This window comes from Eumetopias jubatus, unplaced genomic scaffold (assembly GCF_037043125.1).
Source record: "Eumetopias jubatus isolate StellerSeaLion01/CBP00866 unplaced genomic scaffold, mEumJub1_p1.0 scaffold_12, whole genome shotgun sequence".
NCBI classification, from domain to species: Eukaryota; Metazoa; Chordata; class Mammalia; order Carnivora; family Otariidae; genus Eumetopias; species Eumetopias jubatus.
Genome location: NW_028274818.1, coordinates 32,865,580 through 32,937,668, shown reverse-complemented (window position 1 = coordinate 32,937,668; position 72,089 = coordinate 32,865,580). Strand labels below are relative to the sequence as shown.

Below are 72,089 nucleotides of genomic sequence, written 5' to 3'. Positions count from 1 at the left end.
TAGTCTGAGAAATGTCAAGATGAGCCTAGAGACATGAGTGAATCTCACTGTAATTTCCAAAAGCATTCAGTTTATTATAATTATATAAAGTATGTTTATATTCTTTTAATGTAATACATAAACAATTATGCTAGATTTTAAGAGTTACTCTAATTATTCTGTAACAGTCCTGTATCATTCCTTTTCTAGATAAGCTTTATACATTTTTTAAATTGAAAAAATGACATTTGAACTGATGAAATTGTTAGCAACCTTTTTTTTTTTTACAAAACTACTAGAAATAGTAAGAGCAAAAGAAAATGACTATACATGAATAATAGGTTAAAAAATAGAATGTTTTTTGATAAGTAAAGGTATGAACTTTTTTGTTTTGTAAGGAAAAATAATTTTGTTCTAAAGCAAAATTATTGTTCCTGAATTTTTTAAAAAGGACAAAGTCTAAATGGATCTTGAAAGTTTTAGAAGGTAAGAGTATTAAAAAAGGAATTTTATATGTAGTCAAGATTAGAATAGATTTAAGTTTTTTAAAAAGGTGGTTTTAACATCAAAATACACTGGTGCATAATTAGAATTTGGTTTTCTGTTAAAAGAATAAAGTTTTAGATTATTGGTCCACTCTCAAGAAATTGTAAACAAAGACATTTCTTTGCCTTTAATGTAATCTGCCTAGAAAACAAAGTTTCTATGGTTGGTCTTCATCAGATATTTGATTACTCAAGGAAACTGAGGTCTTCTGGATATTAAAAGAGGTAAGTTTTTCTTATAAGTATGTGACCATTGTATTTGACTTTGAAATCTTTGTCACTTTGATCAAATAGATAATTAAATATCACTTCATGATGGTCCATGATTCTATTCAGTCAAGTGTCCAAAACATTTGTATATATTTGAGATTTTATTTATCTTTTTTTTTTTTTTTTTAGAGACAGAGGGTGGGGAGGGAGTATGAGCAGGGGGAGGGGCAGAGGGAGAGAGAGAGAATCTCAAGCAGACTGTGCTGAATACAGAACTTCACATGGGGCTTGATCTCACGATCCTGAAATCATGACTCAAGCCAAAATCAAGAGTCAGATGCCCAAATGACTGAGCCACCCAGGCATCCCAAAAAAAACATTTGACATTTTTGACAAACTTCCCCAAATCAAATTCTAAGTCATTTTTTTTTGGACCTAAAAGTGAGAATTTCCAGAGACCCTCTAGATTTGTTCCTCTCCTTGTAAAAAGGGAGCTGTTATACCAATTAGGCTTATTTGGTATGTTAAATTATATAGGAGGCATTGTCAAATAAGTGATGCTAAAATTTCTTTGATTTGTATAGATATTTGTACAGATATTGTTAAGTGTTCTGGAAATGGTATGAAACTCTTAGAAATCTGATATGTCCTGGTATGTTACTATCTTGAAGTGTTGTCTACTACAAAATAACCCAATTTCCTTGTCAATTACATCATAATGAACTCTCATCAGATCTCTAATCATTCCTATTTTTATGACTTTGTCATTTATGGACAGTTATTGTTTAAGCACTTCATCAAAGAGATTCATGAAAAAGATTTGACAAGTAATGTAGAAACCGGTTTTGATAAATTTAAGATCATAACACTGAACTTGGTAGAATTTCCAGAACTCTAATGGAAAACTGATTGCTTTAGTATATTTTTCCAGATTTAATGGACTCCTTTTTCTTTAAGTTGCCTATAACTTAACAGCAATTTGGCAAAATATATCTTTACAACAAAGGTTAAAGTATTTATCCTTTTCTATTTGATCCCTCCAGAATTCTAAAACTCTTATTAAATATTCTTAGTTTTCATGACAATGTGTGTATTTACATAAATTCAGTAAGAATCTGTTCTCTTTGTAACAGGACACTCAATACACCTAACCCCTGCTTCTTTGACTCACAGTTTATAAAAGGAGATATACTCTAATATTGTAAAGAACTAATTGCCTCTATTAAAAATAACCACACTTTGTATAGCAATCTTTTCAGTGTACTCCCAAGGGATGAAGACCTTAAACATCATACCCCAGACAAACCTGGGGAATTCGTCTATTGAAAAAGGCAGCTCCAGAAAGAGTCTCTTCAACCCCATGAGAAAGACCCAAATCAAGTACTGTTAACCAATCCTTGTGCTGCCAAACTCCATGGAACAGACTCTTAGATTCACATCTTATAGCTAAAGAAAGCACCAATCCCTGACTGGATCTGCACCCCGACTGGTGACCTTAACGTAAAGATTTCCAGGAATTGAAGCTTTCCCAAGATGACCAGCCTAGGCCTGTATACACTTTTGTCACTGCTGCTTCTTACCTTGTTTTCTTCTTTTCCTCTTTCACAGAAACAATACTCTTCATTCCTCAGTCTTTGGCAAAAGGGGAAACCTCTCTGACTGTTGGATCTGACACCAGAAACTCTGATCTGTTCACAATATTGGAGACTTTTGGTCTTACCTGGACCTAACTTCTCTTTAGTCCTAAATGCTACCGTCAATTATACCTGCCCATCTATGGATATTACCTTCTGAGTTAAGTTGTTATGACCAGTGTTCCTATACCTTGCTTCAACCTTTCCCCAGTCATAACCTACTAACTCAACTAAACATCTCCACCTTTGTCAATTGGACAACCCTTGCTCCTGCACATTCTTTTCCTTACTACCTGTTTCCCTGCACCAAATGGGTTTATACCTCTTTGTAAGGATTTTAGAAAAGACTCCTTTAAGAAGGGGTAGCCTTTCACATAATGTCATTCCAACTCCTTCCTTAGCTGAAGTCCTCTACACTCTACCTAGTTATTTTTCTTCGAGATAGACAGTACTTTCTGTGGGCAAATGAATGTTTAGATAGCTGATGAATCAGAAGCCAATGTTTATTGGGACATTTAACTATTCCTGTTAAAATCTGTAACAAATCAGGGGCACCTGGGTGGCTCAGTCCATTAAGCATCCAACTCCTGATTTCAGCTCAGGTTTTGATCTCAGGGTCAGGAGTTCAAGCCCTGCGTTGGGCTTCACATGGGGTATGAAGCCTACTTAAAAAAAAAATCCATAACAAGTCATAAGCCTCCCACTGGTCCACCCCATTAAGCCTCCATGGCTGCCTTAAATGGGAACTTCCAGGAGGCATACATGATTCTGAGTTTGCCTCCGTAGGGAGAGACTTTCTCCCATGGATTGAAGTACATGCCAATAAATACATGATGAAAAATCTCTCCCTAATGTTAGGAGAACTAGCTGACTCCACAAGAGCCCATAGAATGATCACTTAATTCATTGAATAATTGCATAGTTCTTGTTTATCTACTCACTGAACAAAAAGGCATTTGCTCAATAGTGAATACCACCTGTTGCACATGGATAAATCTCTCTGGGGAATGTGCACATTTGTGTAGGTTAGCACTTGGAATTAATTAGATGCCATGGACCTCAACACCCTGTTCCCATGACCTAGCCCCTCTTGACATTTGCCCTGTTCCAGGTCTCTGTCTAACCTGACCTGTGTGGCCCACACTGTGTGGCAGGGTACACCCCATTTGCCAGCCTTGGGGAGCTGGGGTCCTCCAGGCCTATGGAACTCAAGCCTGTCCACAACCACCTGCATAGATGTCAGGCTCAAAGCATCCTCAAAGAGTGAAGGCAGGCAGTGGCAATCAGACTGGTTTTCCTGATTTGTAGCTTGAGTGTTTCTAGTGATCTTTTTGAGTGGCCCATAGAGCAACAGCTATGAAGACTGTCTATAATGAGCTATTATAATGATTTCTCTGAAGCTTACATAATGTCATTCATATTCAGTTTGTAGGGCTTCAGGAAAAATGGCATTTTACTTAGTAATTCTAAGTCAAATAGGTGGGAAAAAATTGGAAATGCTATTTTGGAGAGCTGTAGCCAGACGTTAGAAGGAAGTAGAAGAATTCAGGATTTAGTCTAGTTTATAGGTAGGAAACAAAACCTCAAAAACAATGAACAGAACTAGAATCTACTATCCACAAAGCTGTGTTACTGAAACATTTTTTTTCTCTGAAGTTACCCTCATTTTCAAAGTTAGCCAAGTTAGAACCAATTTATTTGTAAAATAATTTTAGTTTTTATAAACTTGGCCTGATTATTGACATAGGTGTAGTAAGAATAGTGATTAATCATATAGGTTCTTTTAAATCTGCTTTGTTGGAACTTTTTATAAAGAATCCTCAGATTGAGTTTTTAACAGCTTCTCAGGGCTAAGAAGCCAACCCAAATATTCGCCATCAGACTTTGCCTGTAATACCTATAGGTTTGGGTTACTTCTCTTCTCAAGGTCCTCAAAATATCCTGAGGTTCTGGCACCTGCCAGAAAGTGACCTTTTTTACTTACCTGGTAAGGCTTTTGGGAGCCCTGTAAGCAACATAGTAGGCTGATTTTCCAGGAGGCTTTATTAGCTCTATAAAGTCAATCTTAGTTCCTTGAAAGTATTTAGTTATATCTAAGTCTATGCATTTTTCTCTCAAATATGACATTATAGTCAAAGCCTTGGTAATATCACCTATATTTACAATTGTGTCCTGTTATAAGAAGAACAGATTCTTATGAACTTACGCAAATAGATATATTGCCAAGAAAATAAAAGAATGCTCACTGAGTGCTTCTGAATTCTGATCAGGTAAGGAGAAAAAGATAAATATTTCAATATTGCTTTAAAAGGTACAGTTCAACAATTGCTGTAAATCAGTTAGCTTAAGAGAAAATGTTTCCTTAAATCTGGGACAAAACATTAAAATCAATATTTCTAACAAACAGTCATAATATAATAATCATCTTCCTCAATATTCAGTCCCATGTAATTAATTCTTGGTTTGCTTAAATCTGGTTTTTCCATTAGTCCTGGAAATTGCTTACCCAGTTCAGTTTTTGATCTTCAAGTTACAAGAAACCTGTGTTCTAGAGTCATTTTCATGAATCTTCTTGAGGAAGAATTTTTGCAGAAACACTTTTATAAATTTTGCAGAAAGACTTTTATAAAAAACATCTGAGGGAAAGTAAAATTATTTGTAAATGATAAAAGACTTAAAAGTGGCAATGATTAAAGATCTGATTAGAGTTTATTACAATGCAGTTGAGAAGGAAATTTGGTTATTACTGTGACACACACATTTTAAGATAATAACTAGAATTACAACTGGTAAGAGGACATATCAGATTTTTAGGAATTTCATACAATTTCTAAAACACTTATTTTAACAATATATCTACAGAAATATAATCAAAGAGGGTATCACTTATTTGACAATGCTTCTCATGTTATTTAGCACACCAAATACACATAATTAGTTTAATATCTCTCTTATATTAGAAGAACAAATCCTTCCAAATGTTCCAGGGACCCTCTAGAAAGTTGGTTTGTGGTCAAAAGACTTCATTTTAGAATTTGATGTTGGGAAGTTTGTCAAAGAATATAAAAAGGATTGAACATTTGATTAATAGGATCACAAATCTTTATGAAACAATATTTATCTGTTTAAACAAAGTGACAATAAAAGATTTCAAAGGCAAATGCAGAAGGTGACATAGTTGTGAGCAAAACAATATTAAGAAGACTCAGTTTTATTCAGTAATCAAAGATCTGATGATAAAGATATCATAAAACACAGATTTTGATAAAACATAAAATCCTCTTTTCTAGGCAGGAAAGCTGAGACCTTTTATAATCTCTTACCAAGAGCAAACCAACAGTTCAAGAAAACTTTGTCCTTTTACCAATGTGAAAACCTAATTTTAATTTTGTACCAGTGTACTTTTGATACTAAAGCTCATTTACTTAATTTATTTACTTTATTTGAATCTTAGGCAGTCCTGACGTCACATACAATTCTTTTCAAAGACTCCTTTTCCATAAACCTTTACACTTTTTTTTTCTTTACATTCAGATTTTGTCCTATATTTTTCCTCTTTTCCAGCTTCTCTTTAGGACAAAATTACTTTCTTTTCCCTCAAAAACAAAAATGCATTTTTGTTCCTCATACCTTCTTTTACTGAAGGCATACGTTCTACTTTGTTTGCATATGAAAATGTTTTTCTTATTTGTAGTAGCTTTAACCACATATATTAATTAGAATTCTTAACCCATAGAAACCTAAATTTCTAATGAAATATAAGTAGTAAGCAATTGTGAACTGTTGTTACACCAGCATTTTTGTTTAGATTGATAGATCTATGAACACATTTTATAATTTCTAGAAACATGCTTCTTCATAGTGTAATCTTTCAATAAAGCATGAAACATGTTCACTAACAGACCGAAATTTTATCTTTAGTTTCTTTGAAATAGGGAAGCCAAAAGTAAATAAATCTATGTTCAGCAATTAATGTTTCATTATTTTGTCCTATTTGGAAATGATCTAGATAGTCAATGAATTTAATTTATCCCTTCAGAAAACTTAAAGGTTTCAGGTTACCAAAAACATTTTGGGAGTTAATTTTAATGATGCATGCTATAAAATATAATTATTGCTAAAACGTGGGGGGCGGAGCAAGATGGCGGAGGAGTAGGAGACCTGGATTTTGTCTGGTCTCAGGAATTCAGCTGAATAGGGATCAAACCATTCTGAACACCTCTGAACTCAACAGGAGACCGAAGAAGAGAGTAGCAACAACTCTCTGAACAGAGAAGCGACCACTTACTGGAAGGTAGGATGTGCGGAGAAGTGAATCCGAGGCGATATTCGGGAGGATAGATGGCAGGGGAGGGGGGCCTTCGTCGGCCGCTTCTGGCAAGTGCTAGAGCCGCAGAGCACAAAATTGGAACTTTTAGAAGTCGGCTCCGCTGAGGGACGTCGCTCCAGTGGCTAAGCGGGGGGTGGAACCCTCGCAGGACAGTGTGGTCTCAGGACCCTCGGGGTCACAGAAAGACCGGGGGTGCCTGAGTGCGGCAGAGCTCCCAGGTATTGGAGCAGGGAAGCTGGCTGCAGAGACGGAGCCGAGGCCCGGGCTCTCAGCTCGGGGTTGCCTAAACTGTGATCTGCGGCCCAGTCGGGCCACTGCTCCTCCAGCAGGGACCCAACAAGCGGCAGAGCTGGGGAGACTCCCCTTTGTCCCCGGGGAGAAGCGGCGCGGGAGCGCACCACAGGGACCTGCTGGGTTTGGAGACTCCACACGGGGTCGGGTGCCAGACATAGAAACGCTCGGTCACAGGCCGGGTGAGCACGGAGTGCGGCTGGAGACCAGGGAGATGGGAGTGATTCCTTTTCTCTGGGGGCGCACTGAGGAGCGGGGCCTGAGTTCTCGGCTCCTGCGGGCGGAGATTGGGAGGCCACCATTTTCACTCTGGTCCTCCAAAGCTGTACTGAGAGCTTGCAGGGAACAAAAGCCCCTGAGAGCAAACCGGAGCAGCTTGCTTAGCCCGGACGGACAAGGGCGGGGCAATTCCGCCTCGGCAAAGACATTTGGGAACCACAGCAACAGGCCCCTCCCCCAGAAGATCAGCACGAACAGCCAGCCAAGACCAAGTTTACCGATCAATGAGAACGGGAGAACTCCAGAGCTAGGGGAATACTGCACATAGAATTCATGGCTTTTTTACCATGATTCTTTAGTTTTTCAAAGTTAATTTTTTAAATTTTTTTAATTTTTCTTTTTCCCTTATTCAAGCAACATCTTATCAATCCCTTTTTTAAAAAAACATTTTTTATTTTTCATTTTCAGAGTCATATTTTATCCCTTCATAGTAGTTACCCTTATTTTGGGCATATATATATATATATATATATATATATATATATATATATATATATAAGTTGTTCTCTCTTTAAAATTTTGAGATACAGTTTCTTCTAACAGATCAAAATATACCCTAAATCACTAGTGTATGGCTTTGTTCTAGTCTCCAGCCTGATCACATTCTCTCCCTTTTTTTCTCTTTTCTCTTTTTTTTAATCTTCTTTCTTTTTTCAAACAACCTCTTATCAATTCCTTTTATAAAATCTTTTATAATTTTCATCTTTATGGTCATCTTCCATCCCTTCATTGTATCAACCCTTATTTTGTACATATATAAATCTTTCTTCCTTTAAAATTTTAGGAGGCACTTTCTTCTAACAGACTAAAATACGCCCAAAATCTAGTGTGTGGCACTGACCTATGCACTAGCCTGATCATATTTAACCATATTCTGTTTTTTTCTTGTTCTGTTTTTGTTTGTTTTTATCTTTTTCTTTTTTTTCCCCCCTCTTTCTTCTTTCTTTCTTTCCCTTTCTTTTCCCCTAGTTTCAGGTCTCTTCTGATTTGTGTAGAGTATATTTGCTGGGGACGTTGTTAACCTGTCAGCATTTTGTTCTCTCATCTATTCTCCTCTGGACAAAATGACAAGATGAAAAAAATCACCTCAGCAAAAAGAACAAGAGGTAGTACCGTCTGCCAGGGACCTACTCAATACGGATATTACTACGATGTCAGACCTAGAGTTCAGAATCATGACTTTAAGATACTAGCTGGGCTTGAAAAAAGCGTGGAAGTTATTAAAGACACCCTTCCTGGAGAAATAAAAGAACTAAAATCTAACCAAGTTGAAATCAAAAAGGCTATTAATGAGCTGCAATCAAAAATGGGGGTACTAACTGCTAGGATAAATGAGGCAGAAGAGAGAATCAGTGATATAGAAGACCAAATGATGGAAAATAAAGAGGCTGAGAAAAAGAGAGATAAACAACTACAGGATCACGAGGGCAGAATTCGAGAGATAAGCGATACGATAAGACAAAACAACATTAGAATAATTGGGATCCCAGAAGAAGAAGAAAGAGAGAGAGGGGCAGAAGGTATATTGGAGCAAATTATAGCAGAGAACTTCCCTAATGTGGGGAAGGAAACAGGCATCAAAATCCAGGAGGCACAGAGAACCCCTCTCAAAATCAGTAAAAATAGGTCAACACTCCAACATCTAATAGTAAAACTTACGAGTCTCAGAGACAAAGAGAAAATCCTGAAAGCAGCTCGGGAGAAAAGATCTGTAACCTACAATGGTAGAAACATTACACTGGCAACAGACCTATCCACAGAGACCTGGCAGCCCAGAAAGGACTGGCATGATATCTTCAGAGCACTAAACGAGAAAAATAGGCAGCCAAGAATACTATATCCAGCTAGGCTGTCATTGAAAATAGAAGGAGAGACAAAAAGCTTCCAGGACAAACAAAAACGAAAGGAATTTGCAAACACGAAACCAGCCCTCCAAGAAATATTGAAAGGGGTCCTCTAGGCAAAGAGAGAGCCTACAAGCAGCATAGACCAGAAAGGAACACAGACAATATACAGTCACAGTCACCTTACAGGCAATACAGTGGCACTAAATTCATAACTTTCAATAGTTACCCTGAATATAAATGGGCTAAATGCCCCAATTAAAAGACACAGGCTATCAGATTGGATTAAAAAACAAGACCCATCGATATGCTGTCTGCAAGAGACTCATTTTAGACCCAAAGACACTCCCAGATTGAAAGTGAGGGGGTGGAAAACCATTTACCATGCTAATGGATACCAAAAGAAAGCTGGGGTGGCAATCCTTATATCAGACAAATTAGATTTTAAAACAAAGACCGTAATAAGAGATGAGGAAGGACACTATATCCTACTTAAAGGGTCTATCCACCAAGAAGATCCAACAATTTTAAATATCTATGCCCCTAACACGGGAGCAGCCAATTATATAAGGCAATTAATAACAAAAGCAAAGGAACACATTGACAACAATACAATAATAGTGGAGAACTTTAACACCCCCCTGACTGAAATGGACAGATCATCTAAGCAAAAGATCAACAAGGAAATAAAGACTTTAAATGACACACTGGACCAAATGGACTTCACAGACATATCCAGAACATTCCATCCCAAAGCAACGGAATACACATTCTTCTCTAGTGCCCATGGAACATTCTCCAGAATTGATCACATCCTAGGTCACAAATCAGGTCTCAACCGGTACCAAAAGATTGGGATTATTCCCTGAATATTTTCAGACCACAATGCTTTGAAACTAGAACTCAATCACAAGAGGAAAGTCGGAAGGAACTCAAATACATGGAGGCTAAAGAGCATCCTACTAAAGAATGAATGGGCCAACCAGGAAATTAAAGAAGAATTAAAAAAATTCATGGAAACCAATGAAAATGAAAACACAACTGTTCAAAATCTTTGGGATACAGCAAAGGCAGTCCTGAGAGGAAAGTCTATAGCAGTACAAGCCTTTCTCAAGAAACAAGAAAGGTCTCAAATACACAACCTAACCCTACACCTAAAGGAGCTAGAGAAAAAACAGCAGATAAAGCCTAAACCCAGCAGGAGAAGAGAAATAATAAAGATCAGAGCAGAAATCAATGAAATAGAAACCAAAAGAACAGTAGAACAGATCAACGAAACTAGGAGCTGGTTCTTTGAAAGAATTAACAAGATTGAGAAACCCCTGGCCAGACTTATCAAAAAGAAAAGAGAAATGACCCAAATCCACAAAATCATGAATGAAAGAGGAGAGATCACAACCAACACCAAAGACATACAAACAAGTATAAGAACATATTATGAGCAACTCTATGCCAGCAAATTTGATAACCTGGAAGAAATGGATGCATTCCTAGCGATGTATCAACTACCAAAATTGAACCAGGAAGAAATAGAAAACCTAAACAGACCTATAACCACTAAGGAAATTGAAGCAGTCAACAAAAATCTCCCAACAAACAAAAGCCCAGGGCCAGATGGCTTTCCAGGGGAATTCTAGAAAACAGTTAAAGAAGAATTAATACCTATTCTCCTGAAACTGTTCCAAAAAATAGAAATGGAAGGAAAACTTCCAAACTCATTTTATGAGGCCACCATTACCTTGATCCCCAAACCAGACAAAGACCCCATCAAAAAGGAGAATTACAGACCGATATCCTTGATGAACATGAATGCAAAAATTCCCACCAAAATACTAGCCAACAGGTTCCAACAGTACATTAAAAGGATTATTCCCCATGATCAAGTGGGATTTATCCCTGGGCTGCAACGTTGGTTCAACATCCGCAAATCAATCAACGTGATACAACAGAAGAAAGAACAAGAATCATATGATCCTCTCAATAGATGCAGAAAAAGCATTTGACAAAGTGCAGCATCCTTTCTTGATCAAAACTCTTCAGAGTATAGGGATAGAGAGTACCAACCTCAATATCATAAAAGCCATCTATGAAAAACCTACAGCGAATATCATTCTCAATGGGGAGAAGCTGAGAGCTTTCCCCCTAAGGTCAGGAATGCGGCAGGGATGTCCACTATCACCACTGCTATTCAACATAGTATTCGGAGTCCTAGCCACAGCCATCAGACAACAAAAAGATATCAAAGGCATCCAAATCGGCAAAGAGGAAGTCAAACTCTCACTCTTTGCAGATGATATGATACTGTATGTGGAAAACCCAAAAGACTCCACCCCAAAACTGCTAGAACTCATACAGGAATTCAGTAAAGTGGCAGGATATAAAATCAATGCCCAGAAATCAGTGGCATTCCTATACACCAACAACAAGACAGAAGACAGAGAAATTAAGGAGTCGATCCCATTTACAATTGCACCCCAAACCATAAGATACCTAGGAATAAATCTAACCAAAGAGGCAAGAGATCTGTACTTAGAAAACTATTAAATAGTCATGAAAGAAAGTGAGGAAGACACAAAGAAATGGGAAAACATTCCATGCTCATGGATTGGAAGAACAAACATTGTGAAGATGTCAATGTTTCCTAGAGCAATCTACACATTCAGTGCAATCCCCATCAAAATACCATCCACTTTTTTCAAAGAAATGAAACAAATATTCCTAAAATTTGTATGGAACCAGAAGAGACCCCGAATAGCCAGAGGAATGTTGAAAAAGAAAAGCAAAGCTGGCGGCATCACAATTCCGGACTTCCAGCTCTATTACAAAACTGTCATCATCAAGACAGTATGGTAGTGGCACAAAAACAGTCACATAGATCAAAGGAACAGAATAGAGAGCCCAGAAATGGACCCTCAACTCTATGGTCAACTAATCTTTGACAAAGCAGGAAACAATGTCCAATGGAAAAAAGACAGTCTCTTCAACAAATGGTGTTGGGAAAATTGGACAGCCACATGCAGAAGAATGAAACTGGACCATTTCCTTACACCACACACAAAAATAGACTCAAAATGGTTGAAAGACCTAAACGTGAGACAGGAGTCCATCAAAATCCTAAAGGAGAACACAGGCAGCAACCTCTTCGACCTCAGCCGCAGCAACTTATTCCTAGAAACATCGCCAAAGGCAAGGGAAGCAAGGACAAAAATGAACTATTGGGATTTCCTCAAGATAAAAAGCTTTTGCACAGCAAAAGAAACAGTCCACAAAACCAAAAGACAACCGACAGAATGGGAGAAAATATTTGCAAATGACATATCAGATAAAGGGCTAGTATCCAAAATCTATAAACAACATATCAAACTCAACACCCAAAGAACAAATAATCCAATCAAGAAATGGGCAGAAGACATGAACACACATTTTTCCAAAGAAGACATCCAAATGGCCAACAGACACATGAAAAAGGGCTCAACATCGCTCGGCATCAGGGAAATCCAAATCAAAACCTCAATGAGATACCACCTCACACCAGTCAGAATGGCTAAAATTAACAAGTCAGGAAACGACAGATGTTGGCGGGGATGCGGAGAAAGGGGAACCCTCCTACACTGTTGGTGGGAATGCAAGCTGGTGCAGCCACTCTGGAAAACAGTATGCAGGTTCCTCAAACAGTTGAAAATAGAGCTACCATACGATCCAGCAACTGCACTACTGGGTATTTACCCCAAAGATACAAATGTAGGGATCCGAAGGGGTACGTGCACCCTGATGTTTATAGCAGCAATGTCCACAATAGCCAAACTGTGGAAAGAGTCAAGATGTCCATCGACAGATGAATGGATAAAGAAGTGGTATATATACACAATGGAATATTATGCAGCCATCTAAAGGAATGAGATCTTGCCATTTGCAACGACGTGGATGGAACTGGAGGGTGTTATGCTGAGTGAAGTAAGTCAATCAGAGAAAGACTTGTATCATAGGACCTCACTGATATGAAGAATTCTTAATCTCAGGAAACAAACTGAGGGTTGCTGGAGTGGTGGGGGGAGTGGGAGGGAGGGGGTGGCTGGGTGATAGACATTGGGGAGGGTATGTGCTATGGTGAGCGCTGTGAATTGTGCAAGACTGTTGAATCACAGAGCTGTACTTCTGAAACAAATAATGCAATATATGTTAAGAAAAAAGAAAAAGAAGAAGATAGCAGGAGGGGAAGAATGAAGGGGAGTAAGTCGGAGGGGGAGACAAACCATGAGAGACGATGGACTCTGAAAAACAAACTGAGGGTTCTAGAGGGGAGGGGGCTGGGGGGATGTGTTAGCCTGGTGATGGGTATTAAAGAGGGCACATTCTGCGTGGAGCACTGGGTGTTATGCACAAACAATGCATCATGGAACACTACATCAAAAGCTAATGATGTAATGTATGGTGATTAACATAACAATAAAAAATTAAAAAAATATTTATTGCTAAAACGTTTATGTATAAACTCTTATTCCTCTTACATATATGTAAACCATTTGCTCCCAAGGGTTATGTTTAGATTACCAATGAACATTTCATGAGATATTAGTCAGTTATCATTTCTAAGTTATTTTTACTGACAAATTTTGTAACAGGGATAACATGAAGTTATTTGATTAGTGAAGTCATGTAGGATAAAAGCATTATATTGAATGCTGTCAACTCTAAAGACATGCCTATTTTAATTAAACAGTAACCTTAAATTAACTCTAATACTGTGAAAATTAATAAACGGAAACCTCACTAAACTGGAATTGGGAGGTTCAGCAGGAGACACTCTCACGCTATTCCAGTGCAAGGAAGAAAGCCTTTGCCCCTCCCCCACCAACAGCCCATCCAATGAGAGACAGGCACAACTTGGCAAATGAGAAGCCACTATACTTCAAACTCCCAGTTTGCTCCAATAGACTTTGTTTATAATGGCCTTCCTGACTTCCCCTTTCCTCTATAAAAGAGCATACCCCTCCTTTGTTCTCCAGATTTGCCTATGGTTTTGCCAGTGCTTGCTTGTTCTGGATTGCAATTCTCTGCTATTTCCAATAAACCTATATTTTCCTGGCAAAATAACTAGCAGTTTAATTTTAAGTTTAACATTACTTGGTGATCAGAAGTGGGATCCAGAGACGACCCCCCAAGAACTCCAAGGCTAGTGAGCAAACAGGTGCAGGTACACACAGAGCTGATTGGGCTCACCACTTTCTCCCTGACCTTAAGAGTTTGAGGGTAAGTTTTCTAGATTTTGAGCTCTATACTTTCTGTTCAATCTCTCCAGGCTTTATTTGGGATATGTTTTCAGCCCTGCCTCCCCGCTTCTAAAAACATCTCTGAGAGTAGTCTTTTGGCCTTTGGTCCAACTCTTTTTCAGAATTGGACTGTTCCTAATGGAACTGTTCTGGCCTTTGGTCTGACTCCTCTTTGAGATTGGACTGTTCCAGTTGGAATGGTGCCTGTTGGAACTGTGCTGGCCTTTGGTTTGACTCCTGTTTGCAACCAAGCTGTTCTTACTGGAACTGTGCTGGACTTTGTTCTGATTCTTTCTGGAACCAGGCTGTTCCTGTCAAAACAGTGGTCTTTAGAAATGTTCTTTTTGCTCTAGAGAAAAACAAAACCAAACCTCTAAGAAATGGGATCCCAGTCATCCAAACACTTTGAAGGTGCCCACCCCAACTTCTGGGACTTTGGTCAGTTTTATGATTAAAAACTATCATCCCTCTGCATGGACATTTATAACTAAGTGGACTGACTTAACCAAAAGTAATTTAGAACTTCAGTAGCCATTATGGGGAACTTACAGTCTCTCCAAACTTAATTTTCTCAAAACTGAGTTGGACAGCCATGATCTAAAATTGACAAAGCTGAATGAGTTTCCCATTTGAATTGGTATTTTGAAGCTTCCAAACCTCATTAGGAATCTAAAATCACCTCTGCAAAATACAATCTATTAACGGAGGCAAAAAATTTTTAAAAAGGGGGGGGAAGTCTTCTGAGGCTTCTTTTTTTCCCTTCCTCATCTTCTTAACATGACAGGTGTCTTATGCTCAGGCTCCACCTCTGGTATTACCTTCCTCTATTCTCTCTGCACCTTTCACATCTCCTCTATACCCTCTAATCCCTCATTCTAATCTTTTTTGCTGAATTTCTGTTTTCCTTCGAAACTTCCTCCACCCCCTCCTCTCCTGAGCCTATTAAAACCTGCCCCTTTAAAGTCTTCTGAGGATCTAAATAAATCCCAAGTTTCTTGTGTTCCTGGACTAAGGATGAATTGTGAGCCATAAAGAGATTCCTATAGTGACTGAAGACCCTCGTATGTTTGCTGAAGAGTTTAACATAGTTTTTCAAACTTGCCAACCTGATTTCTCAGATTTATATCAATTAGTCCACATGCTTGTTGAGGAGGATCAGTTCAAATGTTAGATGAAACTAGCCTGATGAGAACATCTTGAAAGGGATTTAGAGAAACAGAGCCCTAACTTTTGGCAAGATGCTAGAACTCTTGCTGGAGATCTCTACTGAGGAATTATAGTAGATTTTTATTTTATTTTTTCAAAGATTTTACTTATTTGAGAGAGCACAAGCAGGGGGAGCAGAAGGCAGAGGGAGTGAGAGAAGCAGGCTTCCCGCTGAGCAGGAAACCCAGATGCCAGGCTCCATCCCAGGACCCCGGGATCATGACCTGACTGAACGCAGATTCTTAATTGACTGAGCCACCCAGGCACCTCTATAGTAGCTTTTAAAAAAAGCCTGTTGATTGGAAGAAAATTCAGGCTTGAACACAAAAGCCTGATGAATCTGTTCATGATTATTACACTTGATTCCAAACTATCTTTAAAAAAGAAAAATCCTGATCCTCTGTTAGATGTTGAATCCCCTTGGGTAGCATTTAACACTTTATTAATGGGCAGATCTGAGATCTTTCCCTTTTAGTTAAAAAGACCATGATGGAATGGGAAATTATATTCACTCCAGATTTAGTTAATTTGGCAAACCAGCTCTTTTGAACCCTAGATGAATTATTTAAAGGAAAGACTACTAAAATCTTCAATGTTCAATCCAGGGAATGAAGGCCTCTAAACAAAACTGGAAGCTTAGTTTCTGCTATTACTGCAAAGAACTAGGACATTGGAAGAAAAGATTGTTACAAATTTAAGTGCTTCAGGTGCCTTCAACCCTCTGGCCAACCTTTTTAATGTCCTCCTAATTTCCACTGATGGGGCTCCAAGGAGCTACAGGGGCTCTTCCCAACCCTCTCTCTCAATCAGATCAGAGAAACCACTCTTCAGATTGGGAATGAATCTCTCCCTGCTCCTACTGACACCAGAGTTACATTCTTGGTGCTCAACCCCATTGCTATAAAGCAGCCCCTGTCTTGGAGTACTAAACCAGTTCAAACAGTGAGGGGCTCTAATAAACCCCAACAAGTTCCTGTCTCTGAACCTATTCCCTTTGGTCTAGGCCCTTTGAGAGATACACATTCTTTTCTCTTTAGTTCCTCCACCCGTATTTATTTCGAGATTTCTTAGAAAAATACCATGCAGGAGTTTCTTTCTCTCTAAAGGAAAATACTTCTAGAATTTGACAGTAGTAACTAAAAGAGTCAAGCAGGGAAAATAAATGATGCTTTGGCATCTTTTCTATCCTTAGTCTCTGATGGCGCTATAGCTGAGTCTGAGGACACTGATCATTTGTTCCTATTAGATCAACTACCATCCTCCTTATGGGCAAAATCTTCAATGATATCGGCAGAGTCCACAGTGTACCTCCCATCAAGATTCAAATAGATCACTCCAAACCTGTCCCTAGAATTAATTCCCTATAAATGGAGAACCCCTTCAAAGTATCAAGCCCATTACAGGAGATTACAAGGCTCAGGGTCTCCTTATCTGCTACACTAGTCCCTGTAACACTCCTTTTTCACTTGTGGAAAAACCTAATGGCTGAGGATGGAGATTTGCATTTTTTGACTCCTTGTGACAATTTACAGGAAACGCCTCTAACCAACCCCACTAACCAATGCATTTTCATGGTTTACTGATGGTTATTAAAGAATAAAAATGGTAAATATTATGCCAGGCATGCCATTACAAATCCTTTTGAATTCATTGAGGCAGCACCTTTATCTTTGGCTACTTCAGCCCAAGAGGCTGAGTTACATGCCCTTATCTGAGTGTGTACTTTAGCCAAGGGTAAACTAAAAATATTTATACTGATGCCTTTGGGGTCTCTAATAATTTTGGAATGCTATGGAAACAATGAGGTCTCCTTACCTCCAATGGGAATACATTTAAAAATGGCTCCTATGTCCAAAATGATATTAGATACCATACTTTTGCCAGGGGCTCTAGCTATTATTAAGCTTCTCGGACATTCCAGACTTGACTCCCAGCATGTTAAAAGAAACTACCTTGCTGATATTTCCAAATATGCAGCTCTCACAGAGACCAATAGTTAAACCAGTGTCATGTTTCAAAGGGATATTCTCTCAAATGACAATTGAGAAAAACTGATTAGAAATGCCCGACAATTGGCCCCAGAAAAGAAGAAACAATATTAGAAATGTGATAATTGTTGGTTTGATAAAAATAACTCTGAAAAAAAATAACTCTGGTTTGGACCAAATAACTATCCAACTGTTCCAGAAATTCTAAAATTCCTACTACTTTCAACTGTATACGCATTAAACTACTATTCTACTGATAAAATGGTAGTGTTCATGAACCAGTATTGGTGGGGAAATATTAACCATACCACAAAAAGTGCCTCCCTTGGTTGTTCCTCTTGTCCAAATTACAATACTGGGAAACCTATCCATACTGGCCCTGGGCATGTTAAATTGCCAAATGAACAATTTCAGCCTTGGCAAGTGGATTTCATACAGCTCCCTCCATCTCATGGGTAAAATGTTCTAGTAATGGTTTGTATGTTTTCTCACTGGACTGAAGCTTTCCAATGTCTCTTCTGTGGCTAAAATTATGTTAGAAAAGATTATCCCTACTTGGGATACCTCTCTAAAACTTCATAGTGATTAAGAAACCCACTGTACTGGTCAGGTGCTTTGACACATCTGTGCTGTTTGGCTGATTTTACAACATTTTCATTGTGAACATCATCCTCAGTCCTCAGGGTTAGTTGTTTGCACTGACAACACTATTAAGACTAAACTGGACAAAATAGACTTTAAAACAAAGACTATAACAAGAGACAAGGAATAACACTTAAATAATCATAAAAGGAACAATCCAACAAGAAATACAACAATTGTAAATATTTATATACCCAACATGGGAGTACCCCAATACATAAAGCAGCTACTAACAAACAAAGGAAGCAATTTATAGTAATACAATAATAGTAGTGGACTGTAACACCCCCTTTATATCAATGGAAAGATCATCCAGACAGAAAGTCAACAAGGAAACAGTGACTTTGAGTGACATATTGGACCAGATACATCTAAAAGATATTTTCAGAACATTCCATACTAGAAGACCAGCATACACATTCTTTTCAAGTGCACATGGCACATTCTCCAGAATAGATCACATATGAAGCCATAAAACAAGTCTTGACAGATTCAAAAATATCAAAGTCATACCGTGCATCTTTTCTGACCACAATGCTATGAAATTAGAAATCAATGACAAGAAAAAATCTGGAAAGAATGCAGTTACATGTAGATTAAATAACATGCTACTAAACAATGAATGGGTCAACCAAGAAATCAAAGAGGAAATAAATAGAGACAAATGAAAACACAGTCATCCAAAATCTTTGGGATGCAGCAAAAGCAGATCTAAGAGGGAAATTTATAGCAATACCAGCATACCTCAAGAAGCAAGAAAAATCTCAGAGAAACTTACCTTACACTTAAAGGAGCTAGAAAAGAACAAACAACCTAAAACCAGCAGAAGGATGGAAATAATAAAGATCAGAGCAGAAATAAACAAAATAGAAACTAAAAAAACAGAATAGATTAATGAAACCAGGAGTTGGTTCTTTGAGAACATCAACAAAATGGATAAACCTCTAGCCAGACTCCTAAAAAATAAAAATAAAAAAAAAAAATGACCTGGGAGCAAGATGGCGGAGGAGTAGGAGACCTGGATTTTGTCTGGTCTCAGGAATTCAGCTGAATAGGGATCAAACCATTCTGAACACCTACGAACTCAACAGGAGATCAAAGAGAAGAATAGCAACAACTCTCTGAACAGAAAAGCGACCACTTACTGGAAGGTAGGACATGCGGAGAAGTGAATCCGAGGCAATATTCGGGAGGATAGACGGCGGGGGAGGGGCCTCCGCTGGCCGCTTCTGGCAAGTGCTAGAGCCGCGGAGCACAAAATCGGAACTTTTAGAAGTCGGCTCCGCTGAGGGACGTCGCTCCAGTGGCTAAGCGGGGGGTGGAACCCTCACGGGACAGTGTGGTCTCAGGACCCTCGGGGTCACAGAAAGACTGGGGGTGCCTGAGTGCGGCAGAGCTCCCAGGTACTGGAGCGGGGAAGCCTGCTGCAGAGACGGAGCCAAGGCGTGGGCTCTCAGCTCGGGGTGGCCATAAACTGTGATCGGCGACACAGTCGGGCCACTGCTCCTCCAGCAGGGACCCAACAAGCGGCAGAGCTGGGGAGACTCCCCTTCCTCCCCCAGGAGGAGCGGCGCGGGAGCGCACCGCAGGGATCTGCTGGGTTTGGAGACTCCACACAGGGTCGGGTGCCAGAGATAGAAACGCTCGGTCACAGGCCAGGTGAGCACGGAGTGCGGCCGGAGACTGGGGACACGGGAGTGACTCACTGCTTTTCTCTGGGGGCGCACTGAGGAGCGGGGCCCCAAGTTCTCGGCTCCTCCGGGTGGAGATTGGGAGGCCACCATTTTCACTCTCATCCTCCAAAGCTGTACTGAGAGCTTGCAGGGAACAAAAGCTACCAAGAGCAAACCCGAGCAGATTGCTTAGCCCAGACCGGCAAGGGTGGGGCAATTCTGCCTCCAGCAAAGACTCTTGGGAACCACGGCAACAGGCCCCTCCCCCAGAAGATCAGCAAGAACAGCCAGCCCAGACCAAGGTTACCGATCAAGGAGAACGGGAGAACTCCAGCTCTAGGGGAATACTGCACATGGAATTCATGGCTTTTTTACCATGATTCTTTAGTTTTTCAAAGTTAATTTTTTTAACTGTTTTTTTAATTTTTCTTTTTCCCTTTTACAACCAACATCTTATCAATCCCTTTTTGAAAAAAAGCATTGTTATTTTTCATTTTTAGAGTCATATTCTATCCCTTCATAGTAGATACCCTTATTTTTGGCATATATTAAGTTGTTCTCTCTTTAAAATTTTGAGATACAGTTTCTTCTAACAGATCAAACTATACCCTAAATCACTAGTGTATGTCTTTGTTCTAGTCTCCTGCCTGATCACATTCTCTCCCCTTTTTTTTCTTTTTAAATCTTCTTTTTTCAAACAACTTCTTATCTTATCAATTCCTTTTATAAAATCTTTTATAATTTTCATCTTTACAGTCATCTTCCATCCCTTCATTGTATCAACCCTTATTTTGTACATATATAAGTCATTCTTTAAAATTTTAGGAGGCACTTTCTTCTAACAGACCAAAATACACCCAAACTCTAGTGTGTGGCACTGACCTATGGACTAGCCTGATCATATTTGATCATATTCTGTTTCTTTTTGTTTTGTCCTGTTTTTGTTTGTTTTTATCTTTTTCTTTTTTTTTCCTCTTTCTTTTTTCTTTCTTTCCCTTTATTTTCCCCTCATTTCAGGCTTTTCTGATTTGTTTAGAGTATATTTGCTGGGGACGTTGTTAACCTGTTAGAATTTTGTTCTCTCATTCATCTATTCTTCTCTGGACAAAATGACAAGACAAAAAAAAAAAAAATCACCTCAGCAAAAAGAACAAGAGGTAGTACCATCTGCCAGGGACCTACTCAATATGGACATTAGTACAATGTTCGACCTAGAGTTCAGAATCATGATTTTAAAGATCCTAGCTGGGCTTGAAAAAAGCATGGAAGTTATTAGAGACACCCTTCCTGGAGAAATAAAAGAACTAATATCTAACCAAATCTAAATCAAAAAGGATATTAATGAAGTGCAATAAAAAATGGGGGCACTAACTGCTAGGATAAATGAGGCAGAAGAGAGAATCAGCGATATAGAAGACCAAATGATGCAAAATAAAGAGGCTGAGAAAAAGAGAGATAAACAACTACTGGATAATGAGGGCAGAATTCGAGAGATAAGCGATATGATAAGACAAAACAACATTAGAATAATTGGGATCCCAGAAGAAGAAGAAAGAGAGAGAGGGGCAGAAGGTATATTGGAGCAAATTATAGCAGAGAACTTCCCTAATGTGGGGAAGGAAACAGGCATCAAAATCCAGGAGGCACAGAGAACCCCTCTCAAAATCAATAAAAATTGGTCGACACCCCGATATCTAATAGTAAAACTTACGAGTCTCAGAGACAAAGAGAAAATCCTGAAAGCAGCTCGGGAGAAAAGATCTGTAACCTACAATGATAGAAACATTAGATTGGCAACAGACCTATCCACAGAGACCTGGCAGCCCAGAAAGGACTGGCATGATATCTTCAGAGCACTAAACGAGAAAAATAGGCAGCCAAGAATACTATATCCAGCTAGGCTGTCATTGAAAATAGAAGGAGAGACAAAAAGCTTCCAGGACAAACAAAAACTAAAGGAATTTGCAAACACGAAACCAGCCCTCCAAGAAATATTGAAAGGGGTCCTCTAGGCAAAGAGAGAGCCTACAAGCAGCATAGACCAGAAAGGAACACAGACAATATACAGTCACAGTCACCTTACAGGCAATACAGTGGCACTAAATTCATAACTTTCAATAGTTACCCTGAATGTAAATGGGCTAAATGCCCCAATTAAAAGACACAGGCTATCAGATTGGATTAAAAAACAAGACCCATCGATATGCTGTCTGCAAGAGACTCATTTTAGACCCAAAGACACTCCCAGATTGAAAGTGAGGGGGTGGAAAACCATTTACCATGCTAATGGATACCAAAAGAAAGCTGGGGTGGCAATCCTTATATCAGACAAATTAGATTTTAAAACAAAGACCGTAATAAGAGATGAGGAAGGACACTATATCCTACTTAAAGGGTCTATCCACCAAGAAGATCCAACAATTTTAAATATCTATGCCCCTAACACGGGAGCAGCCAATTATATAAGGCAATTAATAACAAAAGCAAAGGAACACATTGACAACAATACAATAATAGTGGAGAACTTTAACACCCCCCTGACTGAAATGGACAGATCATCTAAGCAAAAGATCAACAAGGAAATAAAGACTTTAAATGACACACTGGACCAAATGGACTTCACAGACATATCCAGAACATTCCATCCCAAAGCAACGGAATACATATTCTTCTCTAGTGCCCATGGAACATTCTCCAGAATTGATCACATCCTAGGTCACAAATCAGATCTCAACCGGTACCAAAAGATTGGGATTATTCCCTGAATATTTTCAGACCACAATGCTTTGAAACTAGAACTCAATCACAAGAGGAAAGTCGGAAGGAACTCAAATACATGGAGGCTAAAGAGCATCCTACTAAAGAATGAATGGGCCAACCAGGAAATTAAAGAAGAATTAAAAAAATTCATGGAAACCAATGAAAATGAAAACACAACTGTTCAAAATCTTTGGGATACAGCAAAGGCAGTCCTGAGAGGAAAGTCTATAGCAGTACAAGCCTTTCTCAAGAAACAAGAAAGGTCTCAAATACACAACCTAACCCTACACCTAAAGGAGCTAGAGAAAAAACAGCAGATAAAGCCTAAACCCAGCAGGAGAAGAGAAATAATAAAGATCAGAGCAGAAATCAATGAAATAGAAACCAAAAGAACAGTAGAACAGATCAACGAAACTAGGAGCTGGTTCTTTGAAAGAATTAACAAGATTGAGAAACCCCTGGCCAGATTTATCAAAAAGAAAAGAGAAATGAGCCAAATCCACAAAATCATGAATGAAAGAGGAGAGATCACAACCAACACCAAAGACATACAAACAAGTATAAGAACATATTATGAGCAACTCTATGCCAGCAAATTTGATAACCTGGAAGAAATGGATGCATTCCTAGCGATGTATCAACTACCAAAATTGAACCAGGAAGAAATAGAAAACCTAAACAGACCTATAACCACTAAGGAAATTGAAGCAGTCAACAAAAATCTCCCAACAAACAAAAGCCCAGGGCCAGATGGCTTTCCAGGGGAATTCTAGAAAACAGTTAAAGAAGAATTAATACCTATTCTCCTGAAACTGTTCCAAAAAATAGAAATGGAAGGAAAACTTCCAAACTCATTTTATGAGGCCACCATTACCTTGATCCCCAAACCAGACAAAGACCCCATCAAAAAGGAGAATTACAGACCGATATCCTTGATGAACATGAATGCAAAAATTCCCACCAAAATACTAGCCAACAGGTTCCAACAGTACATTAAAAGGATTATTCCCCATGATCAAGTGGGATTTATCCCTGGGCTGCAACGTTGGTTCAACATCCGCAAATCAATCAACGTGATACAACAGAAGAAAGAACAAGAATCATATGATCCTCTCAATAGATGCAGAAAAAGCATTTGACAAAGTGCAGCATCCTTTCTTGATCAAAACTCTTCAGAGTATAGGGATAGAGAGTACCAACCTCAATATCATAAAAGCCATCTATGAAAAACCTACAGCGAATATCATTCTCAATGGGGAGAAGCTGAGAGCTTTCCCCCTAAGGTCAGGAATGCGGCAGGGATGTCCACTATCACCACTGCTATTCAACATAGTATTCGGAGTCCTAGCCACAGCCATCAGACAACAAAAAGATATCAAAGGCATCCAAATCGGCAAAGAGGAAGTCAAACTCTCACTCTTTGCAGATGATATGATACTGTATGTGGAAAACCCAAAAGACTCCACCCCAAAACTGCTAGAACTCATACAGGAATTCAGTAAAGTGGCAGGATATAAAATCAAGACATAACAATAAAAACATTAAAAAAAAAACAAATGACCTGAATAAACAAAATCACCCTTGTAAGAGGAGAAATACCAACTAACATCAAGGAAACACAAACAATTGTCAGAAAAAATTATGAAAAACTATATGCCAACAAACTAAACAACCTAGAATAAATGGATGAGTTCCTAGAAACATAAATTACCAAAACTGGCAGGAAGAAATAAAAAAATTTGAGCAGACCAATTACCAGCAAGGAGATTGAATCAATAGTGAAAAAACTCTCAACAAGCAGAAGTCCAGGACCAAACAGTTTTACAGGCAAATTCTACCAAACATATAAAGAAGACTTAGTATCTATTGTTCTCAAACTATTCCCAACAATGGAAGGAAACTCCCAAATTCATTTTGAGGTCAGCATTACCCTGATACCAAAACCAGATAAAGACCACAAAAAAGGAGAACTATAGGCCAGCAACTCTGATGAACATAGAAGCAAAAATCCTCAACAAAATACTAGCAAATACAATCCAACAATACAATGAAAAAAAATCAATAAAATGGTATTTATTCCTGGGATACAAGGTGGTTCGATGTTTGCAAATCAATCAATGTGATACATCACATCAATAAGAAAAAGGATAAAAACCCATATGATCAGCTCAATAGATGCAGAAAAAGCATTTGACAAAATACAACATCCATTCATGATAAAACCCTTGACAAAGTAGGTTTAGAGGGATTACACCCCAACATAAGAAAGGTCATCTATGAAAAAGCCACAGCAAACATCATACTCAATGGAGAAAAATTGAGAGCTTTCCCCCTAAAGTCAGGAGCAAGACAAGGACGGTCTCACCACTTTTATTCAACATAGTACTGGAAGTCCTAGTTATAGCAATCAGATAAGAAATAAAATACATATAAATTGTTAAGGAGGAAGTAAAACTTTTATTTACAGATGACATGATACTATATACAGAAAACCCAGAAGACTCCACCAAAAAACTACTGAAACTAATAAATGAGTTCCATGACGTCACAGGATACAAAAATCAATGTGCAGAAATCCGTTGTATTTCTATACACTAAAAATGAAGCAGCAGAAAGAGAAATTAAGGAAAAAATCCCATTTACAATTGCACCAAAAATAATAAGATACCTAGGAATAAACTAACAAAAGAGGTAAAAGAGCTGTACTCTGAACTATAAAACATTGGTGAAAGAAAGTGAAGATGACACAAAGAAATGGAAAAACACTCCATGCTCATGGATTGGAAAAATATTGTTAAAATGTCTACACTAGCCAAAGCAATCTACATATTCAATGCAATCCCTATCAAAATACCAACAGCATTTTTCACAGAACTAGAACAAACAATCCTAAAATTTATATGGAACCACAAAAGACCTCGAATTGCCAAAGTGATCTTTGAAAAGAAAAGCAAAGCTGGAGGTATCATAATTCCAGACTTTAAGTTATATTACAAAGCTGTAGTAATCAAAACAGTATGGTACTGGCATAAAAATAGAAACATAGATCAATGGAACAGGATAGAAGACTCAGAAATAAACCCCCAAATATATAATCTAGTTGACAAAGGAGGCAAAAATATGCAATAGGAAAAGTCTCTTCAACAAATGCTGTTGGGAAAACTGGAGAGCTACATGGAAAAGAATGAAACTAGACCACTTTCTAACATCATACACGAACAAACTCAAAATGGATTAAGGACCTAAATATGAGATCTGGAACCATAAAAATCCTAGAAGAGAGCACAGGCAGTAATTTCGCTGATATTGGTCATAGCAACATTTTTCTAGATATGTCTAGATATGAAGGCAAGGGAAATAAAAGCAAAAGTAAACTACTGGGACTACATCAAAATAAAAAGCTTCTGCACAGCAAAGGAAACAACAAAACTAAAAGGCAACCTATGGAATGGGAGAAGATATTTGCAAATGACATATCTGATAAAGGGTATCCAAAATATACAAAGAACTTCTATAACTCAACACCCAAAAACCAAATGACCCAATTAAAAATAGCCAGAAAACATGTACAGACATTTCTCCTAAGAAGACATCCAGATGGCCAACAGACACATGAAAAGATGTTCAACATCATCATGGAAATGCAAATCAAAACTACAATGAGATATTACCTTATACCTGTCAGAATGTCTAAAATCACAAACACAAGAAACAACAAGTGTTGCTGAGGATATGAAGAAAAAAGAACCTTTGTGCACTGTTGGTAGGATGTAGGAGTACACTTACCTTGAAGGGCACTGAGTAATATATGGAACTGTTGAATCACTATATTGTACACCTGAATCTAATGTAACATTGTATGTTAACTACACTGGAATTAAAATTTTAATTAATTAATTGAAAAAAGAGAGACTGGAGCCACTCTCCAGGTTTAGACCATGGACACAAGAAGCGTCCCTGGAGAGGGCATAGATAACACAGCCCCCATGATCCAAAAGTCTTTCTTAGACTCCCAAAAATAGTCTAAGAAAGCAAAGATCTTCACTCCACAGGTAGCAAAACCAAAACCCTGAATTAACAAATGCTTGACTGTTCTACCCTAAGGAAACTCTAGTTAACCTGATTGACTTATGAGCTTATTTTGCAGAAGTTGACTGACCACCAGCAAGACTAGCTGAGACTGGAGCAAATGAGGAAGAATTCTTGCAGTTGCACAGAAGGGACCAAGAGTGAATAAAAGTAACTTCTGTGATGACATACCCTGAGATCTCCCCCATCATCATGCTTATCCTGCCATTTAATAAACATGTGTCCCATGAAAAGACAGGATTCCTGAATTCCCATACTCAGAGAGGAGCACACCTCTCTTTCCCCCTATATCTAATCAGCATAGTCCATTCAACCCACATGCCTGTGACATCCTGACCCCTTATCCTTAAATACACCCAACTGCAACCCTTTGCAGAGGCAGATTTGAGAAATTTTCTCCCATTTCCTCGCTTGGTGCCCTGCAATAAAACCCTTTTTCTCTACCACAAAACCAGCATCAATGTTATTTGCCTTGCTGAGCACTGAGCAATGGACTCATGTTCAGTAACAAAACTGGTGACCAAGAAGGGACTCTGAGTCCTCTCTGCACACCTGTCTATGGTTCGCTGCCCCTTGCTTGCCCAGGATTCTGCGAAAGGGTCCAGCAGCTGCCTGGACCATTGATCCAGGGAGGTGTCTAGGGATTCCCGCATGGTGGGATTGTGTCACCCTTCTGCATTTTAGTTTCATTTCTGTGGTGGAAAAACAGGACTTGATTTGGAAAAAGTCTGTTGTTGAATACTTCATGTGTGACAGCACAGGACAAGTTTTTCTTCTCCTTGATCCTCTTCTAGGGGCCAACTTGATAGAGTTCCACAAGGAAGCTTTGACTTCTGAAAGGAAGCCTTTGTTGGGGGAAACCCTGGCATCAAGGAAGAGTTAGGGACCCTACCCATAGAAGTTCTCTTGTTTTCTTGTTTCTTGAATTTTTGATAATGTGCATCTAGTTTTGCTAGGATTGTATTAGGCAATATCTTGATTAGGATAGAGGAAGTAAATTAAAGCCAAAGCATGGGTAATAGTAATTTGATCTCTTCATGCAGCCCTTTGATATGCATACTTAAAAACTGGGCAGCTAGTAGTTATGATAACATGAAAAACAAGATGATATTTTTCTGTAATATTGCTTGGCCGCAATGCTCCCTGGACTTAGGAGAAATATGACATGAAAATGGGCCTTTGGATTATAATACTATTCTCCAGTTAGAATTGCTCTGTAAAAGAGAGGAGAAACAAGATGGATGACATTCTGTATGTACTATCTTTCATGCTGTTATAGCAGAACAAGCTGGTACAGAAGAAACTATGGTCCAAAAGGGGAATAAACCCCCAAAGGTTTTACCAGAGTCTAATGAGTGACAGGATGACACCTCAACTAATATAGCTGAATTTACCAAAGGCTCCAGTTTGACCTCTATAGGGAGGTGCAGCAGGGCCTTCAGCTGTGCAAACCTCAGAGCCATGGGCTCTAGGGTCCCAGGCTCATGAGGAATCAGAACAAAAAGGAATAGTCTCTCCTTCTCATACCCAACAGGGCAGGGAGCAAAATTTGGCCAGGGAGCCACTCAAATTCAGGCAGGGCAATTCCCTTTAAGGCAAGTGCCCATTGGGGAAACAAATAATGGTGATCAACCGACTGAAATGATTTGGGTACATTCCCTTTTTCTCTACTTCCAACTTGCTTAATTGGAAAAATAATATGCCAACATATAGAGATGACCCCAAAGGAATGGAAAACTTGTTCTCCCCAATTTTGCCACCCATAACCTCATCCAGGCAAATGTACACAGTTTACTCACCACTCCCCTTATGTCAGAAGAGTGGAGAATGATGTTAGAAGAAGCTGATAAGCTCCAGGCTGAGGCTCCAGGCAATTTGGTAAGGGCTGCAGCTGCCATGGTGGTGCTGGCGGCTGACCCCAACTGAGTTGCAAATGATAGGGGGAAATTATGCTGGTGTCCTAGATATTCACAAGAAACGACAGAGTTTGGAAGGGGCCATAGAGATGTATATGTCACAACTGGGTGAAATTGCCTTTAAGGTTTTTAAAGGCAGAGATCACGAACAGGAGAAAAAGGAGCAATGCAAGATGAAGCACATAACCTTGCTTGCTACTGCCCTCACACGGGAAGGACAAAGAAGAGGTAACAGACCCAGGGTAAGAATTCTTGGCAAGCAGAATTAGAAGGGGCACACTACAATAGGGCCTTGGCAATGTGCCTATTGTAAACAAGAAAGCCATTGGAAAAAAGAATTGCCCCTAGATTAAATAACGCTCCTGGGGAAAAAGGGGAGCAAGATCTCATTACTCTTGAAATGTCCCAGCTTACTGAGACGGATCAAGAGTGATGAAGCCCTCACTCCATTACAACCCACAGGCTCCACTAACCTTTCTCACAAGGAGCCTTGGCACAATTGAAAGTGGGAAAATGGATGACTGAGTTTTTGATCGACATAGGCACCACCTATTCTGTATTAAATACTTGCTTAATAAAATTATCCTCCATGAAAGTAACAGGAGTATCAGGAGAACCTTTGCAAAGACTGTTCTTCTAACCCCTAGGTTGTCAAATTGGAAAAACTTCTTTGAAACATAGTTTTTTGTATACACCTGAGTGCCCCACTCCACTCTTCAGAAGGGACTTGCGGAATAAGCTCAATACACAAGTCACTTTTTTGTCTGGGCAAATAGATACCAAAGTACGACCAGAGAAACTTGTGTATTCCAGGCAATATTGCAATGAGGAGAGGAACAGCTGAAGGACTTGTCAGAAGAGTCTACAAAAGGTAAACCCCAACATTTGGACAGATGGGAGGACTGGATGGGCAAAAACCGTAGCACCTATCCAGGTGAGGTTTTGTCCTAAGGCAAGGATTCCAAACCTAAAATTGTGTTCCCTAAGGGAATGTCTTAAGTGAGGTTTGCAGCCTCTGGTGATTGCCTTTTTGGAAGGCAGCTATGCTCACCACTATACCACCAATGCTGGTGATTGCCTTTTTGGAATAGGACTAATTCAGTCCTGCCACTCTCACCTCCAACACTCCAATCTTGCTGGTTCAGAAGACTGCACAAAAGAATATCACTTTGTCCAAGACCTCAGAGCAATCAAACAAATAATGGAGTATGGTCTCCTGGTGGTACCTAGTCCTTATACCTTGCTTAACACCTTGTGTGGAGATTTTCACTGGTTCACTGTGCTCAACTTAAAGGACGTGTTTCTCTGTGTGCCTCTAAGTCCAGAATCTCAAGAGCTATTTGCCTCTGAATGGGAAGACTTGAACACTAAGTTTAAGCAGCAATATTGCTGGACTGTATTCCCCCAAAGATTTAGGAATGCCCTATTGTTGGTGAGGTTCTGGCTAAAGATCTTAGAGAACTTCAGCTCACAGAGGGTGCCTTGCTTCAATATGTCGATGACATTTTGATAGCCAGTAAGACCAGAGACTAAAGACTATTTTGACTCAGAAATTTCTAGCTGAGATCATATGTATCATATGTACCATATGGTACATTGGGGAGGGTATGTGCTATGGTGAGTGCTGTGAATTGTATAAGACTGATGAATCACAGACCTGTACCTCCGAAACAAATAATACATTATATGTTTAAAAAAAAAAAGGAAGATAGTAGGAAGAGAGAAATGAAGGCAGGGAAATCGGAGGGGGAGACGAGCCATGAGAGACTATGGACTCTGAGAAACAAACTGAGGGTTCTAGAAGGGAGGGGGTTGGGGGGATGGGTTAGCCTGGTGATGGGTATTAAAAAGGGCACGTATTGAATGGAGCACTGGGTGTTATACACAAACAATGAATCATGGAACCCTACATCAAAAACTATTGATGTATTCCAGAGTGTAATAAAAAAAAAACTAATGATGTAATGTATGGTGATTAACATAACATAATAAAAAAAATTCTAGCTGACTGGGGATGAGGTATACAAAAAAGAGGGACAAGTTTCTCAACCCTCTGTGAAATATTTGCTGTTTGGTCTCAGAGGCAAAGAAGTTTCCTCCCTGATAGGGAAGAGACATTAGCCAGGGTGGTGGTACCCACTACCTAAAGGCAACTGTGGAGATTGGCAGAATTCTGCCATATCTAGATTCCCAACTTTGGATTCACAGCTACGCCCTTCCATGAAGCCCTCAACTGAGGAAACAATAAACTCTGTAATTAGACAGGAGAATGTCACAAATGTCACCAGGCATTTGTTATTAAAAAAAATTTGTTAAAGGCACCAGCATTGGGACTTCCAGATATAAGAAAGTCCTTTGATTCGTCCATTCATGAAAGACAGAGGGTGAGTCTTAAGAGTGTTAACATAGACTCTTGGTAACATGAGAAGACCAATTGCCTATGTTTCAAAAAAATTGGATATAGTGACATGGGGATTCTGGGATCAGACTGGTTTTCAGGTTTATTTTCATGGATCCTCTAAGGCATTGATGTTACAGGGACTAATAACAATGGACATGTCCATATGCATCATACTAATTCATCTGGAATGACAAAATGTGTGCATGGTGTTGTTCCAAGATGGTCAAAGAAGGAACTAATATCCGAGTTATGCAAAATGTACATGCAGAGCCAGGAATAAGAAAATACTTCCAAGTAAGTGCAAAATAATTTCATTCCTCAAGCCCAAAACTGTGCCCCTAAAACCAGCAGGAAGTAGCCAGAGCGGTCATCATCCCATTCCCTCAAGACTGGGGAATGATCTAATGATAGAGGGGACTAAAACCAATATGCTGAGTGAAAAAAATGCTTGGCTGTTCTACTCTAGGGAAACTCTGGCTAACCTGATTGATTTATGAGCTTGTTTTGCAAAAGTTGACTGACCACCAGCAAGACTAGCTGAGACTGGAGCAAACCAGGAAGAATTCTTGCAGTTGCACAGAAGGGACCAAGAGTGAATGAAAGTAACTTCCATTATGACACACTCTGAGATACCCCCCAGTTGTCATGCTTACCCTGCTATTTCATGAACATGTGTCCCATGAAAAGACAGGATTCCTGAATTCCCATGCTCAGAGAGGAGCACACCTCCCTTTTCCCATATAACCAATCAGCATATTCCATTCAACCTACATACCCTGTCATCCTGACCCCTTATCCTTAAATACACTCAACTTAAACCCTTTGGGGAGGTAGATTTGAGAAATTTTCTCCCATCTTCTTGCTTGGCACCCTGCAATAAAACCCTTTCTCTCTACCACAAAGCCAGCATCAGTGTTTGGCTTGCTGTACATTGAGCAATGGGCCCTTGTCCAATAACAAAAAGGACGGTGTAGTGAAGACAGTGTCTCTGGTCCCCCATGGAAATGTAAGATGTTTCCAGTCTCAGACTAAGCTATTTGATCAGGCAGGTACTACTGGAATGGGACTTTTCCAGGGCTACGAAGCAACAAAGTTCAAGATGACAAAGGTCCCTTTGGGCGGCAACCTCTTATGACAAACCCCTGGCATTACTGGACAGAGTGCTGCTTATGACCTTATATAACCAGTCTATTCAACTGACTACCAAGGTGTACCCTCTGAATGGTGGAGACAAACAGAATATTCTTGTTGGTCACTAAGTCAAGCACTCAGAATGTAGAACAAGATGAAAGGAAAAACTTCATCTGGTTTTTACAAAGGGAGCCCACAGCAAAGTTTGTCCAAACAGATACCAATCTGGGGAGAACTGTGAACACACCAGTCTATGAGCCCAATTTGAACAGCAGGCTGATAGAGCCCATGCCCGCATTCTTTCCCCATAGTAATTCCTATTTATGACAGATGACACAAAGATAAGGGAAAACTGACCACCTCAGGGAGGAAATGATCAGTCAAATCAAGACTATTCTACCAAATTTACTAGATTTGCCAATTGCCAAGCAACTGATTCCACAAATATTTTCTCCAGCTGATCTAAATTTAGAAAGAGAGAGAAAAAGGACTCTCACCACTTGCAGGTATATTAGACCCCCCCCCGCCCCAGGCAGAGAGCCAGGGGCTGATGTGGCAAAAATTCCTAACTACTTCGTGCTTTTGTCAGGTGTCTCAGGATCTCTCAGCTGCAGTTGTGTTCAGCCAGGGAAGTTTTTCCTGCTGATTACACCAAGTGTTGCGGAGGCAAAATATTTCTGTACTCTTCAACATTCTTCTAGCTGGCCTAAGAATTAAATTGATGTAAGATAGATTAACAGGAGAAAAAAAGCAAAATTTATTTCCTGCTTTCTGGAGACAAAGGGGGGCAGTCTGGGTGTCTTTCTTGCACTGTTTCTTACATAACTTTAAATCAAAATTATTAATATGCCAAAGTGGCACATTTTGGGTGGCCTGCCTTGGCCCTCATATGTGCATTTGGGTTGGTTAGGACTTGGAATAAAGAGGATGCCATGGAACCCCAAAAGACTACTCTTGAGACCTGGATTCTCCATACATTGCAGGTTCTAGGTCTCTGGCTTTCCAAATCTACATGGCCAGCAAATGTGCAGTATGCACCCTAATAGCTGAACTTGGCAGCCAATGACCTTTAGGCATGTGGAGCTGGGCTGGTCCATAATTACTGGCAGAGCTTCCAGGATGAAGGGAGCTCACCCCCGAAATCCTTCTGAGGTATCACCTTTAAACTTGAAACAGTCCCCATTTGACTGCCTGCCTGCCGGATGGTGTCCTGAACTTCTCTAGCAATCAAGACTCCCAGGTCTCTCTTATTAAAGGATACTCCAATCAGACTGCCCAGCCTCACCCTGGCAAGGTATCCAGTTTCCCCAGGTCTTACCTTTGGAGGCAATAGTTGCATTTATGAAGGTTAGGGTTTAGGATTAGGGAGATGTCTTTGACCCACAAAAGGTCACCATTCCAGGTTCCTGTCTACCTGACCTTCACAGCCAAGAGATATGCTGTATGCACCACATCATGTGGCCATGGGCCCTCCAGCTCAAGATGGTCCCTAACCACCTACATAGCCTCTTGGGTAGAGGGATCCCTTCCCTGAAAATCTTTCTTACGTGACAGCTTTAAATGGGTGAGAGGCAATCCTTACTTGGACTGGCTGCCTAATGAGGTCGCAAATCTTCTCCTGAAATCAAGCCTCTGAGGTGTCTTATTGGAGGATGCCCGGGCCATTCTGCCCAGCAACACCCTGCCCAGTCCAACTTCTTCCTGATCTGCCTTCAGGGGAAATAAGTGCATTTGTTTAGGTTAGGGCTTGAAACAAGGCAGGTGACTTGTAACCCCAAGAGCCTGATCCTATAACAGATCTTTGGCTACCCTGGCCTGTGCATACTGCACATGCACAGAATATACCTGTAAGCTGGTCTTGGGCAAACCTGGCTCTCCAGTCAGGCCACCACCCACCTCCATAGCCTCTGACATGGAGAGAGCCCATCTTCTGAAAAATGCTCTGAAGTGGCAGCTGCAAATGGGCAACAGTCGGTCCCCATGTGGACCTGCTGCCTGATGGGGTCCAGGGCTGTTTTATGAATCAAGACTCCCAGGTGTCTCCTAATGGAAGATACCTTGTCCTACATACCCTGCCCATCCCTGGCAAAGCAGTTGGAAAATGTCCAGTTCTGTCTTCAGGGGGAGTATTATATGATGGATGAGTAGCCTTACAATTAAGCTGACGCCTTGCACCACCGAGTCCACACCTGTGACACGGCTTCTCCTGACACTTGCCCTGTTCCAGGTTCCTGGCTAACCCGACCTCTTTTCTTGGCCCACGCATGTACAGTAAGTACCACTTCAGCCTTGTGGGGTTGCTGGGGCCCTGCAGCCAAACACCTGCATAGGTTCAGTGTGGATGGGACCAGCCCCAAACATCACCGTGATGTAGCAGGTACAACCTGGGGGCAGTCCGTCCACATTTAAACTTGCTGCCCAAGTGGGTCCAGGGCTTTTCCTTCCCACAAGGCTCTCAAGAGTCTCTTATTAGATGATACCTGGAAAGAGCTCCTGGCCCTGTACAACCATAGCAGTCCAGTAACCTCTGAGCTCTGCCTCAGGGGATAGTGCCTGTGGGGAAAGATAGGGATTGCAAGTACCCATACATCTTGTCCCTAAGAGCCACTCCTCTAATCCAGCCTCCCAAGACCAGTGCTCTGTTCCAGGTCCCCGGCTCCCCTGAACAGTGCTACACATGCAGTTCATCCCCCTGAGACAGCTGGGAACCTCCAAGGACTGGAAGTTTTACCAGACACCAATACCTGCATAGGCTACAGTGTGGAGTCGTGCCCACCACCAAATATCACCCCGGGGGCTGCAGCGGCAAATTGGCCACTAACAGTCTCCATTTGGACTTCCTGCCTGAAGGGGTCCTGGGCTTCTTCATCAACCAGGATTCCAGGTGTCTCTTACTAGATAATACCCCAATGAGAAAGCCCAGCCCTCCCCAGACAAGGCAGACCAGAATCCTTCAGCTCTGTCTTCAAAGGAAGCCTGTATATTTGCATAGGTTACAGTTTGAGTTGAGGCACATGCCTTTTGTCCATACCATCCTATTCCTTGACATGACCTACCTGGATCCATACCCTTTACAGCTGCCTGCCTACCTTGAACTGCTTTGATCATGCACGGGCTGTTCATGCCCCTTCAGATGGCCTGAGGCAGCTGGGCGCCTCCAGGCTAACGGGGCAGGACCCAGCCCCTAAATCACCTGGAGGCAGAAGCCGCAAATTGGCCACTGTCAGTCTTGATTTGAACTTGCTGACGTGACGGTAAGGGTTCCAGGGTTTGTCATCAAGCAGGACTCCCGGGTATCTCTTATTAGATGATAGATACCCAAGCTGGCCTGCTCAGCCTTGCCCTAAGAAAGGAGGGTAGTATCCTCCAGATTTACTTGCAGGGGGAATATGCCCTAGGCAGGTGTCATGGACACCCTAGAGTTCATTCTTGAAACCAGGCCTCTCCAGACACTTGTCCTGCTGCAGGTCCCCAGCTTCCCTGACTTGTGTGACTTGCACTGTGCAGTATGCACTCGGGTAGTCAGTTTGAGGGCAGCATAGGCCCACCAGGCAGCATAGGTCCTCCAGCTGGGGCCAGTATCCAACCACCTGCATAGCCTCCAGGACAAAGGAATCCAACCCTGAAAATCTTTCTAAGGCAGCAGCTTTAAATTGGTAATGGCCCCCATTTGGATTGGCTTCCTGATGGGGTATCTGGCTTCTCCAACAATCAAGGCTCCCAGGTGTCTCTTATTGGAGGGTGTACTGGCCATCAGGCATAGCCCAGGCAAGGCCAACCAGATTTCCCCAGCTCTGCCTTCCAGGGGAATGTGCACATTTGTGTAGGTTAAGTCTTGGAAACAGGTAGATGCCAGGTACTTCTGATAGCCTGCTCTTGTGCCTCAACAGTGGGGGACACCAAACCCACCTCCCGAAAATTGCTCTGTAACGGCCATAGAAAAGGGCAACAGTCAGTCCTCACGTTGACTTACTGCGTGCTGAAGTCCTGGGCTTCTGCGTCCATCAAAGTTCCCAGGAGTCTCCTATTGCAGGATACCCTACCCCTACCATCCCATTGATCTAGCCCTGCAAGGGAGTCCAGACTACTCAAAGTCTGCCTTCACCTGGAATATGCACGTTCGTATCCCAATCACTACCTGAAAATCGGAAATCACTCTGAGCTGCTGAAATGAGTGACGGTCAATCCCATGTGGCCTTACTGTCCTGAGGTCTGGGCTTCTGCCTCAAGCACCCTTCCCAGGTGTCTCTTACTGGGGGAAACTCCAGATTTCTCAAGGACTGCCTTCAGTGAGAATATGTACAATTCTGTAGGGTAGGGCTTGGAATTAGGCAGATGCTTTGAAACTTCAAGAGCCTGCTCCCCTGACCTGGCATCTCCAGATGCTTGCCCTGTTCCAGGTCCCTGGCTCCCCTGACCTACACCCCCATGCAGGCACATGCATATCCTGTAAGCCAATCTTGGGCAGACCCAACCCTCAGAGCCTGTGAAACCCTGGCTAGGCCCTCACCAATTACATAGCGTCCCGCAAGAAGGGAGCCTACCTTAGGAAAATCACTTCTAGTTGACCCCTACTAATGGGAGACGATCCCCATGTGGACATGCTTCTGCATGGGGTCTCGGGCTTCTTTCGGAACCAGGACCCCCTGATGTCTCCAAATGGAAGATACCCCGTCCTGTGGGCCTGGTCCTTCCCCAGAGAGGCTGTTGAAAATCCTCCAGTTCTGCCCTGTTCCAGATCCCAGGCCAAATTAACCTGGCAGACCAGCGTATGCGCTGTTGGCACACTACAGATGGCCTTGGGCTGCAGGGGGCACTCCAGGCCTGTGGAACTCCAGCCCGAACCCAGGCACCTGAATGACCTCAGGGTGGAGGGAGCCCCACCCCCTGAAAATCCTTCTGAGGCCCAGTTTAAAACAGTCCGCATTGCTTCCATTTGCATTGGCTTCCTGATGGGGTATCAGGCTGCTCTAGCCATCAGGGCTCATCAGGTGTTTCTTATTGGAGCATCCTCCGGTCATCTAGCCTAGCCTTGCCCAGGCAAGGCCAACCTTATTTCTGCAGCTCCGCCTTCAGGGGGAATATATGCATTTGTGGAGGCTAAGCCTTGGAATTAGGTGGATGCCAGGTTCCCTAATAGCCCCCTCCTGTGACCCGCCACATCTGCCATCACCCATCTCAGGGTCCCTTACCACCCTGACCTGCAATGTCAGCCGACCCTTGGCTTTTGGGGCCCTCACAGGCTGGTGGGGCTCGAGCCAGTCCTCAAATACCCACTAGCTGCCAGCATGGGGAGAGCTTGAAATTCTTTCTGAGGCTTCAGCTTTAACTGCTGACTGTTCGTCCCCATTGGAAGCGGCTGCCCAATGGCTTCTCCAGCAATTAAGGATCCCAGGTGTCTCTTATTACAGGGTTCCTCGACCACCCCTTCTTGCCCCACTGAGGCAGGGCAGTGCAGATTCTTCCAGCTCTGCCTTCAGGGAGAATGTGTGCCTTTTTGTCTGTGAAGCCTTGGTATCGGGCAGAGGCCGGGTACCCCAGTTGCCCCCTCCTGTGACCCAACCTCAGCCAACATCGCCCAGTTCCAGGTCCCTGGTTACCCTGGCTACTTGGACTTGCGTGGGTTGTGCTTGAGTGGTCCATAGTCTGTCAGTTGGTTTCTGGCTGTCGGGGCCCTCTCTGCCTGTGGAGGTTAGGCGGGTCCTGAAACACCGGCTGGCCTGCAGGGTGGAGACAGCCACCCCTACTAAAATCATCCTGAGGCTCCAGCTTAAACTAGAGACAATGAGTCCCCACTTGGACTAGCTGCCTGATGGGGTATTTGGCTTCTCTAGCAACCAGGGCTCCCAAGGCGGGGGGTCTCTTACTGGAGGAAGCATGACCTTTATATGGTCCATGCAGGGCAAGGCAATCCAGAACACTTTAGCTATGCCTTCAGAGGGAATATTTACGTTTGCATAGGTTGGGGCTTAGAATTAGGCAGACTCTTTGTACCCCAAGAGCATGCTCCTGGAACTTGGGATCTCTGGACGCTTGCCTTCTTTTCCGTCCCTGACTACCCTTACCTGGGAGGCCTGCACATGGGCAGTATGTACCCCAAAAGCTGGCTTTGGGCAGACCCTGCCCTCCAAGCCTGTGGAATTCAGACCTCCACTACCAGCATCACCCCTGGTGTGGAGGGAGCCCACCTTTTGAAAATCGCTCTGAGCCAAGAGGTGCGAAAGGGCAACAGGCAGTCAGCATGCAGACTTACTGCCTGCCAGGCTCTAGGGCTTCTGTAGGAATCAGGACTCCCCTGTGTCCCCATACGGCGGATACCCTATCCTGCCAGGGAGGCCACTTCCTAGTAAGGCAGTTGAAAAACCTCCAGCTCTTCTTTTGGGGGGAATGTTCCATAATGTGTAGGTAGGCCTTGTTCATTAGGCTGCTACCCCGTACCCCCACTAGCTCTCCCCTGTGATACGCCTCGTCCACCAATGCCTGTTGCAGATCTCCTTCCGGCCTCAACTTCCAGGCCTGCTCATGTGTACTTGTATCCTGTAACCCGGCCTTGGGCTGCAGGGGCACACCAATGACCTCAGTGCCCTCCGAGTAGAAGGAGCCCACCCACGGTAAGTCTTTCTGAGACACCAGCTCTAACCTGACAACAGTGTCCCCATTTGGACTGGCTGTCTGATGGGGTCCTGATGTTCATCAGCAACCAGGGGCCCCCAGGTATCTGAGAGTGCCCTGGTCAGCGCTCCTGGCCCCACTCTGCCCAAACAGTCCTGATGCCCCCAGCTTTGCCCCTAATGGGAATATGCACATTTGTGTCGGTTAAGCCTTGGAATTAGTCAACCCCCATAATGGGTCAAAGGTTATGCTTAAACACATCGACTCACTAAACATCCTACCTTTTGTCTCTGAAACTGTTATGTGGGTTAGGAAATGCTTTCAATGTTCAGGGAGTGTACAAGTCTGCTCCACATTTAACCAGGAACTAGTGGCTCACAGGGCCCTCTCTGGTTTCTCTGGGCACAGTTGTTCTATGTCCAGCGACTTCTGGACCACCAGCAGTACGTATTATCTTAGTGGGGCCCTTTTTGGCTTTTTCCTCCAAATTTCCCTGTTAAATTTCTGGCTAGCCTGCCATTTTGTTACTTGCCCCAACAGTATCATGTAGACATTAGCCTTCCTGGATTGTTTCCCACTGTAATATCTATTGTGTTCAACAGTGTCATTGGGTGTGGATGTTTTCCAAGATCCACTACAAAGTCATCCGGCCCGAGAAGGGCAGCAAAGCCGCCAGTCACGATGCCTGCCCGCCCATCTGAGTTAAACGTGTGAGCCGCAGGTTGGGAGCAGCCACTCTTTTTTTAGTGAGACTTACGGAGATTTTCTTTAATAAACATTTCTCAACAGTATGCTCTTTGGCCAATTTACAGAAACTATAACTGGTTATTCTTTTTTATAATTTTGTCCAGTTTTATTTCTGCCTTTTGGAAAGGGAATCTACCACACTCCAGTTCTAGCCATTCTTGCCAGTCCCACCTAAAGGAGTTTGAAATATACTTTGTTCAAAAAATTTCAGGAAGTGTTATTTGACAAAATTATTCTTGACTACATTTAAAAAAATAACTACAAACGTATAACAATTATTAAGAGGGAGCCTGATTCCTAGTGCCAGTTTGAAGAGGAATTTATAATAACTAAAGATGGACATGGCATTAGAATGACCTACACTTGGTTGCCTTCTGAAATGCTTACCTCATGGCTGGCAAGAAAAGAGGCAAGGGAGAGCTTCATTTCCCCCCCTGGGAGGTCCATTTCCGAATGCTTCAAACTTAGAAACTTTGTAACTGCAGCCAGGAAGTTGCCCAGCTATTTAGAGTCTTGACGTGAAAACAGAATAAGACATTATTTAGTTTTTTCACACTACCCTCTGTGAACTTTGATATTTACCGAAAGTATTTCACTACACCAGCTTCCCGGTACTGAATGCATTGAAATTCAAAAGTCATGCATATCACCCCAAATGAAAGCAAGATTTGGAGCAACACCGCCATTGTTGGACCATTTCTAAGTATATGTGCTTGGGAGAATCTAGCATGCTGCTTTTAATTAATGCCATTCCAATCTTCTGGATTTCTACTGTTGGGGTGCAAGGTAAGTTGAAAACACAAAAGCAGACCTGAATATTTAGTTCCTCTCTCATATGTGTGTGTTGGGTGTGTATTAGTGTGTAAGTCTGTTTTAAAATGAATAAATAGGTAAGAACATTTTGAATAAAGGCTTATAATTTAATCTATTTTATCAAAATGTTTTCTAATATGAAATTAAGAGAAAATAGAATGAAATTATTTTCTCTGTCCTCTAAGTTCCCATGTGAATAGCCACCAAATACAACATTTGGAGAGGAATTACAGGATGAAAAAGCTGCATATCATAAAGTCGAAAGGGTCAAGTACCAGTGTAATTCTCCATAAGCTCTGCAATGCCACTGGCCAGAAAAAGCATCCCAAGAAAATCTGGACACCTTCAAAATATTTGTATTTTCATAGATTTGTTAATTTAAGATTTAAATATTATTAAACCAGGAACTTCCTTTTTCAATCTAATTATCATTCAACTAAGGGGAATCTCTTTTAGTAAAACAGTGCAGTATGTCCTAATTTTTGTGTGTAATAAGCCAGTGAAATGTCAATGAGTTGTTTTCTTTTTTTTTTTTTTTTTGGTTGTTATTTGCTTTTCTGAGCTCTTCAACAAATGTTAAAAGTGAAAAGAAATTGTCCATCCTTTCTTTATTCAAACTATAAACCACATCTTACAATATTTTAAAAACTGTCTCATCTTATTTCATGTTGAAATAAAAGTCATCATATCCAAATAATTGCAAACGGAACCTCTTTAACAAGATTCAGGACCGCTGATTAGACCACATGTGCAAGTGGACTTTCAGTCCTACCTTTTATTGTTTGATTACCAGAAGGGATTTATTTTGCTAGTTTGTTGCTTGCTAATTTTTGCATATAATAGATGTTCTTTGGGGAAAGTTTCTCCTTAATCCTAACTTAAGAGGAAAAATAGGAACAATAAAAATGCTTTAAGAGCCACCCTCATAAAAGTTATAAAACCTTATTTCTATAGACTTGAAACTCCTTTTGTTTGTTACTACTTTTAGCATTGAGATAGAATCACAGGACAATCATTAGCTGATGGGGGTAAAAGTGCAACAGGCATTGCTTAGTCTCAATTAAAAATACCAAATTCTCTGATTAGACATACAACAGCCTCATTGAAGAACTGTATAGATAGGTGTCTTTGATTTTTTTTTTTTTTACCCGTGGGTCTGATAAATACTGTTTTAAACATGTTAGTGATGGCATTGAGAGGATTTCTAAATGGGCAAAAAGCAGAGGAAAAGAAGTGTAAAATATGAGAATAATATGTAGAATTTTTACAACCCAGAACCCGGAAAAAGATATTCAAACTTCAAACTAGTCTCCGGAGAACCTTCAGTGAAGCTCTATCCAGAATTTGTGTCGCTGTTAAATGGCTTCTAATTTTGTGTTGCGGTTAGGCTGAGGTGCGTGTTGAGGTGCTCTGGTCCCAGAGCAAAAGCAGTGTGTTAAAGTCACGCTTATATAAAAACCCTGCCTGTGTTCCGTAGTGAAATATTGATCGAGCACTGTATTATGCTGCATGTTGCAGCAAAGAAGCTCAAAAGAAAATGAAAACTCTGTGCCTCACTACAGCTACAAGTGTCCTTGGAGGAAAGCAAAACGTGTCAATAAGTAGATAGATTGCAAGACTATGTGTGTCTATGTAGATACGTGTGATATATGTGTGTATATATATGAGTGTGTGTCTCAATTTCATTGGAAATGTAGTCATGAGCTTTTATCAGAGTGTAGAGACAGCACACATCTCCTACTTTTGGGAGAGGGTGACTGGCTAAGGGAGGTCTGCCAAGAGAAGTTAACTTTCAGAACTATCACACTGCTGTGCGCACAATGAATATTTTTGCTAAATGTTGCAGAATGAGTGTTGAAGGATAGGTAGAACGGGGAGGATCGGAGAACGGAAGGGACATTATTCTGGATAGTGAAGTATACATAGGTAGAAATGCATGGAAATCAAACGCTGTACTTTGAGGGGAGCGCAAAGCATATCTGGAAAAATAATTATGGGAGGTGTGACTGTCAATGTTTAACGGAGGGTCTTTTCCTCCACCTCGTATCAAATTGTAAACAGATAAGTAACCCCGGGTTACGCAGGTTAAAAACCACAGGCATCACTAGTGTGAAATATTGTGCCACACGGAAAGTCACCTCTAGACAAATGCAAAAGAGAATTTCCTGAGGTAACTGGTTGGTGAGCTGAGTTTCTGGAAGTTGTTTTCTTTATTCACATAAGGAGAAAACAAAACCGCTTCATCCTCCCAGCACCAGGAAAAACCAGACAGCACAGAGACTGAATCAGAGTAGAAAAAGGAAAGGCCCGGGGAGCCCACACGACTCTGTCCCTGCCTGTCAGCTCGCGGTGTGGACTCGTGACCTGCTCCCCTCGGCCGCCGCTCATAGACCGCTGTGTGGGATTTTCTTCTCGGAGTTACTGCGGAAGAGTTTATTCCACATGACTCCAAACATAAATTTCATGTTCATTGACAACAGACTTTTCAAATACTCTTGTGCTCTTAATTAGAGATTGTTTTTTTGTTCTCGACTGATTAGAACACTGCAAGGCATGTAAGGTAGAGGAACTTGAGCTGGATGAAAGAAAAAAAAATCAAAGAGATGATTAAAAGATGACTTAATGAATTACTAATGTAGATTAATTCTTCAGTTTTATTTTTCCCAGCGTTTTCCTATTGTGATTTCCCAAAAATAAACCATGGAATTATATATGGCAAAGAGTCCGATGAGGAGCCTTCCCTAAGTACTGTTGGGGAAATTTATTATTATTCTTGTGAATATAATTTTGCATCTCCTTCACGATCCTTTTGGACTCGCATAATCTGCACGGAGGAAGGATGGTCACCAACACCCAAGTGTCTCAGTGAGTAAATGCCCTGATCAGTAGATGTGGATGCATCATTCAGTAAATAGAGATGTTCCAGATGTGACATCAGGCCCTTGGCAGACAATCACACGGATCAGCACTAGCCAGCGAAGATGAGAAATGTAGTCCTTTCTTGAGAAGGCTTTTATGAAAACCAAATGAAGAATAAATATGTGAACTTTCTCGTGTTACCTAGAAGTGCTTTACACATTTTAATTTTAAACTGATGATTTATATATTTGACTATTAATATGTATTTCCTAATATTTGTTTGGTATTAGCCTGGGCATATTTTTCCTTTAAAACAAATCTTTTTACATACACATTCTGTTTTGAAACTTACCATTCTCTTGAGTATTGAAAAGATTGTGTAAGTGTAAATATTTTCACTTTCATATTTTCCATAAAACACGTCTTTTGTTCTTATAGTGATATCTATATTAATCCTTAGGTGAATGTGACGAGCAGACTCAAGAGAGAATAGGTATATTAAGCAAAAAGCAATGGGGGGTGCCTGGCTGGCTCAGTTGGTTAAGTATCTGATGCTTGATTTTGGCTCGGATCATGATCTTAGGGTCATGAGCTCAAGCGCCGCGCTGGGCTCTGTGCTCATCGAGGAGTCTGCTTGTCCCTCTCCCTCTGCCCTCCCTTCTCTCTCTATCTCAAATAAATAAATAAAATCTAAAAAAAAAAAAAGAAAAAAGAAAAAAACAATGGCAGGCAGAAAATATGAGCCAACAAAGGAGACAGTAATGGTCTTTCTCCTTCTGTAAGAAACATTTATGAGAATTAAGAGAGAAATGGATATATTAAAATCTAATTTTGTACCTAGAAAAGTTTATAAAAATCAAATATTTTTTTGTAAAAACCATTGAACGGAATGAAATGTTAATTTACTTCTGTAAATTAAATATCTTCTTCTAAATTACTTCTGTAAAGTAATATCATGTATATAGTAGCATGATCAGAATTCTTTAGAAATTTTGTTTTCATACCTGATTTCAGTTTTGAAAGTTTGCCATTCTTCTTAAAATATTGTAAAAAGGAAATTTAGGTGGTTTTTTTTTTTTTTACCACTTCCATCTTGTACATTAAACAATTTTTGGTTCTTAGGACTGTGTTTCTTTCCTTCTGTGGAAAATGGTCATTCTGCATCTTCAGGACAAACACACCTGGAAGGTGACACTGTGCAAATTATCTGTGATGTCGGCTACAGCCTTCCTAATAATGGTGACACCATTTCATGTTTGGAAGATGGCTGGTCTTCTCCTCCCAAATGCAGCTCCACCAGTAAGTAAAATGCTGTCCTTTCACATCCTGACATGTGATGCAATTTTTTAAAAAAATATATCTATTGTCAGGGGCTAAATGTAGGTTTCACCACTGGCTTTTATCATTATGCATTTGTTTTTCAGTTCCAGTTGAGTCTGATAGATATACAAATAGCATAGTTTGCCTGCCTACATGAATCTGGTGCATGCAATAAATAAAAATAGTAGAAGGCAGTCCCTTTATGTTAAAGGAACACCCATTTGTTGCTTACATGAAAATTATCAAGTTAGTTGGAAATCAACTTTATTTAAAACTGGAGTATTAAACTGAAAATAGACTATTTAAGTGAACGTAAGTCCAATGCTAGTTAAAATGTCTTATGAATAAGATAGTTTTTTATAGTTATTTTATGTGTGTTTATTAAATTCACAGGCTTAATTCAATAAACCATCAGTTTCTATGTTTAAAATATTTTGTACCTGTGAGCATTATGCTTATTTGTCAGTGGCTTTGGAAAACAACTCCTTAAGAAACTGTATAATATGAAGGCTTCTCCCAGACCTGTGTGAACACTTGCAATTCTTCATCTTTACAGCTCTCTGGCAATCATTCTTAAGATAGTTCATGGAATTCCAGCCTATGCTTGCACAGCTTAGTACTCAACCAAAGACTCAAGAACACTCTTCAGAAAACTTCTCTAGCTCTTTCTCCTCATAATACCCTCTCTCTGTTATTCTGCCCTATAAATTCTAGCCATTCTAGCCGCCATAGTCTCCAATACTGTGATCTTGCCCTCCTCAGTTCAGGAAGACCCCTGGACTCTGCATGGCTTCCCCCTACCCCTTGCCCCCACAACACAGTCTGGAAAGTGCTCTCCTAGTAGAAAGCTGAAACAGTCATAGACAGTGCTTTTGGGTTTGGGTGTTCCCCCCCCCCTTTTTTTTTATCATCACAGACTTGCACTGCGTAGTTTCCAGTCTTTTAGAGATATGTTTTGTACAGTCTTCTAATGTTTTTTTTCTGATAGGAGGGTATGCTGATGCCAGCTAATCTATCTTATCAGGAAATGAAGTCTAATGATATGCTTTTTTTTTAAATGTTATTCCAGAACTTCATTATTTAAATTTAAACTTCTAGAAAATAGAGTCTTTTTAAAGCAGCTTGAATTAAAATACTCAGTTACCAGTTAGGCCACAATCTCTTTCAATTACAAGGGGCTTACAAGTGACTAATACTTACAGAAAAATAATAAAAGAACACATTTATTGACTTCCTACTTGAAATGTCCAGTGGTTGAACAGGGTTCATGATTTATAAGCCTTCAGTTATGGTATAAATATTTCATTGTCATCTCCATCTCGAGAACCATCTCTCTCCATTTTGTGGGATAATGGCAACTGTCAGCCCAACAATTGTATTTTAGAGGCCTGACAACTCAGTTTGACCAGTAGCAACCCACACAAGCTGGCTCCTGAGTACATTTTGTGAGACTTCATTAGCCTTTGAAAAATTCTGTGTATCCAAGGTTGGGTGTTGGATCAAGAACACCATGGAAAGTCAATGACATTTCAGGCAACTGGATTCCAACATGGGTTCTGAGAAAAATCACCTCTGTGTCCATGAGTAAATGATCACCTATTTGAGCTAAGGTTACTGATCCACAAAATGAGTATGTTAAACTATCTAGGTAACAATGATTAAAACATAACAATTTTTCTTTAAATCCATAAATTGTTTCCACCTGTGGTGGAAGCTCTTATTTTCTACTGACTGTGTTATATTTATGGACAAATATTTAGTGAGAAATGGCTTTTAACAAGAATTAGAGTGACAAAGGAAGAAATAAAGACTGGATAATGAAATGGTGGAGAGAGATTCAGAAAGATGAAAAAATAGGAGTACAGAAAAAAATAGAGAAAAATAAATATCTAGAACAAGAGTTCTAAACTTTTTCAGAAGCTTGCGCACCTTTTGCTCCCCAAAATAAGCTGCGGGAATGCTCATAAAATCATTAATCACTTCATTAAATCAATCATGATATACATATGCTTTTAAATTTTGTGGGAGTGTTAACAACATTGTAAATCACCCGTTTTAAAAAAATATATTGGCTTTACTCTTAATGCTACAGTCTTAAAAAGAAGTCATCCATATTATTCATATTTAAGCAACTTCATGTCTTTAGGAAAGTAATATGCAAGTAAATTAAATTTTAAATTTTAGTAATTCTATCAGAAGGATGTTGCCACTGACTTGTCCTTTTAGATGATTTTAGAATATGTACTTAACCTTTAAAAATTTGATCTATTTAAATAATGAAATACTGTGATAAACTACAGCTAATCACAAAAACAAATCTGACATTCACCAATATGAAAATAAGATTTAAAAAATTCCATAAATTTTAAAACAGGCAAAATTATTCTGTGGTGTTTGCAGGAAAGAGAGTGTTAGTGGTTAGGTCATGAGGAACTTCGAACACGTGTCATAATTCTGTTGTTTTAGCTGGATGGCAGTCACAGCAGTGTGCTTATTTTGTAAAAACTTACTGAACTTCTGATTTTTATACTCATCTACGTGCATTTTATGCTTTAATAAGTTCATTACCACCCATTATCAGGAGACAGTTCCTATGAGGTTTTCACATTTCTGCATGGTCCAGGCTTTCTGAAGGAAGAGTGCTAGCAAACTTGGCCAGAAAATGATTCGCAAACAAGCCTTGGACCTTAGAGTATATGCTCCTCAAGTGAGACTGAGAGACATCTTTCTGGAGCCATTTGCTTACGTTTCAGAGGAGTAAAAACCTTCCTCTCTCTCCCCACAAATTTGTCTCTGTTCCAGAGCAAAAGTCTCCTTCCCTTTCTCTCTTGTGGGGAGGATGGGCCAATGGGCCAGCACCCTGTAAAAGTTCCAAGTCTCTTACTTCAGAGGTTCCTTTCCTATGGCGCAAAGCCACTCCCTGAGCATGACGATCACCTTGGGCCGTCACTGCATCTGATCAGTTGGAGCCTGCCGGGTCAGAGACTGGAGCTCAGAGAACTGGGAATATAGCTCTTTGTGAGTAATAACCTATTTAGTCTCTGATCTAGAGAACTAATGTTTCCTGGAAGGAGGATACATTTCCATATGCACGTACATATACACACACACACACACACACATCAGGCACTTATATAGAATATATAATATACTATACATGGTAGATATATACACAGACATATATATATTTATATGGTGAATACACATGTATTCATATATGAATATATAATATACTACCACCAATAGAATATAGAATATATAATATAGAATATTATATAGAATACATAGAATAGAATATATAATATACTATACATGGTAGATATATACACAGACATATATATATTTATATGGTGAATACATATGTATATTTAAAAATAGTATAATTTATTTAGGAGTTGATATATAAGGAAAATGTGCATAAATCAATTTTTACTAAATTATTCATAATAAAATTTCCTAAAAGATCACTTATCCACTAGTACATAATGATTAAAGGTTTTTGTCCGCTTGTTGTGTGCTTGGGATAACATTAGAAATAAGACCATGATTTTTAATATGCCTTGAGTCTTATGATATGACAGTATTCGTGAATGCCAGAAACAAAGGTAAGGGTGTATGGTTTAAACTCAGTGACAAGTTGGACTGTAATGCCATGATGGATCTAAGACAGAGATGGAAGTATCACAGGTTCCATAAGATGTGGTGAAGATGGTAAGTCCTTTTTCTTCTAGGAAATAAAAAGCAGTTCTGAATGTATTTCTCTTTAGTAGACTCTATTGAAAGATGTTTCCTAATGAACAATCATCAACATTTAAGGTGACTCCACATAGCTTTAAGAGACCGATGTTAAATTTTGATTTAATAACAGATCTTTGAAAAGCACTTAGCTCATCCAAAATAAGGTTGTTTATATGCCACATGCATTGTAATATTTACGACCAAGATGAATGCTGTTTTGAAGGTACCTCAAATTCAAATTGCCAAATAATTCAAAATGAGGCAAACGTTACCCAAGTTATAGTCTGCTATGCATGCTACAACAACTTTAGATGTTTTACTCCTTGATTTTCATCCTTTTCCTTGTCATTTGATTATAAACTCATAATTTATGGTCAAGACTTGGGGCTCCTGGGTGGCTCAGTCATTTAAGTGTCTGCCTTCAGCTCAGGTCATGGTCTCGGGGTCCTGGGATTGAATCCCACATCAGGCTCCCTGCTCAGTGGGGAGTCTGCTTCTCCCTCTGCCTTTCCTTCTGTGTGTGTTTGTCTCTCTCAAATAAATAAAATCTTAAAAAGAAATCTATAGTCAGAGACTTGGCTTTTTGTTTATTTTAGAGCATTTTTGGGTTTCACAGCACAATTGAGAGGGAGGTACAGAGACATACCCTTTGCCCCACACATGCAATATAATCTGTCCCATTATCAACTTGACTGATCAGCACACTATATTTGTACAATTGATGAACAATTTGACACACCATAATCCCCAAGGTCCATAGTTTATATTACAGTTCAATCTTGGTGTTGCACAGTCTTTGACTTAAATGCAGGACAGAATGCCTTCAGGTCATGCCAAATCACACCCTTCCTTAAATATGGCTGTACATTTTTTTCCCATATATATTAGTTTTCTCCTGCTGCTGTAGCAAATTACCACAAACCTAATTACTTAAAACAATGCAAACTTATTATCTTACAGTTCTGGAGGTCAAAAGTCCTGAAATCAAGGATGTTGAATCACAGTTCCTTCTGGAGGTCCTAGGAAAGAATTTGTTTTCTGCCTTTTACGGCTTCTCGAAGCCCTTTGCATTTCTTGGCTCACCGCCCTTCCTCATATCACTTCAACTTCTGTTTCTGTTGCTACAACTCCTACTTTGATTCTGACAACTCTGCTTCCTTTTGTAAGAACCCTTCTGATTACATTGGGTCCACTACCATACAAATAATTCAAAATAATCTCTCTATCTCAAGGTCTTTAACTTAATTGTATCTACAAAGTCTGTTTTGCCAAGGAAGGTAATATATTTGCAGGTTTTAGGGATTAGCACGTGGACATTTTGGGGAGGCCATGGTTCTGTCTATAATACCATGTAATAACCATACTTGAATAAATCAGCTGAAAAATCCTACATCAGCCAAGATCAGTTATTTTCAATAGTTTTTTTTTTTGCAACTGGGTTAGAAAGGGAATATAAACAACCAAAAAAGAATTGTCATACAAAATTAATGGAATAAAATACAAAGATACAGGGGTGCAACTTTTCATAAAAGTGAGTGAGTCACATTTCAGGGGGATATGAACAAACCGTTATTAAAGTATTAAATTGCCAATAACAATGCATAAAACTGGCTAGTTTAAATAATATTTCTGAGATTTAGTTAGAAAATATTTCATCATATTTTTGTGATATATGCTTGATTTATTGAGAGTATTTGTCTTGAATGTCATTTATATTTTCTTCTTTAAAATAGATTTTATTTATTTATTTGAGAGGGAGAGAATGAGCAGGGGGGAGGGGCTGAGGGAGAGGGAGAAGCAGACTCCCCACTGAGGGGGGAGCCTGATGTGGGGCTCCATCCCAGGACTCTGAGATCATGACCTGAGCCAAAGGCAGACGCTTTACCAACTGAAGCCACCTAGTTGCCCCTGTCATTTATATTTTCACATGTGAATTTCAATATCTAATTTTAAGAAATGAACCATGAATAACAGATTAAAAGAGAAAAATACACATATATATTCATCTATCTATCTATCTATCTATCTATCCATTTTTACTTGAATCAGAAGGTATTCATAATGTGTTCGTTTTTAGAAAGATATTAAAGATGTGGTTGGGTATAATGGAAAGATTCCAAACACCTAGAAGCAACTTGGCCGTGTGTTTTTTAAAAAGTCCATATACTAAATACAGTTCCCCATTTGTAAAGTTAGGAATTATTTGCTTTTTAATGTTCCCTCCTACTTAAAATGTACTAGACATAATTCTCGTTTGGACCATTCCAGGTACTAACTTTTTAAACATACCTATCATTTAATTAAATATGTTGCACTTTAATTGTTACTACTTGAAAAACTGATTTTCATGTGACCTGTGAAAACTATTCATATGCCATTTTATAGGACAAATAAAAGTTATTAAACTTTTATTGTTAAATAAATAAATGAAATAATTTACTTTATATGATTGCTCGGGACTCCTCAGTCCTGAGGAGATTGTCATACACAATTTTAGCTTGCTGTTCAACCCTAATTTCTCTAAAGGGGTTTACACACATTTGTTGGGTGTAAATAGGTAGGGGTATTCTTGAAGGTAAGAATGTAAGTGCCTCCTTGTATGAAGCCCCCTGCTATTTAATAGCATGTATTAAATTTAATATTGCAGTGATTATTTCACATATATTTATTTACTTTTATTTTATTTTCAATATAGAATGTCTTCTTCCAGTTTTAAAAGCAAATCTAGATGTTTATCCAAGAAAAGTAAAATACAATGCTGGAGATGTGTTGGAATTTTCCTGTGGACAAAGACTTAAAAGAGTTGGACCAGATTCAGTTCAATGCTATTACTTTGGATGGTCACCTAATTTTCCAACATGCAAAGGTCAGTATTTATTTTAGAACTGATGAAACAACTTACATCAATTTATATTAATGTCTATGTATTTTCTTGGTCTTATATATATAATCTGACAAACTGCAAAAAAATGGCAAAGGTAGTATTTTAACTGAGAAGGAGAGGAGGTGCTGGGCCGTAGATTATTTATGTTTCCTTTATCAAGAGGTAATTCTTCTTCTGTTTTGAAATGTATAATGGAATTTTATAGATGAAAATATAATTGCCAGAACGGGGAAGTGTTAGGGATTTTCCCCCAAACTCGATAAAAAATTATACTTTAAAAAATATTGTATGGGTCTTGTTATATTTTATTAAGTAATCAAGAAGTAATCAAATAAACATATGAATTATTCACTATAAACCAATGATTTGTTACTTGCTTCAGATGACATTACTTTTTAAAAATATTTGATAAAATTATTTTATATATTTATACATATTAATAAAAACATGTAATAAGTATAATTTGCATATATATATCATACCACATATTCAATAACTACTTACTTTTATATGATATCCAGATTATTGAACTACTTTAAAATCTTCAGGGCACAGTTAATATCCTGGCATAATAACCTGCAAAATACTGGGGGTTGGGACAATCAGAATAGTTACATATAGAAAAAAATGTAAGATGGCACTAAAAATTATTGTTAATTTAAAGAAATGCAACAAGGTGTTTTGTATATGCAGGTCAATGTCCTTATTTCTTAGATAGGCCTTCTGAAGAATTTAGAAGAAAAATTTTACTATGTCTATCATTTACTTTAAATTACTTTGGGACACCTGGGTGGCTCAGTCGGTTAAGTGTCTCCATTCAGGTCATGATCCCAGGGTCCTGGGATCAAGCCTGGCATCAGACTCCCTGCTCAATGGAGAGTCTGCTTCTCCCTCTGCCCCTCCCCCTGCTTGTGCCCTCTCTCTCTCTCTCTCACCCTGTGCTCTCTCTCTCTCTCTCTCAAATAAGTAAAATCTTAAATAAATAAATTACTTCGCTAAAAAAATTAAATTGGGCAAAAGGTAACATTAATATATATCTAGGTGATCAGTATATGTGTTCATTTTTCTTTAATTTGTTCAGAATTGTTTATAATAAAAAGTCAATATTTGAGAAAAAGAATACTTAGTACACTATGTACACGGTAAAAAGCAAACCTGAAAAAAAATAGGAATTTAGCATAAATGTAATTTAGTTCTAAGTCAACCAAAACAGTGATTCCACATTTTGCCAGATTCATTAGACTCTTTAAGCATTATTTAAATATTTTTTTTTTTATGATAGGGAAAGTACAGTCATGTGGTCAACCTCCTCAACTCCCCAATGGTAAAATAAAACAGAGAAGGAAAGAAGAATATGGACACGGTGAGATGGTGGAATATGAGTGCCCTCCCCATTTTCTAATGACAGGGCCAAAGAAAATACAGTGCATCGATGGAGAATGGACAGATTTGCCCACTTGCGTTGGTAAATAGATGTTAATATTTAAACAGAACAGTTTAAACTTTGCACTTATATATAAATACATATATAAAAAGATTTAAAATATTTTAAAAGCAAGATCTTTTATTACATTTTCTTAGGACAAGTTAAAGCATGTGGCTCCATACCTCACCTCAACAATGGCTATGCCCAGTTCTCTATTCTTCCTGTTCAACATGGTGTTTCTGTGGAGCTGAATTGCAGAGATACATATACAATGATTGGAAATAATGTAATTACCTGTACTGATGGAACATGGACTGAACTTCCTAAGTGTGTTGGTGAGAATACATTTCTTACTTTTGTATTTGATTGTTTATAATTTTTTAAATCAATAAATATATTTAGACCAGCACATGCTGGTGCCCATAAGGTATTAAATAATTAGGATATAAGATGTTAAATTCTTTGCTCCTAATTATTTAAAAAATGAATTGTTAAAGATTTTCTTTGACCTGTGTACACTGTGCAAAATTACTGAGATGCTAAGGGCTCTGTGAACCAAGAGAGTTTGAGACTTCTGCTTCAGAATAATATCAAATTGCTTTTTTCTAGGTATTTACTGTTGCGTCTCATCTTCACCATGCAAAACTGATTTTCCTTAGCTTCTGGATAAGCCATGTTCTTTTAAATCTCCATGCTATTCCTCATTTGTGCCTTTGCTTTCTTCCTGAAATATCTTTCTCCATTTTTTTAAGGATTTGAATATGTATTTCTCCAAAGAAGACATAATAAAAATTATAACAAACACATAAAAAGATTCTCAACATTATTAGTCATTAGGAAAATACAAATCAAAACCACAGTGAGAGATCACTTCCCGCCCACTAGGATACCTAGTAGAAACCTCATAAATTTCTGGTGGGGATGTATAATGGTACAGCTGCTTTTTTTTTTCTTTTATTATGTTATGTTAATCACCATACATTACATCATTAGTTTTTGATGTAGGGTTCCATGATTCATTGTTTGTATATAACACCCAGTGCGCCATTCAGTACGTGCCCTCTTTAATACCCATCACCAGGCTAACCCATCCCCCCACACCCCTCCCCTCTAGAACTCTCACTTTGTTTCTCAGAGTCCATAGTCTCTCATGGTTCGTCTTCCCCTCTGATTTCCCCCCTTCATTCTTCCCTTCCTGCTATCTTCTTCTTCTTCTTCTTCTTCTTCTTCTTCTTCTTCTTCTTCTTCTTCTTCTTCTTCTTCTTCTTCTTCTTCTTTTAACATATAATGTATTGTTTCAGAGGTACAGGTCTGTGATTCAACAGTCTTACACAATTCACAGCGCTCACCATAGCACATACCCTCCCCAATGTCTATCATCCAGCCACCCCATCCCTCCCACCCCCCACCACTCCAGCAACACTCAGTTTGTTTCCTGAGATTAAGAATTCCTCATATCAGTGAGATCATATGATACATGTCTTTCTCTGATTGACTTACTTCACTCAGCATAACACCCTCCAGTTCCATCGATGTCGTTGCAAATGGCAAGATCTCATTCCTTTTGATGGCTGCATAATATTCCATTGTATATATCTACCACATCTTCTTTATCCATTTATCTGTTGGTGGACATCTTGGCTCTTTCCACAGTTTGGCTATTGTGGACATTGCTGCTATAAACATCGGGGTACACATACCCCTTTGGATCCCTACATTTGTATCTTTGGGGTAAATACCCAGTAGTGCAATTGCTGGGTCATATGGTAGCTCTATTTTGAACTTTTTGAGGAACCTCCATACTGTTTTCCAGAGTGGCTGCACCAGCTTGCATTCCCACCAACAGTGAGGAAGACACAAAGAAATGGAAAAACGTCCCATGCTCATGGATTGGAAGAACAAATATTGTGAAGATGTCAATGCTACCTAGAGCAATCTACACATTTAAAGCAATCCCTATAAAAATACCATCTACTTTTTTCAAAGAAATGGAACAAATAATTCTAAAATTTGTATGGAACCAGAAAAGACCCCATATAGCCAGAGGAATGTTGAAAAAGAAAAGCAAAGCTGGTGGCATCACAATTCCAGACTTCAAGCTCTATTACAAAGCTATAATCATCAAGACAGAAATAGACCCTCAACTCTATGGTCAGATGGTCTAATCTTTGACAAAGCAGGAAAGAATGTCCAATGGCAAAAAGACAGTCTCTTCAACAAATGGTGTTGGGAAAATTGGAAGCCACATGCAGAAGAATGAAACTGGACCATTTCCTTACACCACACACAAAAATAGACTCAAAATGGTTGAAAGACCTTAATGTGAGACAGGAGTCTATCAAAATCCTAAAGGAGAACACAGGCAGCAACCTCTTCGACATCAGCCGCAGCAACTTCTTCCTAGAAACATCGCCAAAGGCAAGGGAAGCAAGGACAAAAATGAACTATTGGGATTTCCTCACGATAAAAAGCTTTTGCATAGCAAAAGAAACAGTCCACAAAACCAAAAGACAACCGACAGAATGGGAGAAAATATTTGCAAATGACATATCAGATAAAGGGCTAGTATCCAAAATCTATAAAGAACTTATCAAACTCAACACCCAAAGAACAAATGATCCAATCAAGAAATGGGCAGAAGACATGAACAGACATTTTTCCAAAGAAGACATCCAAATGGCCAACAGACGCATGAAAAAGGGCTCAACATCGCTCGGCATCAGGGAAATCCAAATCAAAACCTCAATGAGATACCACCTCACACCCGTCAGAATGGCTAAAATTAACAAGTCAGGAAACGACAGATGTTGGCGGGGATGCGGAGAAAGGGGAACCCTCCTACACTGTTGGTGGGAATGCAAGCTGGTGCAGCCACTCTGGAAAACAGTATGCAGGTTCCTCAAACAGTTGAAAATAGAGCCACCATACGATCCAGCAATTGCACTACTGGGTATTTACCCCAAAGATACAAATGTAGGGATCCGAAGGGGTACGTGCACCCTGATGTTTATAGCAGCAATGTCCACAATAGCCAAACTGTGGAAAGAGCCAAGATGTCCACCGACAGATGAATGGATAAAGAAAAAGTATATATACACAATGGAATATTATGCAGCCATCAAAAGGAATGAGATCTTGCCATTTGCAATGACATGGATGGAACTGGAGGGTGTTATGCTGAGTGAAGTAAGTCAATCAGAGAAAGACATGTATCATATGACCTCACTGATATGGGGAATTCTTAATCTCAGGAAACAAACTGAGTGTTGCTGGAGTGGTGGGGGGTGGGAGGGATGGGGTGGCTGGGTGATAGACATTGGGTAGGTATGTGCTATGGTGAGCGTTGTGAATTGTGCAAGACTGTTGAATCACAGATCTGTACCTCTGAAACAAATAATGCAACTTATGTTAAGAAAAAAGAAAAAGAAGAAGATAACAGGAGGGGAAGAATGAAGAGGAGTAAGTCGGAGGGGGAGACGAACCATGAGAGACGATGGACTCTGAAAAACAAACTGAGGGTTCTAGAGGGGAGGTGGGTGGGGGGATGGGTTAGCCTGGTGATGCGTATTAAAGAGGGCACATTCTGCGTGGAGCACTGGGTGTTATGCACAAACAATGAGTCATGGAACACTACATCAAAAACTAATGATGTAATATATGGTGATTAACATAACAATAAAAAATTAAAAAAAAAGATAAAAAGCTTTTGCACAGCAAAAGAAACAGTCAACAAAACCTAAAGACAACCGACAGAATGGGAAAAGATATTTGCAAATGACAGACATATCAGATAAAGAGCAAGTATCCAAAATCTATAAAGAAAAAAAAAAAGCAAAAAAACAAAATCCCTAAAGAACTTACCAAACTCAACACCCAAAGGACAAATGATCCAATCAAGAAATGGGCAGAAGACATGAACAGACATCTTTTCAAAGAAGACATCCAAATGGCCAACAGACACATGAAAAAGTGCTCAACATCGCTCGGCATCAGGGAAATCCAAATCAAAACCTCAATGAGATACCACCTCACACCAGTCAGAATGGCTAAAATTAACAAGTCAGGAAATGACAAATGTTGGCGGGGATGCGGAGAAAGGGGAACCCTCCTATCTTTCTCCAGTTTAATCACATGTAAAACTATTCACCTTCAAGATTCAACTCAAAATTTACTCACTTCTGAAACCTCTCCGGGTTCATTTTCCACTACCCACTCTCTGATCTCAAAACTCTAGTAGAATGAGATAGTCTATCGACAGGGCTGACTGTACATTTATCACGTCACATTGTTTTGTACCTGTTAGATACTTGTCTTCCCAATTTGATTGTATAGTGTCAGAACGGCAGGGCCCGTCTGTAGGGACCCAATCTCTAATTCACTGCCTTAGTACTCATTCACTTAGGTTTACATAAAGTATTAAGATTCTGTGTCAGTAACTTATTTCACAATTATTTTGGGTTTTTATTCCGTAGGTTCCTCCTCTGGGGCATGGTCCATTTGGTATCAGCTTTCTTTTCCGTCTCACATACCTACACTCTACTTTCTGTTGGTCTAGACTTTGTCATACACATAGGAAGTCCCTATAGGTTTTATTTGACATTTTTAATGTCTCAAAACCCGTCCTGATCTCTCTCCTCCTCAGCCTACGCAAGTTGTAGACCCAGAGGGGTTCTAGATGAGAAGACATAGCTGAGGTACTTTGATTCAATTTTTGCTTAAAGTTGAAAAAAATGGGGAAAAAACAAAGAGAAAAATTCATGTTCCACTATTCAGAATTTACATTTTTGACATTATTTGCTTCAAATACTTGGTAATAGAATAAATCATTTAAATAAAATCATTGAAGAAAAAGGGAAGTATCCATTATCCTATCGTCCTCCCGAAGGAAATCCCAATTGAGTAGAATTTGTACTTATTTATAAATTATATAAGTAATATATATATTATTTTTTAAAACCTGTAGGATGAGATTTTTGTGTTTTTTTCCTAAACTTACACAATTACTGTCTACTTGCAAAATGCTCTTTCCTTCAACATTGTAATTTTACTGTGTCTTCATCTACCTTAAGAATGTACCTTGTTTTATTACTTCATTACCCTACTGGAAATGGAAATTATTTATTTTTGTCCTGGTATAAAAGACATGCTTCAATATTTCCTTAAGTATACACGTACAAGTGGAGCTAATGGATTCGGGTTGTAGATACTTTTGACTTTACAAGGTACTGCCAAATATATACAGAGACCTTACTCCTCTTTGTCACCACTTGATATTTTAATATTTTTGAATTGTTTCCAGGTCGATGGGTCAAAATCATTATCTCATATTTAATTTTATTTTTCTGAATAATAGTAATATTGAGCATCAGTACAAGTATCTGTAGGAGGCTAGGATTTTCTCTTCTGTGCAATGAGCGTTTTTCTTTTATTTTGTACTTTCTTACTGATTTAAGATTTATTTGAGTTCTGAACTGAATATTCTCATAATTATATTGTAAATGTTCTAAAGTATTTTTGTTTTATTGTAATGTTTCTATGATGTCTTTTTCATTGGAAGGTTTTGTTTAAACTCATTTATCAATCTTCCTTTCTTCAATTGTATATGTATATGTATCTTGTTGAAGAATCACTTACTTTTTTAGGGCATAAAGATACTCCCTTTTTTTCTAAGCATTATGATCTCATGACTAAGATTTATTTCTTTAATCTATCTGATATATTTACATTATATCAGAGTGCTTTCGTTTGTCTCTATATGGAAAACTATATCAATACTAAGTGAATTGTCTGTTCTATTTTCTACTAATATTTATTTCTCCATATGCCATTTACTAGTACCCTATTTATAAATATATCTATTTCTAGATTATCTATTCTGCTCCCTTAACCTGTTTGTCTATTCTTATGCTAATATGGAAGTCATTATTATTATAACAACCTTTATCACTTAATTATTAGAATCATCTTGGCTATTCTTTAAAATGTCCCAATCCATCTGTATTTCAAAAACAAGTTCTCTGATAATTCTGGTTTAATTTTGTTTGGGGTTGTATGAAATTTATAAATTCAGCTAACTGTAATCAATTTTATTTATTATCGATTCTTCCTCTCATGAATATAATGCTTTAATCTATTTATTCAGGTCTTATATCAAACCTCATGAAAATTATTTCTAAATAAATTTTTTCCCTAAGTCCTTTGGGATTCTATTGATAAAACAAATGAGATTTTCTACTAATTTATATATATGGAGAGTTATACTTTCTACATGCAAGATTATAATTTAATTTTGTATATTGGTCCAATTCTTGCTGGATTGCCATATTAGTTCTAATAATTAATTTGGATATTTTATTTTTATAAATAATTACAGTTTAATCTCTTTTATTTTATTGCTTTAGCTCATAAAAATACCTCTCCTTGTATGAGGAAAACTGCTGCATCCTCGAGACGGACTGGGAAACAAGGGTTTTGGGTGAATGTGTTAACCTACCTCTAGACTTCAGCCTCCTACCTCCGGGACCCAGCCCAGCCGTCCCTGGTGCAGACGAGCTGTCCCCACAGCCCACGTCTTCTGTCCTGCCCGTTTCTCCTGCCTAGTGGGCATTTGTACAAATCGGGACTTTTATTTCCATAAACTGACCCAGTAGTCTTGATTTAAGGACCTTCCTTCAGCTCTGAACAACTTTTTCCCCTCAATTCCAATCCAAAGCTAATGAATCTTTCCAGTTTACTCATTTGTGGGTGGCTCCTTTTGCTCTTGACATTCAGTCCTGTTGTAATTACGTCTCAAATGGTGAAAATCAGTCAAGTCAGTCCCAATAAAATACGAACTAAGTAAAAAAAAAAAAAAATACCTCTGCCTTGTCCAGAAATAACAACCAAAACAATAGCCTAAGTCCCATTAAGTTCTGGGGTGTTTGGAGTCTCCTCTTAGAGAAAGAGTTGGATACATGATCTAGGAACTAGATCTGATCCCTGCTCTTCCCGTACCTCTAATTCTTTTAACTCTATTCTAGACTTTCTTGTCTACATGATTGTCTACATGATTCTTCCACAGACGTAGTAAAATCCATTTCAGGTTTTTCTTTCAGTCCACCAGCCTGTGCGATCTGCTCTTTCACCCCGCATTCTAGCAGTCCTTGGGCTTTCAGACATAATGCATAAGTGTGTGCAAGTTTTCTCCTGATGTCCTCAGCTACTGTTCTCCTTTGTCTGATGTCCGGCAATCCCAATATATTCAAGCCTTTAATTTTAAGCTTTAAAGACTAGCAGACCCTGGGATGTCTGAGTGGCTCAGTCAGTTAAGCGACAGCCTTCAGCTCAGGTCATGATCCCAGGGTCCTGGGATCGAGTCCCACATCAGGCTCCCTGCTCAGCAGAGGAGCCTGCATCTCCCCCTCCCCCTGCTCATGCTTTCTCTCTCACTCTGTCTCTTTCAAATAAAGAAATAAAATCTTAAAAAAAAAAAAAAAAGACTAGCAGACCCTGTTGCTATTCTTCAAGATTCTAAAGTAGAAAACCCAGGACCACTCTCTTCCTTCATCATCTAGATTTTTGGATTATCAACCAGCCTCCCCACTCCAGGGGATGAAAACTGTAGCTGTTGCAGATACCTGGTCACTGTCCACTCATGATGACCAGCAGGGAATGTTCTCCAACCCCAAGAACCTGGACTCTGTTATAAGAAGGTGTAAATTAGATATGTTCATGGTCAACAATTCTTATATAAGGGGAATACAGACATCCAATCACTAGCATCACACAGGGTAAATGTAAAAATAGGGATTACCGGAGAAAAACACATAAATGGGGAGAAGTAGCAGAGCAATCTATGTCTCATTATCCCATCCTTTGACACCCTCAGGAAAGGTTCCATTAACGATCTATATATTTTGGACAATAGGGAAGAATTATGGCAATAAAAACTACCTAGACAAGCAAGTGGCCCATTGTAAAGGCTTGTTCTGAGTGTTGTCATCAGGGTGGTCTTCCTTTGAGCTTACTCTGCCTTATTAAGTCAGGGTCTTTACTAAGCTTCTGAAATGTGGGAGTAATTGAACCTCAAGTGACATCCAGATTTCTCTCTCCTAAGACTGTACTTCCCACAGACTTACTCATGCATCACCTCTTTTTATTATTGAAACGCTTTGAGAATATTTATTTAACATAGTTTAGTGGAAAACAATCACGTATGTATGCCTTTTCATGGCCTTTAAAAATTAGGCTGAATGAAGTTTATAAGGACTGTCCTCTAGTCAAGACCCTGGACCAGACTAATCCATCTTGCACTCACATTTCCCAAAAAGACTTCGACATATTTTTCTGTCATTCAAAGATGGAATACAGATTTTTGTTTCCTTTTTCCTGTTTCAACAGCATAGTCCATGCACTGAAATTAAGAACAGCTTTATGTGATATTGCTTGAAGGCATCAAACGTAATTTAATTGTACCATTAATATTTTAGATGTTTTATTGAAATAATTGCTAGTTTCTGCTCAATATTCTTATATGAATTTTTTATAGCAACAAACCAACTTAAGAGTTGCGAAAGACCAATGCTTCATACAAGAGTACTGATGAAGCCATATATGAGGGAATATAATCATAGTGCCAGAATAAATTACAGATGTTTGTGGGAGGTCAAATACATGCAATCAGTCTGCATAAATGGGAAATGGTATCCTGAACCAGACTGCAGAGGTAAGGTTTGTTTTAAAGATTTTGTAGACCTTGTTACATCTTTATCAGAAAATTTCTCTTGTAATCAGTATGTTTTTAAATTAAATTATTTATTGTGATGTGTAATTTTTTTAAAGATTTTATATATTTATTTGAGAGAGAGAGAGCACAAGTAGGAGGGGGAGGCAGAGGGAGAGGGAGAGGGAGAAGCAGACTCTCCGCCGAGCAGGGAGACTGATGCGGGGCTCGATCCCAGGACCCCGAGATCATGACCTGAGCTGAAGGCAGACGCTCAACTGACTTAGCCACCCAAGTGCTCCAATATGTAATTTTTAAGTGATGAAGTTCGAGACAACTCATAACACTATTTTCAGACAAATATTATCATTTAAAAACCCTTGCCTTCTGGTAAAGATGATAGAGTAAGCCCATTTTTACTCTATTACAAACTCTTGAAATCATAAAAGAAAAAAAAAGAACTGTAACAATCGAACAAAACTCGACCTTCAATGACATTAGGAAACAACTAAAACCCAATGACATTGTGAAGGACCAAAAGTAGAAAATCGGGAAGAAAAATGATCTGATTAAGAAATTATTTTCATAAGATTAAATCTCACATTCCTCAAAGGCTTATTTTCAAATTATTTGAGTAACAGGATTATATATTACAAACAATTATAAAATGGGCACCGTGTTAAATTAAATAAACCAGTTATAGAGAAGATATGAGTGCTTACAGAGAAATGACAATAAAATAGAAAAAATAGAGTAGACTTCAGACTTCTCACCAGCAATATAAGAAGTCAGAATAAACACAGTAATATCTCTAAAGTGCTTAGAGAAAGTAATTGGCAACCAAATGTTCTCTATACCAAATTATTTATGATTACATGTGATTATGATGATTGTAAAGTAAAGAAATTTTTAAACATAGGAAAGACCAAGAGAATTTACCACTTGAAATCATCCTTTGAAAGAAATCCTATAAAATATATACCAATCAGCTAGATGAAGTATTAATTCTTAACAAAAGAGCGTGATGTCATTAGAAATTGTGAGTGAAAAGTAGAATATGTTAAATTTAAATAGGCAATAATTTCAAGAAGGTAACTGATTTGTTTAAAACAAGTAAAATGTTTTAATTTTTACTAAATTTCTTTATTGAATATATTTTTATTTTTATGTAAGGAAGAAATATTGTTCTGAGAGTTTCAAGAATTTTAAAACCTTTTCTATGCTTCTGGAATGTTTACTTAAATTAACCACTTATTGTGCATTAAATAATTCTCACATGTTTCAAATATTAATACCCTATAGATCACTTTCTATAACCACAAAGAAATAATATTTAAAATAATAACATTTATCTACTCCTCTACCCTTCAATTTGTGAAATAATGCACTTCCAAATGACTTGATAATATAGCCTTTACAATACTAAGAACTATATGATAATTGTAAGAACATATAGTAAAACCTATGAGATGCAACCTAACCAAAATTTGGAGTGACATTCATAGCCTTAAAAAAATAAGCTTGGAGATATCTATCTATCTCCCCAAAAGTTAGGAACAGTTAACTCCAGATATTAGGAGGTAAGATAATAAAAGTAAAAGCAGTGTGAATGAAAGAGGATATTTTACTTACAGCTGATCCATGAAATAATACTAATTTTGGAAAAGATTAATAAACAGGCCTTCTAATCAATTCTACTCTAGTCAAGAAGAATAGTGGATGGGTCCAAATAGGCATTTCTATAACCAAAAAGCAGACAAAAATACAAATATAAGAAAAATAATATAAGAATACAATTTTGAAAATAAATTAAAAACATAATTGAAAAGGAAAATACCATGAAAAGGGCATTTACAGATCTTGGGAGAATGATATTTCTGGAGATTTCCCTTATCCATGTGTATTTGCCTTGGTAAAACTCTACCAGCCCTGGATTTTGAGTCCATTTCTCCATTGGAGTTATTTCACTCCCCATAGTTGACTTTTCGGGGAGAGCCCTTTTAAGACACCCCACAGCTAGCCTTTTCCCATGGGTTCACTTCTAGCCACTGAGATTCGGAAATGGAGAGGATCACCAGTGCAGCTATGTCTTCAGGAGTTTTACCAGACAGACCACTTCTGTTCATCTTAAATTTTATGTGGGTCGGAGACTATTCCCTGTACCATTAATTCTATAGGAAAAACAATTGTTTAGAAGCTTTCTACTTTCACTTGGCTTAAGTTCAATGGGAGTTTTCCCTTCTCTCTCCCATGATATAACATACAGACAGCACTTTTTAAAGAAACCTTCACTACTGGCTCTTTAAAACTCATTTCTTTAGCTTCTCATGTCTGTAATACTAGTTTAAAAGTGGCAGAGTATATTTTATAATCTCTTGGCATGTGTTATAAAAGTTGTTTATCATGTTATTTTTATATTTTATGTTATGTTATGTTATTTTATTTTTGGAGAGAGAGAGCACAAGAAGGGATGGGGGAGGGGGAGCAGAAGGAGAGAGAGAGAATCCCATGCAGACTCTGTGCTGAGCAGAGCCTGACAGGGCGCTCCATATCAGGACCCTGAGATCATGACCTGAGCTGAAATCAAGGGTCAGCCACCCAACTGATTGAGCCATCCGGGCGCCCCTATCATCTCACTTTACATCTTGGTATAATTGAATTTGGAGGACTAGGCAAAGGAAATAAGGATATTCTTTTAATGCTCTGTATTATATATCCAAACATATATGGGTCTTAAAACATCATAGTTCATGAAAAAAGCAAGTTGCCTTACAATATGCTATAGCATAGCCCTTATAAATGCTAAAAAGATAAATACACAGACACTAATAATATATTAATTGTGGATTCATATGTATATGTTTAGAGTAGAAAATAAAAACTGGAAATTACACATATGTGGTAGGAGAAAAGGAAAAATGATGAAACAAGCTGGGCCACAAGAGTAACTTTACTATGGCTGTAGAATTTAGTTTCTTTTATTAAGAAAAGGAAGAAGGTAATGTTACTTATACCCTGAAAACAAGAAAAATCAAGATAAACTATAAAATTACAGTATTAAAAAAAAACAGTCCATCAGAGAGCTAAGAAACCAATAAATGAAATTCCAGAAATTTCTCTCCAAGGAAAAAAGAAAGTCATGTTGCTGCTTTCATCCTTCCTAGAATGGTGAGAGGGTGAGATAGCCATCAGAAACTTAAACATAAATAAAATAGAGTTTTTAAAGAATATTTATAGGTGGAATGAAGGCCGGCATGACTGTTAAAATTTCTAAGAGCTCAGAAACAAAAAAACATGTGTCAATCTTTTCCAAGTGCCCTGCTAACATCTGATGTTAGGGCAAGAAAATCTAAATAAAGCATCCAGGGAGTCTGTCTACCCCACCGTCAGTGTTGAGATGACTTCCGGTTGCACACCTCTCTTTCCGTTGAGTTCTCTTTGGAGTCCTGAGTTCCCTTTCCATACGGTATTTGTTGGTCAGGTTCTTCATCTTGGCAAAATCTACACAAAAAATCTTGGGAAAAAGAGAATGGAATTATTTATTTTATTAATTATTTTATTGCTCCACACTCAGCACAGCCAGCTTGGGATTCTCCCTCTCCCTCTGCCCCTCCTACTTGTGCTCCCTCTCTCTCAGATAAATAAGTAAATCTTAAAAAAAAAAAAGAATAGCCTGATATTACTGTTATTGTACATTTTCAATTAGTGAAGTCTGATTCACAGGCTAGAGGACAAGCTATGGATAGCACATGAAAAGAAGACCAGGCACATTCAGTAGATAGATGGGGCCGTTTGCTATGCAGAAATTTTCCTACTTCAGTGTCTCATTTCCTCTTTGTTGAGGAATTTTGCAGTGTCATTTATTAATTTTTGTTAGGTGTTCAAATATTTTTATTTAAATACAAATTTTAACCCAGTGGTTATAACGTGAAAGTGCTTTGCAAACCATAAACTAGGTTAAGATAAAGTATATTTGTTACTATAGCATCATATGTACACACACACACACACGGAGAAGGAGTTACTAGTTATTTGATGTTCCACGATACTGAAATTATAACAGCATTATCTTGTTGAGCTGCTTTTCCTTAGCTTTTGTTATTGAAATAATTTAATTTCAAACTTTTTTAGAAAAATGGAGAGAATTCTGCCCACCTCCACCTCAGATACCTAATGCTCAGAATATGCTAACCACAGTGAATTATTGGGATAAAACAAAAGTAGCTGTTCTCTGCAAAGAAAATTATCTACTTCACGGACCAAGAGAAATTGTGTGTAAAAATGGACAATGGCAGTCATTACCACAGTGTATTGGTTAGTAGTTTTTTTCTAAATAGTGCTACAAAAAAGTGTTTACTAATCTTCTTTGCTTTATCTAAAGAACAGGAAAAAGAACTTATGATTTATCTATTGCACTGTATTCTAAAGCATTAAATTGTCATCTAGTTACCCAATTCTCTCACTTTTAAAAAACTGTTTCTCTATGGGGTACTTCCAACAGTGGCCACAGAAGAAATAAGTTTATACTTGAGATACCCACTTCTATTAAGTATACTTACTTGATATGCAGCTTAAGACGTATAATGGGCAATTTGGAAATGGTCAGGGCTAGGATGTAAATTTGGCAACTGCTAGTATACAGATGATATCTACAGCTATAGAACTGGATGGGACCACATAGAGAATTCAAATGGCTAAGTAAGAGAGGAGGTCAAAGGGACAGCCTTGGAGACTCTCCATTATTAGAGATCTGGGAAATGAGGAGCACCCAGATAGGGTTGTGGAAGAAAACTAATGAAGGCTGATAAAATGATTCAAGGACACAATTACGTTGTGTGTGTGTGTGTGTGTGTGTGTGTGTGTGTGTGTGTGTGTGTGTGTGTAGGGGGATTCCCCCACAACCAACAAGCAAGTCTAGGACACCTGCTGGGTGTCCTACAATTCACCTAGATTCAGAGACTATCTCATCTACCCAGAGATAGCATCAGACTCCATGGTTAAGAACACAGTCTTAGAAGACTACTCCTTGCACCCCCACTTCAGAGGCCAGTAGCATGTCTAGGTTGTCATCTGTGCTTCTGACTGACTGGGTATACATTGGAGGTTCCCACAAACCCCCTCCTTGGGTTTGATTAATTTGCTAAAGCAGCTCACAGAACTCAGAAAAATATTTTATTTACTAGATTACAGGTTTATTATAAAAGGATTTAACTCAAGAACAGCCAAATGGAAGAGATGTATAGGGCAAGGTATGGGGAAACGGCACAGAGCTTCCATGCTCTCTCCAGCCCACACTTTACCCACATCTCCAAAAGTTCACCAACTCAGAAACTCTCAGAACCTTGTCCTTTTGGGGTTTTATGGAGGCTTCATTACATAGGCATGATTGATTAAACCTTTGGCCATTGGTGATTGATTCAAACCTCCAGCCCCTCTCCCTTCCCCACATGTCAGGATGAGACTGAAAGTTCCATCTTCTAATCACATGGTTAGTCCTCCTAGCAACCAGCCTATCCTCAGGTTACCTATGGGTTTTCCAAAATTTATCTCATTACATAACAAAAGATACATGTACTACTCTCATCACTTAGGAAATCCCAAGGGTTTTAGGATTTCTATGCCAGCAATGGGGAGAAAGACAAATATTTATCATAAATCACATTACCAGAGCTGGTGTCCCAGAAGCAATGCGAAGGACATATTGCAAAATGTCGTTCAACAGGACAGCGAATATGTCAAAGACTGCCTAGAGCTAGACAAAATGAGTGATAGTTGAACAATGAATTTAGCTCCCTGAAGTAATTGGTAACTTTGCTTAGAGGTACTTCAGCAGGGGGGAATACTTAATTGCAGTGTGTTCAAGAGAGAATGTGGGGTTATACAGTCAGATCAGGGAGGATAGGAAACAAGTAGTTCTGCTCTAATGGGAATAGGGAAATGAGGCAGTAGCTAGACAGGGGGTATGGATAAATGGAAATTTTACCTTACTCTGTTGTGACATTTTCAGCATGTTTGTATGTTGATGAATGATTTGGCAGTTAAGGAGAAATTGATGATACAGACAAAAGGGAGTAGGGTTTTTGCTGAATTTAAAGGGGAAGGAATCTTGTGCCCACATGAAAGAGTTAGTCTGAGAAAAATGCAGGAATAGTAACTCAATGAAACAAGAGGTAGAAGAAGTTATTTGGGATAAGAGTATTTATTTGGCCATTTCTTATCTATATCTTTAGTGAATATGGGAAGACAAATCAGTACAATGGAATGTATCCCAGCCATTCCTTTTTTTTTTTTTTAGATTTATTTACTTATTTGAGAGAGAGAGCGCAGAGGAAGGGGCAGAGGAAGAGGGAGAGGGAGAGAGAATCTCTGGCAGACTCCTCACTGAGCATGGAGCCCAGTGTGGGGCTCAGTCTCATGACCCTGAGATCATGACCTGAGCAGAAATCAGGAGTCAGGCGCTTAACCAATTGAGCCACGCAGGTGCCCCTGTATCCTAGCCATTCTTTTTTCATTTTTTTTTTTTTTACAGATTTTATTTATTAAAAAGAGAGAGAGAGAGTGAGAGAGAACATGAGAGTGGGGTGAGGGGCAGAAAGAGAAGCAGACTCTCCACTGAACAGGGAGCCCAATATGGACTCTGGCATCATGACCTGAGCCGAAGGCAGACACTTAACCGACTGAGGCACCCAGGCGCCCCTATCCCAGTCATTCTTAACATGAAGTTGAAACATTTATTGACAGAGAAAGATGCTATTATTTGGAATCAGAAAAATAAATGGAAAGTAGTATGTCAATAATTCATTTCAGTAAAACTAAGAGTTTATGATCATGTACTGATAGGCACATGCTATTTGCATAAAATAACAGTAGTCCCAGAGAATAGAAATGGAAAGGGAGTTATTTATTTTTACCTTTCCTCCTTAAGTAAAAATTTTTATGAAGATGGTAGGCAGTAGACCAGATAAGATTTACTTATCTCTTCATCATGCTTTAAATAAAAACTATTCTTGGGGCGCCTGGGTGGCTCAGTCGGTTAAGAATCTGCCTTCGGCTCAGGTCATGATCCTGGGATGGAGCCCTGCATCGGGCTCCCTGTTTGGCGGGAAGCCTGCTTCTCCCTCTCCCACTCCCCCTGCTTGTGTTCCCTCTCTCTCTGTCAGTTAAATAAATAAGTAAATAAAATCTTAAAAAAAAAAACCTATTCTTAATACTTATACTTGCATGCCCTTATAATACATATACACTTAATATTTAAGAGTATTTTACTTTAGGGTAAAAGGAAGCACTATAATATTTTTTGGTTATCAGGTTATATTATAGAAATTATACAATGAGTTACTTGAGCTCTCAGACATCATATAAGACACTGAAGATATAATATAAGGAGATTTATTTATACTACTTCACTTAAACTACCTGTTGGTTTTCTCTCAACATATACATGTTATTTATTTTCCAGAGTCTACACAATATTGTGGTGCCCCTCCATCTATTAGCAATGGAGATATCACATCATTCCCATTATCAGTATATCCTCCAGGATCAACAGTCCGGTACCGTTGCCAGTCTTTCTATGAGCTTCGGGGCTCCATAGATGTAATATGCAGAAATGGACAGTGGTCAGAACCACCAAAATGCATAGGTGAGTTCTTCATATTCTCCTGGAGTCTGAGATTTGATATTCATAGTAAAATTTTCATGGATTAATTTCATAGGATGACTTTTATTTAATTGAATTCAGCTGAAAACCTGTCTGACATTGATCAAGCCACTTGACGAGTATTTGGTGGAGTTAGGATTTAGACACAGCAATCTGGTTCCAAATTTCATGTATTTAAGCCATATCCTCTGGTGGCCTCTCATGTCTACAGAAAAGTCAGGGAGAAAAAAGGTCAACCTCTCCTTAACAGTACAAGGACTAGTCTATCATATGTTATCAGGAAAACACTCAGTAATATTATCTTACAATCTCCTGGGCTTGGACAAATCTAGGTACTAAAAGAAGTTCCTTATGGTTACCACTGCCTAGGATGGCTCCTCAAATTTCACCTTGGGCTTATTTCAGCAACTTTGAATAATTCCTATTGTCAGAGATTATGGGCTGTAGAGAACATACTGCTTAGTAGTGCCAGGGTGTGCTATTTACTCAGGGAAATGTTACCTCTCACAATGCTGAATTTAAAAAAGAATGAGTGGACTCTGATCATGGGGGGAGGGGAAGTAACACTGCTTTTCTACAGAAATCAAGGTTTCACAAAAGTTACGAACCATCAATAATTATTTTGTAGAAAAGGAGCTCTAAACAAGCAATATAATAGCTAGTAGAGTTTTCGGTCTCATTTATAGTTACCTTCAAGAATATGCTAAGTGAATACTTAAAGAGATGGTTCGTTTTTATATATATTGTTGTCTTCTTCAGCCCACTTTCTGTACTATATATCTGATAGATGGAAATAAACTTATTTTTACTATAATATTTAGTAAGAAGTTAATACATTCATGTGCTCACACTGCACATTTTGGAAACAATGTAAAAGAGGATCCTGAGTTGGGAAAGGAAGGTGAATAACATTGACCCTAATAGAACATTTTAATTTAATCCTATTTGGTATTATAGGTATATAATGCATAGTAATTAAGAGCATAGTCTCTGAAGTCAAACTGCCAGGGTCCATATTCTGGCTCAAAATACTCACTAAAGTATGTGACCTTGGAAAAATTACTCAATCTCTCTGAACCCCCATCTCCTCTTATGTAGCCCAGGGAAATGATGTGCAGTATTTAGAGAAAATGCATACAAAGTACTCAGAACAGTACCTGGCAAACTCAATAAATATTAGCTTTTAATATTCTTTCATAATTTTATTTAATTCCAAAATATTCTTAGATGAAATTTCACTATTCTTGGAAAGGAAAGTTATATTATTAATAATTTATTTTTTATTTCTTCTTTCAGATGCTTGTATAATTTCTGAAGGTAACATGAACAAAAATAACATACAGTTAAGAAGTAAAGAAATAAAAAAACTTTATGTGAAAACGGGGGATTTTGTGGAATTTGACTGTAAATGGCCATATAGAGCAAAGACATCAATGCAGTCATTTCGGGTACTCTGTCACGAAGGGAAATTTGAATTTCCCACGTGTGAATGAAACCAGCATAGTTTGCTGAATATATATTTTAAAAGTAATCCTACATGGGGTGCTTGGGTGGTTCAGTCGTTAAGTGTCTGCCTTCGGCTCAGGTTGTGATGCCGGAGTCCCAGGATCAAGTCCCACATCAGGCACCCTGCTCGGCGGGGAGTCTGCTTCTCCATCTGCCCTTCACCCTGCTTGTGCTCTCTCTCACTCACTCTCCCTCTCTATCTCAAATAAATAAATAAAATCTAAAAAAAAAAAGTAAACCTACATGTATAAGTATGCATTATGTAGTCAATTCTATACTTATTTTCTTTATTCTTTCAAGTGTTGTGTATCTCAGTTTTATTTTGAACTTGGATTTTCAGAGGTTCACAAATTTATAAGCTGAGAGCAGTGCTTCACTCATTAGGTGGACTGCATTCTACCTGGCAAATCATAGCACTAGGTCTTCTATACGTATAGTACCCACAGAAAGTGAGCATGGGCCTCAACTCAGTACTTAATTCCAACTAAACTCTTCCAGTTGTCTAAAATTTATGAGATAACTTCAAGGCTTTCTGAGTCAACTTTACTTCCTGTGAAATAAAGTTGTTAATGTAATATCTATCTATCACATCATAAAAATACAAAAACTATCACCTCTTATGCTTGTAGCAAGCATTAGTAAGTATTAATAAGTCCTCTAATGGGAGCCTAGTTATTCATCAAATACTAAATAATGCTTAAAGGCACAAATATACCATCTTCCTCAAATGAGTAGAAGACTAAAATATTTACAAATCCTAGTACAGAACTACTAGTATAGTCAAGAGGCGATATAAACATACACAAAGGTAACTATAGTTATAAGTGAAAATTTGGAGGTTACAATATTGTATTTATAGTATTATCTAGATATATAAATACTTAAAGAATACTGAGAGGAAATACAAAGTATGGCTGTAACAATTCTATGTGGTTTAAGGTTAATAGGCTTAAGAAATTAGAATACTTGCAAATTTTTATACTTCCTGTATTTTATAATTTTTCATTTTGAATTATATTGCTTTTACAGTTAGATGAGAGTTATCAAGAACTGTGATGAGAAACCAAGAAAGTGAAGATGAGAGAGTAAAGACCCTGTAGGTCATGAAACTGATTTCGGGAAAAAACTCCATTATTTTTTGATATACCATAGTTCAGGGAAATACTGAACAGGAACTTTTAGAAATATACTTTGCATGTTCCTGTATTTTAAGTAGCATTTCATAGTTAAAATATTTTTTGGTCAACAGGTTTTCTTTCTTTTTTTTTAAGTATCTATGAATACGCTGACAAATACAGGTAAAAATTAAGGCTTAAAATCTTCTTGACTATGGATATAGCAATAGATTCTTCAATATGACATCAAAACATAAGCAAGCAAGAAAAAAAGGACAAATTGGACTTCATCAAGATTAAAAACCTTAATGCTTCAAATGACATAAGAAAATGAAAGCACAGCAGATATAATAGAAGAAAATAGTTGCAAATTATATATCTGATAAGGGACTCATATCTGGAATTAAAGAACTCTTACAACTCAAAATAGGAAGACAGCCCAATTTTATAATGAGCAAAAGATCTAAATAGACATTTCTCAAAAAAAAATGTATGAATGGCCAATAAGCACATGAAAAGA

At 38.9% G+C, this 72,089-nt stretch overlaps 1 protein-coding gene across 1 annotated transcript; it reads left to right on the top strand.

The window, feature by feature from the left end:
- Positions 1–40,275: 40,275 nt before the first annotated feature.
- Positions 40,276–70,441, top strand: LOC114222014 (complement factor H-related protein 5). The gene is made up of 11 exons (XM_028120342.2): positions 40,276–40,336; positions 43,034–43,225; positions 44,342–44,518; positions 48,904–48,909; positions 50,973–51,143; positions 52,444–52,626; positions 52,743–52,922; positions 61,115–61,291; positions 65,420–65,602; positions 68,748–68,930; positions 70,245–70,441. The coding sequence occupies exons 1-11, from the start codon at positions 40,276–40,278 to the stop codon at positions 70,439–70,441; spliced, it is 1,710 nt and encodes a 569-aa protein (XP_027976143.2).
- Positions 70,442–72,089: the final 1,648 nt, after the last annotated feature.

Excerpts from the sequence above, each read along its gene's own strand:
- LOC114222014 (XM_028120342.2), top strand. The coding sequence starts at position 40,276 with ATGCTGCTTTTAATTAATGCCATTCCAATCTTCTGGATTTCTACTGTT. Across the intron at positions 52,627-52,742 it reads AGATTTGCCCACTTGCGTTG|GACAAGTTAAAGCATGTGGC; the intron begins GTAAATAGATGT and ends ACATTTTCTTAG. Across the intron at positions 52,923-61,114 it reads TGAACTTCCTAAGTGTGTTG|CAACAAACCAACTTAAGAGT; the intron begins GTGAGAATACAT and ends AATTTTTTATAG.